At 37.6% G+C, this 71,381-nt stretch overlaps 1 protein-coding gene across 1 annotated transcript; it reads right to left on the bottom strand.

Annotated features, from left to right (window-relative positions):
- Positions 1–322: 322 nt before the first annotated feature.
- On the bottom strand, positions 323–58,275 carry LOC113448795 (transmembrane protease serine 11C-like). The gene is made up of 9 exons (XM_026719589.2): positions 58,254–58,275; positions 48,179–48,306; positions 30,273–30,340; positions 27,558–27,718; positions 15,879–15,917; positions 7,744–7,912; positions 6,144–6,403; positions 2,559–2,701; positions 323–532 (listed from the first exon to the last, which is right to left on the bottom strand). The coding sequence occupies exons 1-9, from the start codon at positions 58,273–58,275 to the stop codon at positions 371–373; spliced, it is 1,152 nt and encodes a 383-aa protein (XP_026575374.2). The 3' UTR covers positions 323–370.
- Between the last annotated feature and the right edge of the window lie 13,106 nt (positions 58,276–71,381).

Genomic DNA, 71,381 nt, shown 5'->3' on the forward strand with positions numbered 1-71,381 from the left:
ACTTACCAAGGATTGTTGTTGACATGTAGCTGCTTAATGGTTAAGGATAATGCCCTGATTTTTTAAGACTTAGATTGTCTTTCACTAATGTCTCTCTGAAGGCACGGGAAAAAAGAACAGTTGAAAAGTGAACAAAATTATTCAGTTTATGTGAAAGCAAATTTACAATCTTTTCACTGAGAATGCACATTTTACGATAGGTGCTTTGGCTTAACAGTCCAAATACATTATTTCCTTTTAAAACATGCTAGTTTTATTAATGCTAGTTTTATTAACTTATGGGTTAATACAAATATTCTTATATAAAATAATTCTCCTTTGTTCCACCTAGATGCCATCTATGCAGCGTCAACTTTTTATACTTATTATATCAAAGCCCAGTATATTTAGTAATCCAGTCTCGATAGTAAGTTACTCGTGTGTAGACACCAGGCTTATTTGGTTTTCCACATTCATCCCCCCAGCTCACTATGCCAACAAGGTACCACATTTGTCTTGAATCAAATGTTATCAATGGACCCCCGGAGTCACCCTAGTGAGAGAAAAAAAAATCATTTTTAGTTTGAAGCAAAAACAATAGCTATTTAAATATCAGCACTTATGTTCATTTAATGTCATTGTGATGTTAAAACTAATTTTGTGCTTTTCAACTTGTTTTTTCATCCTCATTTTTATGCATTTCAAAAAAGCTAAAAAGTTATGCCCATAATTATCTGATGATTTTTCAACCATTCTTGAGAAAGTACCATGAGTTTTGTTTGAGCCAAAGTAGGCAGTGCATACCCAAAACTATTATTTTGTATTATGAACTGTATACAGAAGAGGACAAATAGCACATGCAGTTTCCAAAGCTAGATATCCCTAAATAATCTTTGTAACTGGTGTTAGCAATAATGCAATCTAGAAATCCAATATGACAAGGTGCCATGATTGTTTAAAATAATAAATTAAATTTGTGCATGCCTCCTTGAATTTTGATAATAGCTGCAATAATAATAACTACATTTAAATATAGACTTCAATAGCCTCTGGAGTAATTGTACTTCCTCAAATTATATGGAGTTTTTCTAACTGGCAATTCTGTTGGAAGCCTAAGGCCTGTATTCAAAGATGGAACCCTGTTAAAATTTGCAGGCTTTGCTTAAACCAGTAATTCTAACAGTAGGCCCTTATCTTCAAGGGGATAATTTGACCAAATCCTGATAATAGAGAAGGCTGTAAATGCTTGATTGTAAATCAGTGGCAGTAACTGGGACTATCTGGACTGCCATCACTAAGAGATGCAGCACATAATTTTTTGACTTACAACCATATATAACAAAGGAGTTTTCAGTCCCAACTAGTATTATTAAATGAGGACTACCTACCAATATCATGACATTGAATGCTGTGAAGATGTAGAGGTTGAATTCAAGGGCCCGATATACTTTCAAGTGTGATAAATTTTTGACACTACTAGCCACTAGGACATACTAGTGAATTCTCTCTATATATATTTCTATGTAAAGATCTTATCCAATATGATCTTTATATTGAAATATATATAGAGAGAGACATTTACTGGACTGTTTGTGCCAACCACACAAAATACAGTAGGATGGTTAATGATAGGATATATTTTCCATTTTCTTTGAAATAATTCTTTACCAAGCAGGCTGTCAGACAATCACACTTGTCTTAGTCCACTCACAGATTGCAATATATTTTATGTGCAGTTGTCCCTTAAGACTATTTGGTAGGGACAGCTAGTCCAAAATGCAGTAATGTAAGCAATGTTGGACATAGTAGGTCTAGGACAACACAGTGCAGCCAACTTGGCACAGCGAACTCACCATGATCAATTTGTCATGGGACAAGAGCTACACTAATATTGAGGAAACAGTGGAATACAAAACTTTAAAGAATGAATGCAAAAGAAGAGACAAAATGAAATGTGAATGACAAAAAATAAAATAATCTTTTAATTATTTAAAATACTTAAATTGAATTGTCACGTAGTGAGTTGTCCTGTGGTGAGTTATCCATGATGAGTTGCCCATGGCAAGTTGGCTATGGCAAATTGGCTGCCCTGAGTTGGCCCTGACAAGTTGGCAAATTGGCAGCAGTAAGTTGGCTGTGCCAAGTTGTGCATTCCAGCTTGAGTATTGCCATATGACCCTACTGATCCACAAGTACAGTATCATGTGCTTCAGGTTCCCTTGATCCTTCCCTAAATAATGTCACATATTTGGACCAAAGGATTATTTCTTTATCATGGCACCTGTTGTCTGGAATGGTATTTTGATGATGTTCCAGATCTCATTACAAATTTAGCTGTTTTCCCAGGCTTTGAGATAGGATGTTTATCTCTAACACAGGATTCTCTTTTTATTGCTTTCTGTTTTTTTGCCCAGACTCATTCTTGAGTTGGACACATTCTTGAGTTGGACACGCACATGATAAGACTAATTTTGACAGATTGAAGGTAATTAGTATTCCACAAAATTGGAATATTTAAATTAATAAATTGAATAGATGGATCATTTTTAGCCAGTGGTTGAGAGAAGATATAAACATACCTGGCAGGAATCAATTCCTCCTTCAAGATATCCAGCACATATCATTCCAGGTTTTATTGCCCCATTGTACACTTCCCTTCTATTGCAAACTTTGCTGTCTATGAGTTTTACTGTTGCTTCCTGAAGGACATTAGGGGTTTCACCTGAACAGAAATATCCAGTTATTTTCCCAGATTATTTGCATGATCACAGAAAAGGCATAAAATAACCTATTTAGCACATACAATATTTGCTTGTTTGTTAAATTTATATAGTTCCTGTATTACCAGTGACTGGGTGGTTTACAGTGGCATGAAAGCATAACTATAAAAGCATTAAAATTAATAACAAAACACATTAAATAAAGATTATGGATGGTATGGTGTGGGCTTTCGTCTCTCACTCAACTAACCACCTCCAGCATAACATGCCCCATTGAAGGTCCAAGCCCACCAGCATATTAATACATATTTTCACACTATCTCCTTACTGTTGTCATTCCCAACTTTTTGATCTCAATCTGCCTTTTTTAAAGTTAAGCGTGTTGCCCAAACAAAGAATATCTATAATATTGAAAGGATTATAGCATACACAGAGTGTGCCTAACTCAACTTTTGATTTCCTGCTGAGCTGAGCTCCATTGTAACCTAATGTGCCAACTGCAAAGATAAAGCTTCTATGCAAATTGCCAAGCTCAGCCCAGCTAAAGTAACTTGTGAAGTGCAAAATGTGAATTCTGCCAGTTTGCTGTAACATAAAATGAGATAACACCCCCAAACAAAACTCTGGGCCATATACCAGAAAATGTATTCCTTTCCCATCTAAGGTCCCTTGTTTTCAGAGTTTCATTGGACTTACCAGATTCTGAACTGCTTTCAAAAACCTTACAATATCCTGCTAACAGTGACAGTATTAAATAAATCAGTGAGTATTATTCTAAGTACTGAATAGGCATTTTTATAAGAAAAAATAGGTACTGAAATCTGAAAAAATTAAGATAATAGAAAGTAATCTGAATTATCATGTGTCGTGGGAATACTGTAACAGCCAAAACTATGATTGGTTGTAAATCCCCTTTATCCAGCACTATCATAACTTTAAATTGTTGCTGAATGAGTGACTGAAATATAAGGATTACATATACAGGTAGTCCTCATGATACAACCGTAATGAAGCCTAACCATTATTACAGTTGCATGTTGCAACAGTCAAGTGTCTCATCAGGTGACCACTCTCATCCCTGCTGTCCCCAATGAATTATTAAATGTTAAACATTAAGCAAAGCATGGGTTGCTTTGGGGAGGGGAGTAAGGGGGGAAAGCTCTTGGGCCTTCCAAAGCCTTCTCACCACCTGAGATGCCCACTGTTCTACCTCCCACTCTTTGGGTCCTCATAAGCCTTTTCCCATTCCCTACTGAGGCGTTCCAGGCCTTAGGCCTAATTCTCATCCCACCAAGCCAAATACCCTTCACTTACTTTTGAATAATACAAAGGCCTTACAGAGTGCTGTAATGGATCACTTCAGTGCAGGGGTGGGCTTCAAAAATTTTAGCAAGGGGTTCTCTGCCCAGTTACTGTGTAGCGTGGTCATGGTAGGCATGGCCTAGTTGGCCTCCTGCAACAAGGGGTGTGTGTGGCTTTTCTCGAGCCTCCGGAAGGGTGAAAATGGGCTCCAGAGTTTATCTGGAAGCCCGGAAATGGGCCCATTTCTAGCCTTCCTGAACTTCTGGGAGGCCTGTTTTTTGCCCTCCCGAGCCACCGAGTGCACCCTGCACTTACCTGCATCTAAAACAGGCTGTGTGGGGACTCCGGGAAGGGGAGGGGAGGGATGAATGGGGCCAACCAAGAGTGGGATTTGGGGGTCCTCTGAACTGTGTAGAATCTTAGCTAGGGGTTCTCACAAACTCCCACGAGTCCCCAGCAGCCCACCCTTGCTTCAGTGCATAGCTATACGAGCAATTCCAGAAGCAACTGCCATTTTGTCCAGCCCACAAAATGACAGTTGTTTTTGTCAGATGGCCTGGGGATAAACTGCTCAAGGTCTGCCCAGAGTGCAGAAGTTTCTGAAAGCTGCAAAGAGCTTCTGCAATGCTATACAAACCATGTTATGTCAGCAAAATTGATTGATTTATTACATAGTCACATTGTGCAATTCCAGAAATGGCAGCGATTCAGGGATGTGGCTACAGTTCATGTATGTGTGTCCAAAAATCTTCAGAAAGTAAGTATGACGCATGATGGGTGTGTGGGGAGTAGGCCCAAGAGCTGCAGGGTCCCTATGATTTGTCATAAAGCAAATGATTGCAGGGGCACTGCAGCCTTTGTAACTTTGAAATGAGGTCAGATATAGTTTTTGCAGGGTGTGTATGTGTTTCTATTTTAACTTCAAATGTTTATTAAATACCTGGTCACATCTCAAGGACTATCTGTATCATCAAATTCTTTGTGTGGAGCCATACTGACTGCTGATATACATATATAGATGGATTTGGGTAGGTTTGTGAAGGTTTGAGTTTACCTGCTTCAGTATTTTCATACTTAAACAGCCTCACCAAATTTCCAAATATAAAAATCAAAGTTCAGTAACCTGTAGCCCCATAACCACAACATCTTGCTGTTATTCTAAGCTATTATTGCTAAAAACTGGTAGAACAGGTTCATGCCATTCCAAGTAAGAAAAGCCTCCTCTCCCCACCCCACCCCACCCCGCTCCCCATTAAGTGAAACCTTTACAAGTTTAAGATGCCTAATTCATGTTTTACATCCTTACACAATGATATAGAAAAAGGTAGGAATAAATCAATATCTGGACAGCCAACTTATTGTTAATATTCTTTCTGGGTGCCAATCTAATTCTTGTTGGCTTATAATGGTTTCTTCTATATTAATCTTTCTCATCCTGTCATCATTTGCTTTCTGCACTCACTTTTTCTCCCTTTTTCTCTCTCAATTTTTACTATATTTTTTCATCTTCCTTAGTCTCATTTATTTTCTATCTCCCTGCAATTAATTTTCTTTTCTACATTAATTATTTGGGGGACAGGTATAAAACATTGATGAAATATTTGCAAATATATTATACTTAAAACCATCTGCACAAATGTCCATTTAGTTACACAAGTAACTAAATATGAGTACTAACTTGGGAAAATGCCTATGAACAATGTTCCCCATACTATACATAGAAACATGAAATCAGAAGCAAATACTGCTACACATTATCAAAGATCTCTTATTTTCCAATGCTATGCTTATCTTTGAATAAAAAAGCCAAGTAATCATTACTCATAACAGTGATATCTTAACCCGTCATAAATTTGACAGAATATTCACTTTTTAATCTCTTTATATCCAATATTCAAGGATGTCTCAATAATAAAAGAATATTAAGAATGTAACCATATACATATTATTTTATTGAAATAAAAAAGAAATTATAGAGTATAATACATGAACTCATATATTGTATACCCCAGAGATAAGGCTGGCAAATGATAGACAAATATCTGCTCTGATTTAAAAAAAAATCTTTTCTTTCTCTTTATCTAAAATGAATAATTTGTGATTGGCATAAAATACAATAGTCTTCTAAATTGGCATGCTTACCCTCGTTACTCAGTGCTCCCCATCCTGTAACCACAGCATCAATATTATATGGAATCCTTTCATTTGAATCTGGGAGACAAACTCGATGAATAGTCCTTGTAAACTCTACACTTTTAGTCAACTGCAGAACAGCAATATCATGTTCATGCCCTGCATTCTGATATTGTTCGTGAATTATAATTGTTTTGACAAGCCGTATCATTAGAGGAGGTCTTAAATAGGTTCCAAAGCTAACTGTCCATTTATGTGGATTTTTTGCTCTGAAAACAAACAAAAAACAGATGTTACTGTGAATTATCTACAGTTCTCCCAAAAAGATATTACTGAAAAATATATCAATAAAATATCATTGCTTAATAAGTCCACAGGAATGGATGTGTGCTATATTTGTTCTCATGCAACTGTGATGACCCAGGGCATGGCACAAAGGCAACACAGTCAAATAATCAGTAGGAGTCCCTTTATTAGCTCCAACTTTGCCCCCAATGTCCTGGTTATCTTCTGGCTGGAGAAAAACTCTCCCAGGAACAGTCTTTGGCTACAGAGAATCAAGTCCAAAACGTGGTCAACAAAACTGTAACTATTAAGTCCAATCAAGGCAAAATGGGGTAATTAGTCTGGCAGGGCAGGAGCAAGAATTGCAGACGTGAAGGCACGGCAATATCTCAACCCAGTTGGGAAGACGCCAGGAACATAGATAACCAAAGTCAACACAAGATAAACTCACATTTGCTCTCAGCAGCTGCCGCACTCAGCATGCATTTCTTTTAAACTCTCTTCCCAATTGTGGCTAATGAAGGTGATCAGGGCCCTTTCCTCTCCCGTAAGCTACACAACCCACATTGCTCTCTTCTCCATTCCTCCCTGTGTGCCCTAGAATAAAGAGGGGGTGGGCCTGGATCTTTCTCTGAACTTCGTCTCCCTTGTTCTACCTCTCCCCTGCTCCCCAGCCGGACTTTGCCCTTCCTCAGTTTCCCCCACAGCCAATGGAGCCACACTCCCACTCCCAGGCAGCTGTTTGTCTTCTTGGATTCAGACTCCAACAGGGGCATGACTGGTTAAAATTGGCATTCTAATATTCATGATTGCACAGAAGTACTTCAAAATAGATGTGCAGTATGTCGTGAAGATTCAGAATCCACAACTGGCTGGTATCCACCATTGCTTATCCCTTTCCCATGATCCCAATGTCATGATAAGCATTTAACGTCAAACCATATATTCCTAAATCAACATTTTCTGGAACATAAGATGGCTGCTTATAAGAGATCCAGTGTGCAAAAACAATGGCTTATTATGGTTTCTTTAGTCTTCTTATACCCCTCACATTCCTAGGCAGAGCCATGTAAGAAGAAAGGATGTTGTCTATTTGAAAGAAATTTCAGAAAGGGAAAAGGTGAACCATGAAGACATTTCCCTGGAGATGGTTATTCCCTCAAGAAGGAAATGGATTTGCTTCACAATATGTGTTTCTAGTGAAGGCCATCTTCTTCAGACCTTCTCCATTATATATTTTGAATTGTTTAATTTTAGATATCAACCAAAGCTGTTTAGAATACTAATTAAAATATATCACAATTATTCTCAGTTCAAAACTTACTTTCTGAAGCAATGTGCTGCAGATAGAAGCCATGTGTTGCTGATCAATGTTGCACCACAACGATGGATGTTGTTGTGCTGGAGACTGGCTTGCCATGGCCATTCTCCAGATGATACTCCTCCAGTAATTCTTGATGATCCTAATGATCTGTTATTTCGAAGCCCACAGACTATTAAAGCCAAGGAGAAAAAAGAGTTTTCAGCTTAATAAGTATGATATACATTGATCATAAAATTAATCAGAATTGTAACAACAAAGACAAATCAATGTTTACTCACATCTATCTACCATTATCAGCTTTACAGCAAAGCTCTGTATTATCAGAATTCTACAAATCAATACTCTCAAGGGCTAATCAAATTTAAGCACAGTAAGGGGTGTGTGTATGTGTGTGTGTGTGTACAAAATGATTTATCTAATAACTTCTTACTTTGATGGACTTTGTCTCTGGAGTTCTGAATGGGAATGGAGAGTTTGGTTGCAGCGCTGACATTAGACTCTAAAATTAGTAACAATTCCTCTCAGTCAAAATGCAGCCAAAGTACTTTAAAAGCATATCAAACTACACTGCTCAAAAAAAATAAAGGGAACACTTAAACAACACAATGTAACTCCAAGTCAATCACACTTCTGTGAAATCAAACTGTCCACTTAGGTAGCAACACTGATTGACAATCAATTTCACATGCTATTGTGCAAATGGAATAGACAGCAGGTGGAAAGCCTAGGCAGTTAGCAAGACGTCCCCAATAAAGGAGTGGTTCTGCAAGTGGTGACCACAGACCACTTCTCAGTTCCTATGCTTTCTGGCTGATGGTTTGGTCACTTTTGAATGCGGGCGGTGCTTTCACTCTAGTGGTAGCATGAGACAGAGTCTACAACCCACACAAGTGGCTCAGGTAGTGCAGCTCATCCAGGATGGCACATCAATGCGAGCTGTGGCAAGAAGGTTTGCTGTGTCTGTCAGCACAGTGTCCAGAGCATGGAGGTGCTACCAGGAGACAGGCCAGTACATCAGGAGACGTGAAGGAGGCCATAGGAGGGCAACAACCCAGCAACAGGACCGCTTCCTCTGCTTTTGTGCAAGGAGGGACAGGAGGAGTATTGACAGAGCCCTGCAAAATGACCTCCATCAGGCCACAAATGTGCATGTGGCTACTCAAATGGTCAGAAACAGATTCCATGAGGATGATGTCCACAGCCCAATATCGTGCAGGACGTTTGGCATTTGCCAGAGAACACCAAGATTGGCAAATTATCCACTGGTGCCCTGTGCTCTTCACAGATGAAACCAGCTTCACATTGAGCACATGTGACAGACGTGACAGGGTCCGGAAACGCCATGGAGAACATTCTGCTGCCTGCAACATCCTCCAGCATGACCGGTTTGGCAGTGGGTCAGTAATGGTGTGGGGTGGCATTTCTTTAGTGGGACACACAGCCCTCCATGTGCTCACCAGAGGTAGCCTGACTGCCATTAGGTACCAAGATGAGATCCTCAGACCCCTTGTGAGACCATATGCTGGTGTGGTTGGCCCTGGGTTTCTCCTAATGCAAGACAATGCTAGACCTCATGTGGCTGGAGTGTGTAAGCAGTTCCTGCAGGACGAAGGCATTGATGCTATGGACTGGCCCACCCGTTCCCCAGACCTGAATCCAATTGAGCACATCTGGGACATCATGTCTCGCGCCATCCACCAATGCCACATTGCACCACAGACTGTCCAGGAGTTGGGGGACACTTTAGTCCAGGTGTGGGAGGAGATCCCTCAGGAGACCATCTGCCACCTTATCAGGAGCATGCCCAGGCGTTGTAGGGAGGTCATACAGGCACATGGAGGCTACACACACTACTGAGCCTCATTTTGACTTGTTTTAAGGACATTACATCAAAGTTGGATCAGCCTGTAGTGTTTTTTTCCACTTTAATTTTGAGTGTAACTCCAAATCCAGACCTCCATGGGTTGCTAAATTTGATTTCCATTGATAATTTTTGTGTGATTTTGTTGTCAGCACATTCAACTATGTAATGAACAAAGTATTTAATAAGAATATTTCATTCATTCAGATCTAGGATGTCTTATTTTTGTGTTCCCTTTATTTTTTTCAGCAGTGTATAAAATCAACCTATAAATAAATTGATAAAATAAAAAATTGTAGAACTTCCTCAACTAATCAGATACCCTATAAGAAATCGTGTTGAATGATTTGTTGTTTTCAAAGCAACTACTTGGAAGTTAGCTGCTGTAAGTGTTAGGCAATATTGCATATGCGAATAGAGCAGAATAATATAAAGTTCATCAAATCTGCCTGGGAAATCCAACATTACAGTATGAATGTATTTTAAGTGCAAGTCTTATAGAATGGCAGAATAATAACATACAATTTACCATTTCAGTTTCTCCAGATATACATGAACAGTTTGACTTTACCTTTTTAAAAGCACAAATAGAAGAACATAATATCTTAGGCTTTAAATATTTACATTATGTTTTTGACTTCATTTTGAGAATAATTTTATGTAATAAATAATCATCCATTATTTGGTGGCTAATTTTCCTCATTGAAAACCTTACGGTAATTCCTCCCTAAGAATAAGATGTAACCCACAATGTTTGCTTTCAAAATTCTAGAAAGGACTTACGCAGGGATGTATCTGGTACTCAGTCAATTCCTGAAATCATTCTATGACCAAAGCCTATGAGTAGCCTAATTCCCATCCTTTTTACTTGCCTGCCTTAATATTACTATCTTGTTCTGGGATGATGATGTAACAATCAATCTGCATAATCCATCTGGCCTTAAGAAATCATAATAGCTATAATTTAATACCATAAGGCATGGGTTTCAAACTCGCCACATCATGTTGCCATTACATGACATTTCCCCATTTGCAGAGCTGGGGTAGGTGTGGCCTGCATGTGATGCATCCGGCCCAAGGGCCACCAGCTTGATACCCCTGCTGTAGGGAGAACATGCTGGTAATTAGTGGGAAGGGAAGGGAAAGGAAGGGAAAGGAAGAGGGAAGGAAAATCATGATACTTGCCCAAAACACCAAACCACTGAAGTGGACAATTCAGAGAAATACCTGAGCAGGCGTAAAGCTTCAAATATCTGGGAATAGTTTTTCACCACTTGATGATCTAAAGGGCCCACATCAAGTAGATCAAGCAAAGAACAGAAAGATACTCTTTGGCTATTAAAAGATTATTTTCTAAAGAAAAGAACTGAACCCAGCAGTTTTCAATAGTTGAAGCACTCATGTTTGTAGCATTCATTTCGATTCTACTCATCAATATATCATTATTATTCTTATAAAAATGCCTAAAATATTTCTTTCAACTTTTAAATTCTGCTAACATGATCTCTCTGTGTTTGTATATATATGACCATAAGCATATTCATTAATTCTCAAACTGGTAAAGACAGTTATATAGGCACAATCTTCTTTTTATTATTAGTGGAGACCAGCTAATTTAGCAGTAAGATAACTGATCTTCCATCATGGAAGCTATGGTCTGCACATTTCCTTTTCAGGAATTATGAATGATAGCTGGAGGTTATGGGGTCTGGATAGGGAATAACTTGACTGAACCCTGGCAAGACTGAGTGACCTTGGTTGCATGCAGTCTTGGAATCTGAAGTTTTGTCATCTCTAATTCTAGATGGGGTTTTATTTCCCTGTTAAGACCCAATTTGGGGTTTCTAGACTCGTGTCTCCTGCTCGAAGAGCAAGTAGTGAGCATGGATTAGGAGAGCTTTTGCACAGTTTGGTTTGTGCACCAGCTGTGACCTTTCCTGGATTTTGATTCCCTGCACTCAAGTCCTAATCATCTCTCATCTGGGCTACTATAATGCATTTTTTACATGGGGCTACCCTTGAAATCCAGTTGGAAGCTTCAGCTGGTGCAAAGTGTGGCAGCAAGAGCAGTCTTTGGGGCCCCTAGGATGGCCCATATTATATGTGTGCTCTGTGAACTTCACTGACTACCAGTCTGCATTCAAATGTAGTTCAGGACGTTGGTTATAACCGTGAAAGCCCTTAATGACGTAGGTCCAGGCCACCAGATGAACCATATTGTCTCACTAAGACTAGTTTGTCCTACAGAGGGGCCCTGCTCAAGATCCTGTCAATCACAAGAACTCCAACTATTGGAATTCATAAGAACAGCCTTCTCTGCTGTACTCTTCCACAGCACCCACCCTGGGGAACATCCTGCTCCCCAGGGTAAGATCTTCTTCCAACCAGCTATCCTTTTATAAGAGCCTGCCTCTTCAAATTGACCTGGGGGCCCAATGGGGGACTTCAGTGCTAGAGATGGTTATTAGATTGACGGGATTCCACCTGCCTTCCCCACTACCACTCTGTTCCCCCACACACACACCTTTTTACTAGTCATATTGGTATATTTTCTTTGTTTTCTTTTTTGGTGTTTTGGTGTTTATTAATTTATTTTTGCTTTATTTCAATTTTCTTTTCTTTTCTTTTATGGTTGTGAGTTGCCTAGAGTAGCCCATGATAAGACAGATGGCAAATAAATTTAACAGTAATTATTATTACTATTCTTCATTCCCCAGACTGTCATCCTCATTCCCCAAACTGCTGTGTAAGATGTTTTGCTGTATTTTCAATTTATTGTGTAGAAATTCCAAAGTTTCAATTCATTGTATAGAAATTCCTGAGAAAACCAGTCCCATTCATTGTGAAATATACTATCCCAGGTGGGCACAACCCGTTAATGCCCAAATATCTGGAAAACAGTAAGAAAGTTAGTACTTTATGTCAAATTATCAGTTCCTTCAGTCACTACTTCCCAGCTTTTACACTGTCCAATTATGAAGTTAATATCTCTTATTTTTAATCTCTTAAATTTTATAGCACATTAAAAATCAGAATAATCTGGATGTTGGCATAAATCAATTTGTGCCAATTTTTGTCAAGAACCTCTGTACAAAAGATAATAAACACTCTTTCTGTATCTACTATCTACTAATTGTTGCACACAAGTTTCTCCAGGGTTTTCTAAATTATTAAGTTACCATCCTCACTGGATGTAAACCTCATTGACCAAGCTATCAATAAGGTGAAAACTTGAGAAAAACAATGATTTTGCACTAAATGGCTTTTATATGTAATGTACAAAGAACAGGACTGGGAATTGAAGTCCACAAGTCTTAAACTTGCCAAGTTTGAAGACCTTTGGTTTAAGGCATAACATCCTGAACTGATGGCAGTATTTACTAAGGAAAAGGGGCAGGGGTGGAATTGAATTTTTTTTAACAATCAGTTCTGTGGGCGTGCCTAGGTGGGCATGGCTAGGTGGGCATGGCCATGTGACTAGGTGGGCATGGCTTCTTTTTTGGAGCACCCCCCATTTTTTGCCTTCTGGGCCTCAGGTAAGCCTCCTGGGGGAGCGTTTTTGCTCTCAGAAAGCTTCCCTGGGGTCCAGGAAGGAAAAAAATGGTGCACGAGGGGGCACAGCTCCCCCATACACTCTGTTTTTGGGCCTCAGAGAAGTCTCCTGGGGAGGAATTTTTTCTCCCAGATGGCTTCCCTGAGGCCCAGGAAAGCAAAAAATGGAGTACAGAAAGGGCACGCAACACCCCTCCCACACTCCATTTTTGGGCCTTCTGGGCCTCGGGGGTGTTTTTGCTCCCAGGAAGCTTCCCTGGGGCCAAGAAGGCAAAAAATGGAACAATGGAGGACACGGGGGGCACAACACCCACCCACCCATCCCCACCCACCCCTCCACATGACCCTTTTTGCCTGCTGAGCCTCGGGGAAGCCAGCGAGGGGGATTCCAGAACAGCTGATCATTGGAACAGCTGATTGTCTGGAGGGAAGAAATACCTTAAGGAATGATTGGGCGGGGGAGAATGCAGTCAGCGATATCGGGCATCACATGATGTCATGCATGCATGATAAGGATTGACTGGGAAGGGAGGGGAGGGATGGGATGGGTGGAGAGGGGTGGGGCCAGCCAGGGGCATGATTCGCCAGTTCTCCAAACTGTGCAGAATCATAACATCCAGTTCTATAGAATTGGTTTGAACTGGTAGAATTCCACCCCTGAAAAAGGGAGAGATTGAGAATCATAAATAATTCCCTGCAGCAGCCTGCATGGTTTATGCAGACCTTGGTGTGCATATGTATCACCTCTTCTGTGGGAGCTGCACTGGTTGCCAATTTGTTTCCAGGTGTAATTCAAGGTGCTGCTTGTTATCTTTAAAGCCCTTCATGGCTTGGGACCAGATTGTCTGAGGGACCGCCTCTTGTCGGTCATATCTACCTGACCCATTAGAGTGGGAGGCAAGGAATGTATATCTCCCTGGGGAGACCCAGAAGAAGGGTCTTGTCAGCCTTCAAGATTTTCTTCCTTTGCTTTGCATCTTTTGGCTGTCATAAGTAACAAGGGGGAGGGGGAACATGATTATGGGAAGCGAGCTGGAGGTTTTACAAAACAGAACTGTATAAGTGTGGGGGGGGAGTTTCTTGCTTAGGCTTCTATCCTATGCTATGCGCAACCGCAACTCTTTATCAAAATATGCCAAGATCAACGACTTTTAATTGGATGAGCCAATTGAACTGCTGGGGGTGGGAACGTTGCCATCACTTTGTATATGTGATTTATGTCCTCATTTTCTCAGATTCAGAATTCTTTTGTTGCCAGCACTTGATTTCCAGTAAAAGATATTTTTTCTTTAAGTAATGGAATCTAAGTATTTCTTTCTTGGATTTTGAATGGAGCACCATCTGACAGGTCTTCTCCATGATGGCTCCCCTTCTCTGGAACATCATTCCCTCAGAGATTACAATGGCCTCCACTCTTAACACTTTTCCAGAAGACACTAAAGATCTGGTTCTGCCTAGGGAACCCAGAGAGGTATGGAACTCATTAAATGGCTTGTGTGATATGTTGTCACTGGCGTGTGGGGATGGGAAGCTATTATATTATTTGATTATTTGATTATTTTCTTCTATTTTATTTTTATATATGATGTTTCTATATTCCTGTAAACCATGTGTGAATAGGTGGCAATATAAATTTTCTAAATAAATAAATAATTGAACTAAGACATATCTAAAACTCCAGTTCCCAGACACCCAGACCAACTCAAAAATCCACAAGTCCTTCCTTAACTGATGGAAAAATCAATCAGCAATCTATTTCCTACAAATTGGAGAAACTATCTAAATCAGCAGTCCCCAACCTTTCTGGCACCAGGGACGGGTTTTGGAAGAAAATTTGTCTTCCATGAACTGCCATGAACTGGAGAAGGGATGACTTTGCATGCAACATAGATCCAACACATGCACAGATAAAGCCTCGTTCAAATGCCTGCAACTTGTGTGGCTGGTTCCCAACAGGGAATTGCTTAGCAAAACTCGTAATGCTCTGAAATGATATATTATGGACTTTATAGTAGAATTACCAGAAAGCTCAGGAAACACAGTAATTTGGATGATAACTGATCTCTTCTCTAAACAAGTGGATGTTATCCCATGCCCTAAAATCCCCTCAGCACACACCTCAGCTAAGCTGTTTGTCAACATATATAAAGACTACATAGCACCCCAGAATACATCATTTCAGATCATGGCATTCAATTTACTTTGCAATTTTGGTAAGGAATTTGGGTTAGTAACTTGTGGGCCTTGGAATGAGAAGACAAACAGTGGGAGAGGTGACATGTTGAGAAATAGAGGTTCCAAACCGGAATGAACCAGCCTCCAAGGACACCTGGCCTGGGAATCAAATACAAAAGTGCAGTGAGAGATGCCAAACATCCAAGCCATTCTCCAAACATCCAAAAATCATCCTATTTGATACTGATGACTTGTCAAGGGGGAGTGCCAGGGAAAGGGGGAAAGTGTAACCTTTGTGCAGGAATATTCAGATCTAGCTTTATTTTCATTGCAACCACTTACCTTTAGTAAAAGAACATATTCCTTCAATCAAATGGAGTCAAGGGTCTTTCTTTCCTAGAGACCTAAAATGGGGCAGGTCTGACATCAGGTTAATATTTTTCTAGAATGGCCAGTATCAATGGATTAATATCACTAGTTTGAAACCTATTTTAAAAGAAGACTTCTATCTGGCATAAGTAAAATGACATATTTATTGTATACTTACTGTCACTGAAGATTCTTTGAGCCATTTCTCCCTTCATATCTGGGAGGGAGAGGGAAGTAAGCAAGATTAGATTACCAACATTAGAAATAATTATTAACTGAGATTATAATAATAAAGAGAATAATAAAAATAATTCAGTTAAGGATTCTTGAAATTTTTGAAATTGAATTTTGAAATTGAAATGAAACTGAATTAATATAGGGTAATATAAAAAAGAATGACATTGCAATAAGTGTATACTATAGACTACCCAATCAAGTAGAAGAAAGAGATGAACTTTTTGCTAATCAATGTATATAGAAAAAACATAACAGTAATAGGAGATTTTACCCTGACATCAACTGGAAAACAAACTCTATATGAAGTAGAAGATCAAACAGGTCCCTGGATCCATTCCCCCCCACCTCCATTTTTGAAGATGGGAATCACCTCAGCTCTTTTCCCATCATCTGGTAGATCCCTGGTGCGCCAGGATTTTTAAAAGATATGGTTCAGTAGTTCTGAGATCATGTCTGCCAATTTGTGGCCAGACAACCTTGTGTAATTTATCTGGTCCTGGTGATTTGAATTTGTCTAGAGTGTATAGATGTTGTATTACCATTTTCCTGCTTTTTTTTAACCTTCTGTTAAAGACAGATCCCCCCCCCAAAAAAAAACATGTTAAGAAGTTGTACTTTCTCCCTGTTGCTTCTTGATGTTTTCTCCCATTAATGGACCAAGCATTTCTTCACTGTTTTCTTGTTTTTTAAACATTGAAAGATATTTGTTGTAATCCTAAATTCATTTTGAGCCTTAGCTGTCCTGACTTCATCTGCTGGCTATTTGCTGATATTCTGCCTTAGTTATGTGGCCCCCTGTTCATTTATTATATGCCCTTTTTGTCTTTTACTTCATCATTTATAATTCTATGGGTAGCCATGCAAGCTTTTGGTGGGGGGGGGGGAATCTCTTATTTTTTTTATCTTCATTGGTATTGTGCTAGACTGGCTTTTATAATCTCACTTTTCAAAGTTTTTCAAGCTTCTTAGGTTGTTTCCTCCTTGAAGATTTTCATCAATATTTCCTATGCATTCTCTAAGTTTGTTAAAAATCAGCTCTCTTAAAGCTCAAGACTCAATTTTATTTTTTTTCATTCCTTGTGCTTGCATAGTGTTGAATTCCAATATTTCATGGTCACTTCCCAAAATCCCTATGGTTTTAACCTATCATTTTATCTTTGTTAATGATAATTAAGTTTAATATGGCTGACTCTTTCCTTCTCTACCTTTTGGGAGACAAAATGAGCTAAGTTTCTCAGGAATCTGTTTGATCAGCAGGTTCTGACTAGTTCTGGAAATGCAGAAATTTTGAGTAGTTCGGAGAACTGGAAAATGTCACCTCTGATTTTACAGTATCTTTCCCCTGCCACGCCCACCAAGCCACGCCCACAGAATTGATAGTAAAAAATTGAATCCCACCACTGTGTTTGATCTACCACTAGAGGCAGAGGTTGTCTTCAAACTGATGTCAGGGTAGGTAAAGTCCCCCATTACTATTGTAGTGTGCTTCCTACATACTTTAGTTAACTGATTAGCAAAATGTTCACCTATTTCTTCTATTGGCTGGGTATCCTGTAGTATACACTTATGGCAATCTAATTCTTTTGTTTTCTTTTACATTGACCCAAATGCATTCAAAACAGTTTTCATCATTGTTCTGCTGTATTTCTATAGAAATGTAGTTATTTCTTATATAGATGACAACTCCACATCTTTTATTAAGTCTGTTTTTTTTTTTAAAAAAACTCTTGTTGTATATTCCATGCATGGATTTTATCCTACCAAGTTTTGGTACTGGCAACAATAACGCCTGCCCTCATGTACTTAGATTCTAGTTCATCCTGTTTGTTTCCATACTTTGTGCTTTAGTATATAGGCATTTGAGTCCTTTTTTGACTGACCATATGTTTGTTTTCTACATAACTTGTTTTATTTCTGAGTTGCCCTTCTTCCTTACTACCTGTTTGATTAGTGCACAATCAGTACAGTAATGGCATACACTATCAAAAAACTTTATTCATCCTAACCTTAATATTCTTAACCACACAAACATCTATGTCAGAAACACTGACAATTCTTTTAGCTTTAAATTGCTGGGGACAAAAATGTTCTGTATCAATTAACTCTCTGTGCCCATTATTCCGTTTAAATCTTCTCCAAAAAAAAACCTTGAATTTAATACTAAATAGCTCAGTCCCTTTCTGTGATGGATGCAAATAATTTCTTTTATATATTTTTTCATCAAACCAACTGCCAACATCATGACTAATATAACCAAAAACTTTCAGTTTGCAAAACTCCTTTATCTACTCATTGAACTCCACTATATGTGGCTTTTTCCTTTTTGCTCCTTATATACTGGTAAAACCTCTTCAAAAGTAAAACTACAGCCTAATACTGCTAAGTTCCTGTCCAAGCTCTGAAAATCCTTCTGCACAGAAACTATCTCTTTTTTTCAACAGCTCATTGGTGCCAAGATGCACAACAACATCAACATCACACTCCTTGCTAGCATTCTTGACTATTTTAACAATGTGCCTCTTTTTCTCTGCTGGTAGTACCACGAGGCACACATCTCACCTCTTGTAAAACCTCCACATCCTTTCCTAAATTGACATCTCTTACAATTGAACTACCAACCAAAAAGTGGCTTTTCTTTTTAAATACTTGCTTACCTCACATGGCTGATTTGCAATATCCGATTCACACCTTCCCTTATCCAGAACAATTTCTTCCTCATGGACCACGATCTCCTGCTCAGTTGAGTCATTATCAAAAGTAGCTGAACTTGCCACCTTCGAATCCCTATTAAGTTTGACAACAGCACTATAGCGCTAGGACACACCAAAAGCTTCATATTTATGACCCACAGCTTTTATTCAGCTCTCTCTTTCAATTACATGTCTAAAGTATGTGAATTTCTGCTTGCAAAGAAGCAGTAAATAAATATGTGGTAATCAGTGACTAGTAATTGAAAGTGATTTTTCAACATTTGAGAAATGGAAATAAAATTCATGTGAAGAAATTGCATCCCAGAAGTATGGCCTAAAATCAGTGGTGGCATTCCAAATTTTTTCCTACTGGTTCTATGATAGCGAGCTTCGTACAGCAATCAACAAACTCCCTCTATCAGAGCTAGTGAGGTGAGCTGAGGCGCGGCAATCCATTCTGCCACACGAATCAGCTGAGCTAAAAAACAAGGGAATATAGAACAAGATAGAGCAGGGCTGGCTGGGCAGGACCAGCCACAGGTGATATTTGCCAGTTCTCCAAACTACTCTAAATTTCCACTACCAGTACGCCAGAACTGGTCTGAACTGTCTGAATACCACCTCTGTCTAAAATTTCAGTGTGTTCCAAACCTACAGTTTTTACAACAAGTCTCCCCAGCAGATCAGATAACAGCAGCAATAAATCAAAGCGATAAATCCTTCCCACCTATTCTCAGATGTCAGCAGCAGCTAGCAAAGCAATAACTCTTTACTTGCTGACTCTCAATACTACTTCATTACTTTAATACTTAAACAATGATTACTTCATTATCTCAAAACTTATAACTTTTCTACCTCAAGACCTATATCAATGATTAGATAACGATGTCTCCAAATCAATTTGTTGATTGATTGATTGATTTTTAGTAATAAATAACCTTACTTTTGATTTTTCTCTAACATATCAATTAACATTTATTAATTACCAACATTCTGTGGCCCCAAGATTTTGTAGAGTTATTTGCAAAAATGAGTCCAGCAAACTTATATTCATTCATACAATAAATGCCATTGCAAAATCCAATCCCACCCATAAAAAATTTCACTCAAGACCAGATTTATCCATACTGCAAAGAATCTGCTCCCATGAACTCCCTCAGAACTCAAAAAACGTCTAGACAATGGAGAAAAGGACCTGTACATTGTCTACCGTGCTGATTGCATCAAAAGAAAGTCACACAACCCGCAACTCCGCATCCAACCCTACCCCATCCAATCCACCATCACTCAAAACTAGGCACACATGCCCCTAACTAACTCTATTCCAACCACAACTGGCCTTAAATGCAAGCTATTCAATGCAAGAAGGCTTGTAAATAAAATACGTGAATTTCTCCTCTTACTAAATACGGCTAAATTAGAATTATTTCATATTTGTCTGCGAAACATGGCTCAACACATCTCTCCCTGACTCCATTACCACAGTAATAGACTGTCATGTTTACCAATCAGATCGTGAAATCCGTAGAGGAGGTGGTGTTGCTATCCTCTATAAAAAGTCTAAAAACATCCAAGTTATCCAGGAGCTTGCTCTTCCTGAGACCATAGTCTGTGAACTGTCCTTAAATATCACATTTCGATTCTTATTATGTTACAGAGCCCCAGATTATGACACTGAACATATGTTGAGACAAAAGTCAATCATGTTGTGATCACTGTTGGAAAAGGGTTCTTTAATTTGTATTCCATAAATTGAATTCAAACTATTGCAGAAGATGAGATCAAGGCAGTTGTTAAGTCTAAACAAGTTAAATTCACTACTAACATCGGCAACTTCCTGGTCACATGCTTTTATCTCTTTTGGTGACCTCAATCTACTTCATATTAACTGGACCCTAAACGAATGTAAAACTGAACCCATACATGCAATCTTCTACAATGCTGTAACAAATCTGGGACTGGAACAACTAGTAACCAACTAGACTTAATAACTGCCTTGATCTCATCTTCTGCAATAGTTTGAATTCAATTTATGGAATACAAATTAAAGAACCCTTTTCCAACAGTGACCACAACATGATTGACTTTTGTCTCAACATACGTCCACACAAAAATCATCATAATGATGGGATCTCCAATTATAACTTCAAAAAGGGCAACTATGATCTTATAGACAACAATCTCTCATCTTTTGATTGACAACTTTTATTCACTGGATGCAATACTGTTGAAGACCATTGCAACATTTTTTACTTGAAGTCAAAAGGGTCATCAAACTATATGTACCAATAACAACTCCCAAAAACAGAAAAAAAACAAGCTATCCATAATAATAAGGAAGCTTCAATCCAAAAAGTAATCATTTTGGCGGAAAAACAAATCTGGTCACGTTGCCAACTTCAAAAGTTGATACAAAAATTTATGCCACCAGATAAAGACTGAATGCACCAATTATCACATTAAACAAGAGGAAAACCTTCTACGCACCAATTCCACCCATGCTTTCTACAATTTTGTAAACAATAAACTAAAAGACTCAAGGTCCACCCCTGAAAGGACCTAATGGTAAAGACTGTAACGACAACACATTAAAGCCAACCTCTTTAACACATTCTTTGGCTCAGTATTTGTAAACAGCAATGGATCATGCCCAATATTTCCAAGTCGAACCACAGACAACTACAATGATCTAAAACATATCAATTTTACAGAAGACAATGTTGAAAAAGTACTAAGCAATCTAAAACCATCTCTATCTATTGGACCAGATGGAATATGTGCCTACTTCTTAAAAAAGCTATCTGCTGCCATAGCTGAACCTCGAAGCTTAATCTTTGAAAAATCTTTCAGGACCAGCTCCTTGCCCAAACTATGGCCACAAGCCAGGGTCATCCGCATCTTCAAAAAGGGAGACCCCAGCCTAGTTGAAAATTACAGACCAATCTCCTTATGCTGCATCACCTGTAAAGTCATGGAATCAATTATTAACCAATCCATTATCCTCCACTTAGAGACAAACAATCTACTCTCTAATAAACAAGTTGGTTTCAGAAAAAACTACCCTGTAATCTGCAACTCTTACACTGCAAAAACATATGGACTACACAACTTGATCAGGGCAAAGCAATCGACGCAATCTACATAGACTTCTGTAAAGCCTTTGATACAGTGGTACACGACAAATTACTCCTAAAATTAAAATCTTATGATATCTCTGGACACCTGCATAACTGGATAGAAGCATTCCTGTCAAACAGATAACAAATGGTCAAAATTGGGAGCGTCCTATCAAATTCTGTACCTGTCAACAGCGGTGTCCCCCAGGGCAGTGTTCTAGGACCAACTCTCTTCATACTCTACATAAATGACCTCTGTGATCATATTAAGAGCAACTGTGTTCTCTTCGCTGATGATGTAAAGCTATTCAACACCATAGACAATACTGCTACCCTTCAAAAAGACCTCGACTGTGTATCAGAATGGTCAAACAAACAGCAACTTCAAATCTCAACAAATAAATGCTCTGTCTTACATATTGCCAAAAAAATCAGAAAATAAAATATAAGCTGAATAGTCAAGACCTTGTTGATGATCCAAACTCTGTCAAGGACCTTGGAGTACTCATCTCAAATGATCTAAGTGCTAGAGCCCACTGTAACTACATAGCCAAAAAGGCATTAAGAGTTGTTAACCTAATCCTACGTACCTTTTTTCTGGTAATATCACACTACTAACTAGAGCATACAAAACATTCGCTAGATCAATACTTGAATACAGCTCATCAGTCTGTAACCCACATTATGTATGTGATATTAACACAGTTGAGAAAGTCCAGAAATATTTCACAAGAAGAGTTCTCCCCTCCTCCACTCGTTGCAGAATACCTTATGCCACCAGATTCGAAATTCTAGACCTAGAAAATCTACACCGCCTTCAGTCCGATCTAAGTATAGTATATAAAATCATACATTGCAATGTCCTACCTGTCAATGAATACTTCAGCTTCAACCATAACAATACAAGAGCACACAATAGATACAAACTCAAGGTTAACCGCACCAAACTTGATTGCAGGAAATATGACTTCAGCAACAGAGTGGTCAATGTCTGGAATACTCTACCTGACTCTGTGGTTTCTTCCCCAAACCCCCAAAACCTTAACCTTAGACTGTCTACTATTGACCTCACCCCTTTCCTAAGAGGTCTGTAGGGGACATGCATAAGCGCATCAACGTCCCTGTCCTATTGTTTCTTTTTATTTTTCATATATGTATCCATTTCAAGTATTCATAACTTTGTTTATAATTATACCTGTTATCTTATAATCACTTTACAAAATAAATAAATAATAAATAAATCTGTATGCAAACTGTTGGAAGTTCACTCAATCAATTTGAAAGGCATTTTCTGTGAAATTGGATTTCAGGTGATGGAGTTGGAAAAGAACTTTGTCCACAAGGATTCATATGGCAGTGTTCACTTAAAGACTCAGTCTTCCAATTCAGCAGTATTAAATATGGTATACTTCTAAAAATTAGCGAAAGAAGCAGCTTAACAGAGGATTGCATAGCAGAGAACTCGGATTTTTTAAAGTTATCTTTCCAAATATTATAGTAGCAAAAACTTATATTTCAATTATTTCATCAATGCCACAAGGTAAATTCTACCTCAAAGTGAACTCGCATATGTTTGGAGTGAATCTGATGAAACCAGGTTGGGTCCATGTACCATATCGTCTCCAAAGCTTATTTGTGTGGATTTAAATTTCTCCCCTCCTCTCTCTCTCTCTCTCTCTCTCTCTCTCTCTCTCTCTCTCTCTCTCTCTGTGTGTGTGTGTGTGTGTAAAATAGCTTCAGGCTCTATATTTCTGACAAGATCCTTCAAATTAATGTAGAGTGCCTTAAGAAAGCAATTTAATCTAAAGATAGTAAAAAAGAACAATCAAGTATTTTAATAATAATAAAATAACACAAATTACATACACACTTATAGTTACTTTAAAAATATGAAGAGATATATCTAAGCATACATTTTTTTGTAGAATTATGAGAGCACAACAATGGCTGAAATGCTTTTTAATATCATGTTTTCATTGGTTTATCTGTTAAAGATTCCGTAAATGAAAGTTGTGAAAATGTAATTCTAAAACAGGTAAAGAATGTGTAACAATTATCATGAAGTAAAGAAGACTATCTTTCTAGGCTCTGAAATTCACAAGAATGTGATCATGCACATGAAATAGAAAGAAATGCCTGCTTCTTGGGAAAAGAACTAAGATAGTTCTAGATAAAATTCTAAAAATAGATGCACCACATAGAAAATAAAGTGGTCAAGCCTATGATTTTCCCATTTGTAAAGAATGACTATGAATGCTATGAACTATGAACCAGCAGAAAGAACGAACAAAGAAAATATATACCTGCTGGATAACATTGTTCAAAATAACTTGGACCACACGAAAAACAAAACATGTAATTGCTTAGTAGAAGCATCAATAATCAAACAAAAGCTAAACTGTTTTGTCACAAAATGTAAAGACAAGAGTTTTGGCTTATAAAATCCAAGCTTCCTTAAGAGAAATTACACTGTGATAGATATCATCAAACTAAACTGTGAGGAAATGACAAAGACATTTTAGAAAATAAAGTAACAGTTAAAACTACTTTTACACTTTTGCTAAAGGGGGTTGAGATTTTGTTTTGTTTTGTTTTGCTGTTTAAGTAATTCAGCAAGTCATTTCAAATTTAAGGGCTGTGTTCACACATAATTATAACCCATTCTTTAAATATGTTTATTTAGTAAATCACATTTTTCTAGAACAAAACACTTTAAACCATAAACTATGGTTATAAACAAAATATTAAGCTAAATCAATAAATCTGGTTTGATTTAGCATAACAAAATCTGATATCATAGATAGACGGACAGACAGATACACAGACAGATAGATATAGTCCAATAACATACTTTATGAGACATTCATATGACTTGCTAGATAAGAGGAAAAATCTGTCTGTATTATAAAGTCAAATAATAGTACCCAAAAAGGTAGTAGCTAGACTCTTCTGAGCTTTGAAGTTAAACAAGCTCTAGGATATATAACTAGGCCATGATCTTAGCTCAAATGAATAGATGCAAAAATTACAGTTCTGATTTTCTATCTTTCCACCTTCAGAAAAACTATTATTCTTAAATTATGAAACCTGTGATCTATTCTATTTCATGAATTCTTTAATTTATATTAACTATGAAGCTCCATTGGATTGAAGTATGCCAAACAGCCTGTTCTGCATTCAACTAAAGCAGCCAATCTAGAGCAACCAGATGGATTGCCAGCATTCCATTGAGAACTGCACTTTCCCCTTCCACTATTTCAGCAGAGAGATAAGAGATGCCAAGCACATGCTTTGTGAAATAAGGTTATGATACAGTCCTCAGTAATTCAGGTCAGATAGTTATCAGCATGATCTGATAAGCAGCAGAAAAGAAAACCTCTTTCCACTGAATTCTAAATTAAAGCAACCTCATTGATCCGTTCCTAAACAAGCAAACAAATAATTTTGGCAGCTGCCCAACCTTTGGCTTTGTTTTCTTTGGGACTAGAAATAATAATTTAGGGCACTAAAGTTACCTTTATCCAGAGGTGGGATTCCACCAGTTCGGACCAGTTCTACAGAAACAGTTATGATTTCTGCACAGTTCAGAGAACCAGCAAATCGTGGCCCTAGCTGGCCCCTCCCCTCTCTGCCCAGTCAGTCCTTATTTAGTTTAGTTTAGTTTATTGTCATTGCACCTCGTACAACGAAATTAAACACCATCTCCAGTGCATATCATGACCATGAAAATAAACCCAAACAAGGAATAGTGGATGGAAACTGAACAAGGAGAGATTTAACCTGGAAATAAGGAGAAACTTTCTGACAGTGAGAACAATCGACCAATGGAACAGTTTGCCCTCGGAAGTTGTGGGAGCTTCATCACTGGAGGATTTCAAGAAGAGATTGGACTGTCATTTGTCAGAAATAGTGTAGGGTCTCCTGCTTGGGCGGTGGGGTCACTAGATGACCTACAAGGTCCCTTCCAACTCTGTTGATCTGAAATTCTTATCCCAAATGTGATGATAAGTTGAGGAATACCTGTAATTCTGTTTCCTGACAATTAAACTGTACAGTTCTTATTATCACCTTTGTGAATATTCAACACCAAAAATTTCAAATCTATTTTAAGGGTTTTTTTGTTTATAATAATAGATATGTACTCTCTAGGTACCAATCAATTATTATGCTTATAACAGGGCCATGTCCTTAAATGTTCTAGCAAAATGCAACATTAACTTTCTTCTGCTCGTGTTCCAACCTGTGAAATCTGCTATTTCTCAAGGAAATGCAAGGCCTTCCAACTTGCTTCACAGATAACTGCTCCACTCAAAAGATAGGCCTCCAATATTTTGTTGATTCAGGAAGTAACTTGTTGTGGCTTGTTCAAATATTCAAGAAAACCAGGTTTCCAACCTTTAGTTAGTTACCAAGCAGGTTAAAAAATCCATAACAGTAGCGCAGATAATCTGTTTGGGGTGTTTTTTAAGTGATTGAGGCATACATTTAAAGACGAAGCCTTACAAACCTTCTCAAAATCTATGCAAGGATTTTTGGATTAAGATATTTTATAAGTTATTTAAGATGTTGTTTTAGCTTTTCAACAGAATGGTTATAGCTTATCAGAGAGCTAGACCATAAGACTGTTATAAAAGCAAAAATCTCAGTGAAATCAGTGCATGGGTTTTCCACTGAATGATCTTCTAACCATAACAGCTAATTGTTTTGACTATGATGGTTCCTTTGAGGTCACCACCTAATACACACACAGAGAGAGACATTCATCAACATAGAAGCACACACACATTTATCAACACAGACAAAATAGGATAGGAAGGTGAAACTTCTGCTTTCAAAAATTAAAAAAAACCATATAAACATGTATAGTATTTTTTCAATTATTTATAGTTGTTTAGTACTACACAATTTCAAAGTGTATATAGTAAATTAAATGCAGGAAGGATAAATGGCTAAAGAAAGAAAATTAATTAGAACAGTGTCATTTTTATATTTAAAGAAAACAATGGAAGAAGTTATAAAAGGTAAGAGAAAAATGTGATATAATGGGAAATTGGATAAAAAAACTCTTAAGTTTATGAAGATCAATTATAAATAGGAATGAAAATAATGTAACATTAAAGCAGTTTCTTATTCACAAGAGAATAAGTGTTTTATCTGCCTTTTACCACATGAAGAAAACTTTTAGGCAATTATGATAGACAACACAACTCTCCTCCCCGTGTCATGAGATCTTTCCTCAAATTTCAGTTTCTACAAGGGCTAGCAGCTCCAAATTTCCTGCCTGTTTTCCACGTCAGCCTTTTCTGCATCATCTTCAGAATCACATTTTTCTTGTTTTATATATATATTGTTAGATATATATCCTATTTTCCATTTTATCATCACAAGAAATCGGAGTGATAGGTTGCTCTGATAGCTACTATGACTCCATGAGTTCTATGGGTGAATGAGGATTGGAACTAGGATTTCCAAGCCTTCCATTTGACAATGATACATTTGCTAAATCAGAGAAAAAACAGTTTTCCCATCCTCATTCCTGCTATATTTATCAATGTATTTCTTAATCATGGCTGGCTGCAAAGCCTTTAATATAACAAGGGGGTGATTTATTTGTATATATGCAAAACTGTGATCCTATATATGGACAGAACTTTCCTAACTGAACAACCTCAGCTTGTTTATTTTATTCAGCTACCAACTTTTAATGTTGTCTGGTTAGAATAAAATACATATACAATGCGTAGTGCAAAACAAACAGTACAAAACCTCAATAAGACCCACCTCAGTCAGTGCTAAAAGTTTCGAAACACTTGCCTGTAACAGAGGAAGATGAGAGATCAATATGTGCAGCCCCAGGATATGTCTGTAGCTTATGTCGCAAAATTCTATTGACTGCCATGTGGAGTGATATTTTACTTTCAGCACGGGAGAAAAAGATCAGCACAACTTGAGCCAATACTCCACCTGAGTCAGGACTGAAAGACAACCAAATGATTAATCACAGATTATCAGTGCAGTTATGTGATTACCATTAGATTCTATAATGGCAACTAGAAGAAGAAGAAAAAGTAAAATGGAATATATTAAATAATTTTTTATAGCAATATCTGTTAATTTCTTAGCTTTAGTCAACATACTGATATATTTGTAAGGGCCACATTTCAGTGTTTAATTTCTGAATATATAAAAACATAAAAATGCCCTTAAAATGAGTTTAATTCAAGATAATTATATGGACACAACCATACAGTTTCTTGATAACAATATAGAAATAGTTTCTGTTAACACCTTCTGAGACGTTTTCTGAATTCTTAATATAATGTACAATTCTGAGTTTTGAAGGAGCTGGGAGACATGATCTTGGAAATACTGAACCACATTCTTCAAAATTCTTGGGGCAGTAGGAAATTACCAGAGAACTGGAAAGGAACTACTATGATATCTATCTTCAAAAAAGGAGGGGGGGGGGAATCCAGAAAACTACAGACCAATCAGCCTGACATCATTACCTGAGAAGATCCTGGAAAAGATAATCAAGTAACAGATCTCAAGTAATTTCTAGAAGCAAGCAAAGTTATAACCAGAAGCCAGCACAGGTTTGTCAAAAACAAATCACGTCAAACAAATCTTATTGCAGCCTTTTACAAAATGTCTAGGAAATGCTAATGGACCAGGTAATACTGTGGACATATTATACTTGGATTTCAATACGTTATTTGAAAAAGTAGACTGCAACTACTTCTTGGTCAGCTAGAAAAATATGGAGATAGACAGCATCACTACCAGATGAATTTGTAACTGGCTGACAAACCACACTCAACATATACTCTTTAATGGAACTATATCTACATGGAGAGAAGTAAGCAGTGGAATATGCCAAGATTCTGTTTTAGGCTGAGTATTCTTCAATATCTTCTTAAATGATATAGATGAGAGAATAGAAGAGAAACTCATCAAATCTTCAGATGACACTAAACTGGCAGGAATAGCCAACACTCCAGAAGATAGTCTCTAGATCCAGATGAATCTCGACAGATGGATCTCTCCTACATTTGTCTGTTTTATTTTGTTACCCTTGTTAAATACAAAGGAAATGAAAACAAAAGCTGCTTCCATGTATTGATGAGATCTTTCGCTGTGAGATAACTTGTATACATACCTGCATAAGCAAGATCCACAAGAGTTCCCTGCTTTTTCCTTGTTCAAAAACATTTGCAATTCTAAACCTAACCTGCAGCTTTATTTGCAAGATTTTTCAGAAATTGCTGTATAAAAATAGAAATCAATGCATTTGCCTGTCTCTGATTATGAATATGGCAGTTCATCCAAAGAACACCACAACTTATACACAGTTTAGTTTTAAATGTAGAATGGTATATTTTAATATAACATGTGTTCATAACTCAACTAAATCTTTGATGACTTAAAAACATCATCAAATAATAATAGTTGGTTTGGATATGGCATATTAACAAAATTATGATAATGGAGACCTTGGTACTCTCTGAGCTTATTCGCTTTCTTGCAGAAGTTTCATTACCCAATTAGGTTACATTATCAATGGTGATCATATTTACCCAGCTAGTGTACTAGGTTACATCAACACTAATCATGTTACGTAGTTGGATAATAAAACATCTACAAGCAAGCAAGCAATTTCAGAGAACATGAGGACTCCATTGTTCAGCTACAAATATTATCTTTCATTGAAAATTATCATTAATGCAAGAGGCCACTTTAGGAATAGATAGATAGATAGATAGATAGATAGATAGATAGATAGATAGATAGATAGATAGATAGATAGATAGATAGTGCCAGGAAAGAAATATCTTTAAATTTCTATAAATTTCTGTATGTGTTCATACACACACACACACACACACCAGTGTCCTATTTCATATTGAAAAATACTGTGAATTTATCTTTATAAATTATTATGAACAGATATATAAGCTTTTCAGTTTCTGAAGTAATTCAAATGATGTTTTATTTTTCAAAAAATCTTCAACATCCCTTAATTTTAACAGCACCATATGAGATCCCTAAGGATTGGGATCTGCAAAAATTAATGGTCACAAAAACAGCAGTATGGATACAGCACAACAGTTTACCACATATTTGAATACATTTCACTATGTACCTAAAGGTTAATAAAATGCTGTGTATATTTTCATATTGTTAATTATATCTATTTGAGGGTAATTATTAGTTTTGTGAAGGATGCATTTTATTTTATAATAATTTTGATGACAATTTATTTTTGCCTCCCAAAGCCTTCAGGAATGGATGACAAACAAAATAAATACACAGCAGTGGAATGATTCAGACAAATCATATTAAGTTATCAAAAGGACCATCTTACAAAGGGAAATGAAAAATTATATCGCAATCAAGAAGAAAATTATAGTAAGGCATGAGAAAATATGTACCTTGAACTAGCTGCATACATACACATAAGTACACAAATTGTTTTAAAATTATGAACCTGAAATTTCTGGCATGTCTCTGAATTATGGTTTTACGTACCTCACTTTAACAAGCCGTGAGCCTCTATATTTATGTCTTAAAGCAGAATTGTGAAATGTCTCATACATCTATGGGGGAAAAATGTGGGTTGAAAAAAGAAAGCTTGGATTCAGCCAAGGAATATAAATAAGTAACAACTACATATAGAATTGCTAAATACAGCAAAACAACAGCCAATATTAAAGTAAAATAACAATAACAAAAATAGAACAGATGGGGAGCAAAAGAGAAATAGCATTGGCCGATCTTTGCAATGGAGCAGCCATCATTTCAATCCAGACTTTGATTTCTGGGCTCTGGGCCTTGAATCCAGACTTTTTATGGTGTTAATTTAGGTTTTTGGCCAGTGAAGGGATTCAGAAATTTTTACTACCGGTTCTGTGTGCATGGCTTGAGGGGGGTGTTGCAGGGGAAGGTTACTGCAAAATCCCCATTCCCTCCCCATCCCACTAACATGCTTTCCAGTTCCGTTCTCCTATGCAGGGCAACAAAAGAAGACCCAGCCAATCAGCTGGGACTCAGGAGGCAGAGAATAGATGGGGGTGGGGCCAGTCACAGGTGATATTTGCTGGTTCTCTGAACTACTCAAAATTTCTGCTACCGGTTCTCCAGAACTCATCAAAACCTGAGGAATACCACGTCTTCTTTTGGCAGTGGTGTAATTTCCAAACCAAATAATTTTAAATATTTCATGGATACCCTGCTATGTTCACTAGAACCTGGTGCAAACCCTCTAAGGTGGAAGCCTACATTAGATTTACATTAGAAGCACATTTAGGCACGTCTAGTCTCAGCTGACACAAAGTTAGAATAAGGATATGAAGGCATACCATACAATACCTGTATCATTACTTTTGCTTTAAATGATTTCAGCGCCATTGCAATATATTGCTCCCCCTACGAATAAATATAAGTAGGTATAGCCATGGTGTTTCTTTTTTGCTACATGTGTTTCATGGACCAAATAGACATTTCTCCACCTGGATGAATGGAACATCATTCCTAAATAATTAAAAAGTTCTATTTTATAATTAATTTTATCTTATTATCATTAATGGTCCCATTCTGCTTTTTCATTCCCCTAGCAAAGGATAACATCTATGTTTTGAAGCAGATAAATCAGGAGTGTATACATTGATTTGTGTCCATTGTTATTATAGAAACCTGTCTAGTCACCTGCTATTGTTTCTGAATTAGTTCTAACTCTCCCACTTAACAGCTTAAAAAACCTGTTTTAAAGAACTCTCATTCCCACCGCTCTTTACAATTATTTTATAGCACAATTATTATAATAATATTGAAGTTATTATCTTTATATTAAAATGATGGTGATAATCAGGATGAAATTAAACTCCATGTATGATTGTTACCTGTCTTTGAAATTTACAAAGTAAGATATTTGGAAACTGGTTCTAAAATAAGTTGTATCACAGCTGAAAGCTGAGAAAGGCATTTCTTGTTTCATGAAAAATATGCCAATAGAGGATTGTAAAAAAAGGTCCCTAATTAGATTATATAATTCTAATTCTATTTATTCTAGATTAAAAATTAAATTAAACATTAAATTCCTCACATGGATAAAATAAATTAAAGGAGGAGTCCCTTTAATTTGCTAGTGGTAGCCCACTACAGGGGCTGATCTTTATTTCAAGAGCCATTGAGCCAGTACTGTCTGAAGATGTTTCCATGGTCATGTGGCCAGCATAACATTATGGAGCATTATTTCCTCCCTACCAAAGTGGTACTTATTTATCTACTTGCATTTGCTTTAGAACTGCTAAGTGGACCTCATCCTAATGCACAGTGGTCTCAAATCTGGATTGTCAGCTGGATAGCCCAGTATCTAAACTGCTGAGTTATCACAAAGCCTCACAGCTGAAAACGTATCTTTAGCTAATTTTCTTTCAGTATTTTTTATAAATAAGTAAATAGATACCATTTTGAAAGAATGGAACCTCATGATAAACGAAACACAAGGGGACAAAACTCTAAGGAATGAAAAGCTAAAAGAAAGACTCTAAGCATACATAAGGCTATGTTTATGATCCTTAATGTTAATGGAAATTAATTAAGGAATAATTAAATTCCATTTGTTTCAAGGGATAAAGTGTAGCCTCAACCATTTCCAATCTTGAGAATATACGATGTATAATTCTTATCAGCAGTTAAGATACAGTGTATTCTTATCTGTATTAGACTACGCATTAATTTTTCATTTAAGACACATACGTAGCAATTCCCTTGTTTGAATGCTATCTCTGTTCTCCCAAATTATGCCTCTGTTGTTTAGCATTATTTTAAAAAGCTGATCATAAATGCTGCATGTAATTTTGTTCTTTAATAGTAGTAAGATATTTCCTGCTCTGAAGTGTGATATTGATTTTGGTTTGATTCAAATATATTTCAGAGCAGTGACCCAAAATACCTGAATTGGATGGTTGCTTTATTTCTGGGATTGTTTTTTACAACTTTTATGTTTTCATGTGTGTGCATTTTGAATACATCCTATGGAATATTGTTTGCTTGTAAAAAAGAGAGAGAAAGAGAGAGAGCGGGGGGGGGGAATTAGGAACTACAATATATAGCCCAAGGGATAAATATTTACACTATTTTGAGACTAGTATTACTCGGATAAGGGAAGGCTTTTGAGAATTTTCACCCCGAAGTGGGAAGGCAAAGGATAGCTGGTGGCCTGGTGGATATTTCCTTGGGGAATGGATTGCTTCCCAAGGAAGAGCTGGACCTTTGGTCTGGCTAGCTAGAAAGTATTTTGAGTTGGACTTGTGCATTGTCTGCCTTAAAGTGGCAGCTTTGTAGTTCTCTGAAGCTTGAGGCATTAGTTTAGCTGACTTAGAAGCCTGGATGGCAGAGGTAAACTGTACTGTGAATGTGGATATGCGATTCTCCTCAAGTGGGGACATTACACTACTTGTTAATGATAGATTAATATACAGAGAAAGTTAAAGTTCTCCTGTGTGAGGAGTGGAGAATGGCATGGCCAGAGGATTGCCAGCTAAAACATAGACTGGCAAGAAGAAACCAGTAGCATTTTTATAAAAATTGATGGATCTGGTGGTGTGTGTGGTTGGCCTTGTGCATTCAAGCAGTGGCTCACTAATGTTGTTATTATGTAGTTATTCCAAGAGAACTGGGTTCTCTTAATAGATAGGAATTTAGATCCAGTGGAGTATCTGTCAGAGCACGGTTATGTGGAGTTACATACTAAAGTGTGGAAAGGTTTGAAAGATAGACCTATAAAGAAAGGAGTTAATTTGTTTATTGATGTGTTGTCCCAAGCGGAGGACAGAAAAAGGAATGTATTGGTTAATGGAGACATTGATGAAGTTTTGGAAGCAGGAAAACTTCCATCTGAATGATCTGAAAATAAGTAGATTACATAGAAGCAGTTATCATGTTGAAACAAAGCATAAATGAGTTGTTGAATTTCTTAGGACAGTAGGGCCTTAGAGTTTCAAAGAACAAAATTATAATATGTGGAATTTGAGGTTAAATCAAATTAGTCATGGAAGTAAGACGATAAATCTGGAAAGGATTGAGGGGATAGTTAGACAGCCCCTATTGACGAATAAGAAGGAGGTTCAGGAAATGGATGAAGGAATGGAATACTAAGAGTAAATATATTTACTATGAGGAATATAATAGAGAGAATACATGAGTAAATTTATTTGGGAACTAGCATTAATACATTAATATATATGAAGAGAATATATTTGTAGAGACATGTAAATGATAGCCATGCAAATGGGGAGGATTTATATATTGTATACAAATAAAGAAGAGAATTATGCAGAAGCAGATGGTAGAAGGAAGGAATTTGATCATTTGGCCATTCCGGAGAATACAAATAGATTACACTGAAATGCCAGCAGTGGAATATTGAAGTTTTTCTGGTAATTTTGAATGAATGGGTTATAGTGTTTCTGTGTGCAAAAGCAAGTGCTCCAATGACTGTACGAATAATATAATACTTAGATATGATTTGGTTGAATCTATTGACAGTAATAGGGGCATACACTTCACTGTCCAACTGGTGCAAAAGAGAAAGGAGCAATTGAGGATTAATTGGCAATAACACATAGATATAGACTGAGTGGCTACGTGGAGAGAATGCAAAACCTTTAAAAAGATCAGTAAAAAGGTTGATACTGGAGCTCCAGGTTCTCTGGATGAAATGTTTGCCCTTATCCCATATGAAGTGTTGTTTGGAATATCATACCTGGAAATTCCATAATAACACACTAAAGATGTTTTTGTAAAGAACTGTATATCTGGGTTCTCCTTTTCTTATCTCACTTCAGGAAAAAAAAGATTGCTAGCTCAATTTGCTGTCTACAGAGAATTTGCTGTCCAGAAGTTCCAACCTGATGATTGGATAAAAAAGCTGAGCAAATAGCCAAGCCTGGGACAGCTTTTGCTGAATCCTGTTGACCACTGAAACAGCAGTCTGGATAAATGACCCTCTGAATAGACAGTGAAGCAAGGCACATATAATCCTTTTCAACTTACATTATAAAGTTGCATATATACTTAGTTTATGGAACATTGGGAGATTGAGTTGCTTATTTGGCTGAGAGTAATAAACTTTTATATTGTGTTGTTAATTTTATTGAGAAAAAGATAGTAGACTATAGCTGTGGTACAAGATGGAAGAAAGAAGAAGTGGATGTAAGTCCCCAATGACCAGTTGTAAATTTTGACATATAAACTAGAGATGTCAGGTGGGAGGGGGCCTAGTCCATTTAATGATATGAAATTGATAGTGATAGTGGTTAGTACCTTATGTGGGATAGGAATGGAGGCTTCTGATGTATTGTCTAGTTATCCAATGACATGGCAGCAGCTATGTTTCCATACTGAACCTGACAGTGAATATTATCAAATGCAAATACCAGTGACACTAATTGAATCCACAACTGAGATAAGATCCACCTTGGATGATGGATTACGTTTAGGTAGATATCCAAAGTGTAATCGCAAATGAGATGTAGTCACACAGGGATGTGTTACGAAGACTGACAGCTTTATATAATCAGTGTGTTGAATTATATACTTAGTCCTTCCTAGGACTATTTTTGTCAATATATTGAATTAAGAAGTACTCAATTGAAGCTTATGTTTTTGTGTGGAGACCTTCCATTTATATGGAGAGGTAAATGTACAGTTGGATACCTTCAAGATCCTAGGCTCCAATTAGAATCTTGCAATTTCACTAGCTTATGATTGTGCAAAATATAAGTGTCTGGGAAAAGAAACAGGATAAGGATATATAATCCTTTACCTACTGAGGATATGTTTTCTTGTACTGAAATAGAAGAGATAAATGCAATGGAACAAGTGTTATACCTGAATGGTAGTTTATATTTTTTGGCTGATGCATTTGTAAATGCAATAGGGGTAACCTATGCAATATGCTATATGACAACAGGTATGGCAGTAGCAAACTCCAGGAACATAAACAAGTAAATAGAGTTATATTATGATATGATGAATGATAGTCTTTCTAATGGTGGTAGATTGTTTTTGGATACACAGGAGAGACACACGTATAAAGCAATGTATGCATGTATGTAAGTTCTTTATACACTGTTGTAAGGTGACTAAGCTGAAGAGAAAGGATATAGAAGGAAAGAGATTAAGCCAGCAAGAGGTTTGGCTTATGTTAAGGGAGATAAATTAGGATCATTTCCAGGTGTAAAATGGTATCAAAAAGAGAGGCTGGATTGTTATATGTGGAAATTATATATTGTAAGGTACACCAGTGAAAATGAAGAACAGAAGAGATTCCATGTTCATCCAAAATATGACCTGTAAAATGATTACTGGACAGTTATATAACTGTATCTAACAAACATATTATGTTTTGTAACTTGTTATGTGTATTTAGATGGACATAACAGGAAGAAGACAAAGCCATGAAACGGGGGTAGTTTCCAAAGACAAGGAAACAGGTAGTACACTACAATAATATGGGTGTGGTGTGGGGAGATATGTAGTTTGGATAGAAACTAGGAAAGGGGCAGAGACTGTATATTTGAACCTGTATATAAATCCCAGCCCTCCTGAATTCTGCCATGAGCAGAATTCCCTTTTCAAAAGCTTAATAATAAAGCTCTTCCATATTGTTCACCGTCTCCAGCTGTTTTTCATTATTATTATCACAAGGAATTATATATATTATATAAATTATATATATATTATATATATTATATACATAAATACATACATACATATATATATACATACAAATTTTGTATAACATAACATAGGTTGCAGCCTACTTTAAATTGAAATGAAAATCACAACTTCATACTTTCTTGTTCCACCATGAAATCTTAAAGTTTACTTTAGAACAGAAGAAGTTGATAGTGACAATGGGTGCTTCCCAGAATAATGCAATTAATAGAGATATTCTTTTGAAACATGTTAAGAACTACTGCATCTGCTCTTAATTTCACATGCTAGAGAATTAACAGATAGGATCATCCAAGGCAGATTAGAACCCCGTATGAAAAAAAAGAGCGTTCAAGCTGGGAAAAACTGAGGAACTTGAAATATTATTGCTGATGCATCCTGGCTAATTAGAAAAAACAGACTTCTACTAACGTCACTGCATATGTGCCTAATTGATAATTAAAAGACCCGAAATTTTATTAATCATATCAAGTTTTGTAATATGTCTAGAAAAATGGAAATTCCTGGATATATCCTCATGAAGAAAACACAAGACAAAACAGGTCAAGAACGCATAATTCAGACAGTAAAACAGACTGTTTTCAAGTTGGTAAAGGAGTTCAAAAATGCTGTATATTTATTTATTCAACCTACGTGCTAAATATATATTAAAGGAAGGTGGATTGGAACAAGATAAACATTGCTTTAAATTGGGGAAAGAAACCACAATAACCTATGCCATACTGATGATACTACCCTGAGAACTGAGAGTGCAAAGGATTCACAAGCTTTAGTAATAAAAATTAAGAAGCAAGATGAAATAATGGATTAAAATTAAATATAAAGAAGACCAAGCTAATGTCAAGAGGTAGAACAACCAGCCTTAGAATCAGCAATGAAAATATTGAAGTGGTGAAGGAGCCATGAAGGCCTTTGAAAAGATATTCAAATGTATTGATATCTTCATATCAACAAAAATTGAAATTGTAGAAGTCATGACATTCCCTGTGACAGTAGATGAACATTGAAGAAGCAGGAAAGAAAGAATACTGACTCTTCTGAACGTTGATATTGGAAAAGACCCCTAAAAATCGCTAAGAAAATGAACAATTGGACATTTTATGCTACCTGTCTGGAAAAGACTGTAGTGCTGAGAAAAGTAGAAGAAAACAGAGGACATATCTAGCAGTAAAATGGCAATGGATGCATATGAGAAGACTTGAAAGGCCAATATGAGATGGATCTTAATGGGCTCTATGGAGATTAAATCTATCTATGGCAGGATGGAACAAATACAAGAAGATTCGCTACTGAGATCAAGCTCATTATGAAATTAAAATTCTTGAAATATTTTTTTCACCATTATTATCATCTTCAAAAAAACCTACAAAAATATAATAAACAGATTAACACTATCTAAACAGGAAGAAAGGTAAAAAGTACAAAAGGAGAAGGAAATGATGCCTGAAGTGCCCCCATCATTCACATAAGTCTCAAAGAAAAAAAGAGAATTCATCCAACACTATTTTCATGTCCTACCTTTTTACTTTGAAAAAAATAAATGAAGAAACAGCTATCAAGCAAAATACAGAACTGCATGGTCTGGCTATGGTACTGCAATGCAAAAGGGGTCCGCAGAAAGTTACAGAACTCATAGTCCTCTTAGATCTATACAGCTAACTAGCTATATCCAGGGGTGGGATTCAGCCGGTTCAGTCCGATTTGGGCAAACTGCTTGTTACGAGTTTGTGCAGGTCAGAGAACCGGCAAATCGCGCCACTGGCTGGCTCCACCCCACCCCACCTAGTCACTCCTTATCTCGCCTGCTCATCTGTCATTGCTGCCTGCCTTGCCTTTGCCCATCTATGCCATTACTGCCTGCCTTCTGCTGCAGATGGGTGAGTAAGGATCTGCAAGAAAGCCTCGCTCACCTACCTGCCACCGCCAGCCCCAGTTGAATCCTGACTCCCGGGCTGCCTGGCTGCCCTTGCCGAGGTTGCCCACCATTGCTGCTTGCCTCACCCACCCACCATCTTTGCCCACCCGCCATTGCTGCCTCCCTTCGTGATCAGTGAGTGAGGCTCTGCAAGCAAGCCCTAGTTGCCTACCTGCCCCTAGCCTTTCCTCCCACCACTAGCCTTTTACGCCACCACCTGCCTTCCCCACTACCACTTGCCTTTTAACCGCCACCATTGCCCCGCCTTCCCCCCATCGCTTGCCTTTTACTGCTGCCACCGCCCACCTTCCCCCCATTGCTTGTCTTTTACTGCTGCTGCCTGCCTTCCCCCCCACTGCTTGCATTTTACCACCACCACCAAAAACTAGTCACTGGAGAACACATGGAGTGGTTCTATGTGGTTTCTAGGTCAGTGGCTGCTTCTCTCCCCTGTTGCTCTTGCTGGGAAAGCGAGGGCATCTTTTGTGGCACAGCGAAATTTAGCTTTGGATCCTGCAAGTCCCACTCCCCTCAGGAAAAGGCCACCCGCGCCAGGTTGAATCCTCTTTTCTCTCTGCCATTCAGAGCTGTTTCCCAATGGGGTTCCACTTTACAGGACCCAAAGCTAAATTTTGCTATGCCGCAAAAGAGACTCTTGCTCTCCCAGCAAGAGCAGCAGGGGAGAGAAAACAGATTGTCAGAGAACACACCGAGTGGCACCATGTGGTCTCCGGGCCAGCAGCTGCTTTTCTCTCTCTGCCACTGCTCTTGCTGGGAGAGTGAGAGAGTCTTTGAGCAAGGCACCCCTCAATGGAGTCAGGGACAGCTGATAGGTGGCTGTGGGGAGCAGAGCCTGGAAGCCCTGATGCACCATGTGGGTGGCCACAGGGGTGAACAGCTGATGGGCGGTGGGCGGGGAGCTAGTCCGGGAAGCCACGGTGCCGGAGGACTCCCTGCTGTTGCCTTTCTGGCTGCCGCTCCATTATCCCACTGCCACTGTTGCCATCTCACTGCCGCTAAATCCTTCCCCCAGGTATGGCGAGTCAGGGCTCAACAGCTTGCTTTTCCCACCCATGCCATGCTTTCCCCTTGAGGAAGCGGGGCTGGGAAAGGTGGTCGACTGCCAGCCATGGCCTTGTTTTGCAGCCGGCCCCATAAACCTGTGGTCCCCTCCCACCCAGCCAGCTGACTGCTGCCTTGAACTGCTGCTCCGCTGACTTTTTTCTGTGCTGAGACACTGACACTGTAAAATGAGGCACTGAAGGAAGAGGCAGGACCGTAGGATGCAGGAAAATTCTTTATTAGAGGTTCAGAACAAAACAAGTGGTGAACCGCAACAGGCGCTGGCTTTTATAGCTGTTGCTGTCCAACATTTCAGCCACTGATGGCGCTTTATTATTCCTGCCAGTGGCTGGACCAATGACTGGAGTCTGATGTCAGAACTCCACTCTACATATAACATACATGTGTATTAATGAGGCATAATTGAATATTCAACAGACACTGCTGCTCTCGCCATGGAGGCGAGAGAGAGCAAGAGCGGGAGAGAGTGAGCAGCTGTCTCAATGCAGAGAAAAGTCATGCATCTCCCCATATTCTTCTCATCGCGAGCAGCCTCTTGCAGCACCTTTAAACTGAGTGTGCTTCACAAATGAGGAGGAGGAGGGGACAAGGCTGTTCATGGTGAGAAGAATATGGGGAGACTTGCAACTTTACTCCATGCCAAGCTGCTCTCATCATGGAGGCAAGAGGGAAAGAGATGAGAGAGAAAAAGAGATGAGAAACAGAGAGCAAAGAGAAAAAAATAAAAAGAGATGAGACAGTGAGATAAGAAACAGAGAGAAAGGGAGAAAGAAAGAGAAAGATGAGAGAGAGATGAGAAACAGAGAGAGATGGGGGAGGGAGGGAAAAAGATGAGAAAGAGAGAGGGAGAAAGAAAAAGAGAGAGATGGGGGGAGAAAGAAAGACACACACACACACACACACACACACACACACAGAGAGAGATACCTGTTTAAAAGAAAGAGAAAAATGGCTCTTTAAGTGTTTAAGGTTGCAGACTCCTGGGTTAGGCAAACACCATGGTCATTAAGTGAGCCTTGTGGTCATTAAGTGACCACTGTGGTTGTTATGTTCATTTTCCCAACGGGCATTTTTAACCATAAACCAGAAGGAATTGTTGGAAACTGGCAAAAAACATATAAAACCTCAGGCACATGATAGTGTGGAATGTTGTAACTAGTCATAACTGCGTGTGTGTGTGTTTGTATGTGTATGGCTGTCAAAACTCCAAAAATAGGTCAAGTAGCTCTAGTGAGGTTAGTTGTTAATTACAATGATTGCTACATCCATTTATAACAGGGCTACACTATGGCCAAGTATGCACTGATCTAGGAGCACCAAAATGTAAGAGCACCAAAAAACCTCTAAAAAATGCAACACAAAAGTAAAAAGCAATAAAGTACGCTCTGTGAGCCAGTCCATCCACTCAAGGATTAAATAAAATTTCTCAGAATTGTTGCTTTATGACAACAGTGGGGGCTAATCCAATTAAAATTACATATTCATATATTTTAATTTAATTACTTTGTTAAGGTTTCAAATTGCTTTTAAAAGTTTCCAGAATGAAATATTTTGATAAGACTCTTGTGAATATTAATTTTTCCTCACAGTTTCCATAAAGCTGTCAAAGTTCAGGTTTACACATTTTTGTCCAGAAATTCAGCATGTTTGCCTTACAGCCAAGTATATTTCTTTTTTACCCAAATTCCCTGGTGATCATCAGAAAAATATGCAGGTAGACTATCTACTCACTTTACCCAGTCACAAATGCAACAAAACCCAAAGGAAATACCATACATACCTGCATACAAATAAATCCAGGTGAAAATTATGCATATGCACACACAGAGAAACATTACACACATTTTACTTGCCTAAAAAATAATACAATACACTATTAAAAAAAAAAAAAGCTTTCCACCACAGTCTCCTAACAGAACCCCCCCCCCGCCCCCCGCCCCCCCACACACAGAGCTTATAATTTTGTTGTTGTTGTTTAGGTATCTGGCATTTTTGTAAAGAAATCTCAGAACTACAGCTCTATTCAATAGCTAAGAATAATGTGAGCGTCCATCATGTGAGGTCCACAGACTCTCTTGGGATGGCATTGAGGCAGATTTTTTTGGTTATTGTTTTTAGTACAGATGATGTGTTTAAAACTATCTAAAATGAGCAGTTGAAAATAGGGCTTGGTGGATGCCAAAGAAGATGTTATGGGTACAAAAGGGTCCACATGTTGCAGAAGCTCCATTAAGAAATACTATAGGGCAGGGATCTGCAACCTTAAACACTCAAACAGCCATATGGACCCATTTCCCACAGAAAAGAAAACACCAGGAGCCAATAATTTAACAATCAGTGTGACTGGGTTGGTGTGGCCAGCCAGTTGTGACATCAGCCAACAGGGAGCCCCAACAGAGGGCTGAAAGAGCTGCATGTGGCTCCTGAATCACAAGTTGCACACCCCTGTTACAGGGAAATGATTTATTCTTATTGGGTAACATTTAAGATTTTTGACATATCTTAGCATTAATAATTTCAAGAACAAGATTTCATATTTTAAATGTTCTAAATTTGTATTATTACGTGTTTCAGCTTAAGTACTGCAGCTGCATCTGTTTTCCTAACAATCAAGCTGCCTTTAGAAGAAAATGAGTCAACATCATAAAAATGGCAAAATGTATGTTCTGAACTAGAAAGAGGATGGGTTGTGTTTTCCTGTCTTTACCAAATTCACGCCTGCCATATATTAAAGTCTCCAGTCATGAAAACCCAGCATTTGTGTATGGTGACTAGGATTACTCCCAATTCTGAAGTACTCTTATTCTTGAGACCAGCAAGTTAAGGAAAGCATTCCAAGTCCAGAGTTTAACAAAGCCTCATTTCCTTTTCATCACTAAAAACACAAACTCCTCGCAGATGATACTTTTGGAAAGCCATTCAGAATGAAACTCCAGCCATTTAGTCATTTCATAACTATCTACATGAAACATTGCCACTATCATAATTGATGTTGTGAAATTTAATTTGTTAACAATGTTTGTTTAAAGCTTAGTCAGATAATGTTGTATTGTACAACGAGCAGGTTTATCACACTTGATTGTGAAGGGTCAAATCTAAAATCTATTGCTTTGACATAGGCACATTTTGAATTAGCAGACTGATAAACCCATCACAATTACATTCTTCAGATTTTTATCTGCTGGAAATTGGTCTGACTCACAAGCTGCTAATTAGCCATATAGGGGAATCTTTCTTTAGAAAGGACCATATTCAATGTCCCCTCACCATTCTTTAAAAACATAACTACATTTCTCCAAAAAATGTAACTGGAACATTTGGAAAGCTGGTACTGGGTGGCAGTGAAGGATAGAGAGGATTAAGCTATCAAAAGTTAGTATTTTAGGTGACTAGATACTGTTGAAAAATTACTATGGATAATTCCTAGTTTAGTTTCCACCCAACATATAACCCTATAGCCAGATCACAGCAAATATATACAGTCAACAACAATAATAAAATAGTTTGATGTTTATTCATTAAATATCAGCAAGCATTAAAGTCATTTAACAGTGGAGAAAGAAAAGCATGAACAAGAGGAAATAGTTTTACCTTAGCTATGTATCAAAAGACACTTTGAGCCCCTGGAAACAATATGATAGGTAATTATTATGGACAACACCAAATGTTATTTCATTATTGATAATTTTGGACTTAATTTTTTTTATCTATAGAATAGAGATGGAAAGTAGAACTCTAAGGTGATTCTTCCTCTCTTCTGCAACATGAAAAAAATAATTCGGTGGATATGATCATATTTTCTCACTGGCCCACTGCAAATTGGGGCCACTCATTACTTCCTGAATGCAAAATTGGTGAGGGAACAACCCCTCAAATGAAAGGCAGACTCTAGTAGGCCAATCCACCCGAGAGTCAGCCAGTGAATTTATCATCCCTTCAGGAATGGAAAGAACAAGAAGCAGACAAATAACCAATTGGGCCTTGAGTCAGAACAGATTGACACAGCCCACCACCTTGCCAGCTCACCCCAAATGAACTAGAATTTCTGAAGTTGACATGAAAAAAAATAGTAGCAACATAGGAGGCAAGTAGTTTAAGCTGTAGTGTGGAATTGCCTGGGGCTTCACTTATGGATACATAATTATTCCAGCAATTATATTCTTTCTTAAACATGTACTTCTGCATAGCCAAGCTGATGAAAGCATTTCATGCCCTGTTTTAATTATCTTTGTTTATTCCTTTTGAAATTCCAACACATCCTCTCAAAAACCATATGACAAGAACTACAACTTTATTCAAAGGAGTGGCTGAAATAATTTACATGTAAAAATGCCAGTCTTTTCGTATGCTAATAATAATTGACACATCATAGTACAAGTATTTTTAATAGGACATAACTATTTCTTACTAAAATGTAGTTCAGAGCATCAAAATTACTTTTCAGAAGCCAGAGACAATGATAGAATTTCAGTGGAATTACATCAGTTTAAGGGTTGAGAGGGAACAATAGGAAGCTGTATATATAATGTGAGAAAGAGTGGGTTTGTGTTTGTTTATGTGTGTGGTCAGTGTACATTCATTTGGACCTAAATTTGATATCCGTTGAATATTTTGACGGTTCTTCTGCAATTATTTTTATGTTACTTTATTTTGTATTTTATCATATTATCAATGATTTAGTGTAACCAGCACATTCCTTTACTAACTGAATCCTCCATATAAAGGTCATATAACTCAGTTTCATTCTTTTTTAATGCTCAGAATTAAATGCATAAGCATGTTGCATTCTTATCCTCCCGCTGCCCCATTTGCTTAGTCTTGTTTAATTCCACATCTGTCTGTGAAGACCTCCAATCTCCTACAAAGAGAGGGAGGGAGGGAGAGGGAGACCACTCAGACTGGTACTTTTAAAAAAGCACATCACAATGACAGTCACAGTTCTTGCTCTCTCAAATGATGTCCAACCAAAAGAGCTCTTTGTGTAAAGAGTTTGGATCAAGAACTCATCATTCAAATGCTATCTGCTAGTTCTACATAGCATTACAGTAGTTTTACACAGAAAAGCAACATGTTCTTTCTCTTCTAAGAGTTATTTGTTTTGTACAGTCCCATCTGGTTGCATTTTTTAAAAAAATATCTGTTTTTTAATTGATATTACCTTCTTTGGTTCTTACATAAGCAGTATCTAGCAGAAAGTGCTAATTTTATTAATTTTGACAAAATAAAAAATTTTCAGCTTCATCTTGGAGCATATTTTCCAGATTTTTCAGTAAATTACTGGGAGCAGATTGGCATACCTGGTTAATCACCCTCCTAACAAGAAACCCAACATTCCTGCACCTCTTTGGCATGATAAGGAGCCAAATAATTATTTTTGTTCTGTTCCAATGTTTGCTGGTGGAAGTTTTGGTTCTGTTTTTCCTTTCTGGTGGCATTCCAAATAGTAATGTCTGGGTAAAAGCCCACATTGCCATTTTGGTACAACCAAAGTTGCGGCCAACACATTTTTTTCACAAAGAATAGAGCAAGATTGATATCCCAGATGCTATTCCATTCTTGAGAAGCAGTTACTAGACACAGCAGCAGTTTATAGGAAAATAAACTGGACAAAGATTATACCTAAAACAGAATTCATTAATGAAATGCCAATTTGTTCCCAGACAGCTAGAGACAGATTAGCAGCACAAGAAATATGGGAGGTGGCTCCTTCAAGATCAGCTTAAGACACCCCCACATAAAAATTTTCATCAGTTTGAAAGTAGCTCCAGACCTATGAGATCTTACAACATGGGCAGAATTTGAGAGTTGAGTTACCTTGTTGCTGGCTCAGCTGTGTTATTGTTGTTTCTTTAAATGCTTGGAAAAGTTGCACTTTTGAGCTGTTCAATTTTCCTACTTTCAGGAATTCTTGTTTCACCTTTTCTCACATAGAGCCTTGGTTGAGAATATTTCTCCAGGAATCCTCTTTCAAGGCAGTTGGTTTTTTTAAATAAAAATATAGCTAACTGATCAGTACTAAGAAGGAGCAGGAAATTGACAGAAATCTTCTCAGTATTATTTTTCTTTATCTGAGCTACGACACAACCTTGAAAAGTTGCAAGGATTTATAAACTGTCATGACAGTTCAGAACAATTCTAACTATATTGTCCTCATTCCTATTAATACAATAATAAACAATCATTTTATTGACCTTTTAACAATAGCTATTATGAGAAATCCTGATTGCAAAAATGCCAATATGTTATCCTTTAGGCTTTTTACTGGCTTTTTAATACAGGTAGTCCTTAACACATAGTGGGGGAGGGGGCTATGTGAGGATGCTTTGGGTAGGTTTTAGCTCTGCATTTAACACAATCATTCCACATAGACTGGTGTCTAAACTTCTGGACCATGGACTTTCTTATTCAATCTGCCTTTTGATTATGGCTTTCCTGTCTGGCTGTTCTCAGAGGGTCAAATTAGGTAATCATATCTCTTCAGCCCTTATTCATAACACTGGTAAACCACAGAGTTGCATGTTGAATTCCTTATTCTATCCTCTTTATGTGGATGACTGCATTCCCACTCACGTTAGTAATACTATTACTAAATTTGCAGATGATACAACAATGGTGGGACTCATCTCCGGGGTGGATGAGTCTGCCTATCAAGATGAGGTGGATAGTTGCTTTCATGGTGTGAGACAATAACTTGGTCCTCAACACTGATAAGACCAAGGACCTTATAGTGGACTATAGAGGGAATAGACCAGACATCCAGCCCTTGCTTATCAATGGAGGACAAGTGGAGCAAGTGGCCAGTTTTAAAGTTTCTGGATGTTAGCAAAAAAGAGGACCTGACCTGGGGCACTCACATTCAGAACTGGTCAAAAGGGCCCAGCAGAGATTATACTACCTGAGACTTCTCAGAAAACAACTGAATGAAAAACTGCTGGTGACCTTCTACGCTGCACCATAGACTTATTAACTTACTGTACCTCTGTATGGTTTGCCAATTGCACAGTGGCAGATAGGACAGCACTCCAGAGGGTTAACGTCATTGCCTAGAGGATAATTGGTTGCCCTCTAACCTCTCTGGAAGACCTTTATAGCTCCCACTGCCTTAAGAAAGTTTAAAACATTCTTAAAGATCCATCTCATCCTGGGTACCCTTTTTTGGAACTATTACCATCTGGCAGACAGTCCAAGATAATAAAAACAAGGACTAATAGGCTGAAAAACAGCTTCTATCCCAGGGCAGTAACTATATTGAATTCTACTGTATAGTGCAATATTAATGCAATATTGGGTTTTCAATTAAATAGTATAGAATGTGAAAGATGTTTTATTTTTATAGTTAAAATGTACACTGAAGATGGCATTTAATTTCGTTGTACAAGGTGTAATGACAATAAAGTAAACTGAACTTACGACTGATTGCTCAGTGACCATCAAAGTTACGATGGATCTCCCGAGGGCTACATAGGACCTAGATTTGAAGTTGGACACCCAATGGATACCCTCCTCCATAGTCCTGTCATTGCATTTTGGGCATTTGGCAACCAGCCTGCAATTATAGCCATTTGCATTATCTCACAGTCACATATCAACACTTTATGACTTTTTTTTTACTTCCAGTTTCCAGCAAAATACATCCATCCTGGACAATGAATTTTTTTTATGATCATAGTTCATTTAACATAGTTCACTGCAAAAAAGTTCATAAAATTTGGCGTGACCAACACAATTATGATACCAAATCCAGGGTCGGTTACAATTATATATCAAACACTACTTGTAGTAACAGAAAAAAATAATACCCTTGAACTAGGCAGACTCCCCTAAGACCTCAAATGAATATAATGAAATGACCAGAACAATAAACACATTGTGAACCAAAAATGTAGAACAGGAGCCAGTAATGCTTTATTTTTGTTTTCCTTTGGTACCATGAAGGTGGTAGGACAGCCCACGAACTGTGGGCCCCTGACTGAATGCTACATTTGCCTTTATTGTCTGATATTACTCTCTGCCTGTTCCCAGCATTCTGAGAAGTAAAGAAGTAAACAGTTTTTATGGAATTGGACTAGGAACAAAGAGGTGGGGAATGGAAGTTAACCATTAATTAGATTCAAACAATAAAAATATTTTGGAAATTGCCACATCAGTCCAGTAGTGGTATTCAACAGGTTCTGACCAGTTCTGGAGAACTGATAGTGGAAATTTTGAGTAGTTTGGAGAACTGGCAAATACCACTTCTGACTGGAGATTTTATGGTATCCTTCCCCTGCCACACCCACCAAGCCATGCCCGCAGAACTGATAGTAAAAAAATTTGAATCTCACCACTGCATTAGTCATATTGTTATATAAAAAATTATCAGGATCTTTGCCTGATTTCAAAACATATGCTAAATAGGTTAGATGAATTCAGAAATGCACATTCCTATGCACGGTCAGAAGCTTTAATCCATCATGATTTAAATTATCCACAGTTTTCAATTATTATTCTCAGAAATATCCAAAAATTTCTGGGTTCCAAAATTGTTTTTAAGTGCTGAATATAGATGCTTGCTTTGTTGAAGAACCCACAACTACTCATATTTCCATATCACATACAAAGCAATAAATTCACATCTACAAATCTACATCTACAAAGCACCTTAAGCCTACATATTTGAATCCAGAATGAGGAAAGTAAAAATTCAGAGACTTACCAGTTTTTCAATCCAATTTCCTAAATCTCTAAACTGGTCTGAAGTCTGCCGAGACAAAGCACCATTGTATTGTAAACCATTGATTTTAAAGTTGCCCTTGTAATATGATAGCTTTTGATCTCTAATACCTAAAAAGTAAGATTTATGTTAAATTAGAAATTCCAATATACTACTTCCAAATACTCCATGTTACTTATTTTTGTTCACTATCCCTATCCTTGGATTCAGAAGACCACACTAGACAGGGCAGAAGAGGCCGGTCCTTTTGCCTAGAAGGCAGGGGAAATATTAAAAGGAATCTCATGTTAAAAGTAGCATGCTGAAGGAAAGGAAGATGAAGAACTTACAGATCAAAGAAAATACTGAAGAGGATAACTTCTTACTTCTCTTTTATACAAAAACTAAAATTGCTCATGAACACTACCAGGCTTTTGACATTTTACAAGCACTGCCTCAAAAATCTAAATGCTTTTAATGTCTGATGTTTTAATGCTGTAATATTTTTATCATGCAATGTATTGATTTTGTAAGCTGTAAAGAGATGGGAGGCATACAAATTTAATGAATAAATCATATTTTCCTTTATTACTAGCAATTTAAAAAACATCTAAACTTAGGAAACATCTAAATTTATGAAATTCCAACATGCTTTCTTTCAAATGATTTGTAAAGGTAATAAAATTAATGTTTTAATTGGTAATTTAAGTAGGCATGATCAGATTTTTGGGGAAAAAATGTTCAGTCAAAATTCTAAGATTGGAAAATAGTTTAGGTTAAACAATCCTAGGACAGAATCTATCATTTAATCTTTCAGGATGTGTTCAGAGGTTCATGTCAAAGATAAATGGTGGATTCAAACAACTGTGAGGTTGTTTTCTCTACGTCCCAGGATAGAAGACTATACATTTGCAGAGTGTATATCCATTAACTTATATTTTACATGCAGGACTGCAGCAAGAAAAAAAGTAAGCAAGGATGTCCCTGCAGGCCCATAATAATCAAGTGTTCACTTTCTCCCATAGTTAAGCAAAGATCCAGTGTGAAGAGAAAAAAAATCTTTTGCTCTATTTGGGTAGCAAAAACATCTGATTGGCCTGGGAAATAAGCCAAGTTATTTCCATGTTAAAAAATCAGGGAAAGCAGAATTTGCCTATTTATAAAATAAAACCAATTACAAATGTGTTCAAAAAGTAGCTCTATAAATTGACCATAAGATCCTTTTTACCATGTTGTGAAAAATGAGTCAGGAATCCGATGATGATTGCTGCTGCAATTATGCTGGCCAATAGGATGACAAGAATTTTCCATGGTTCAAAATATCTGAGTTTTGTACTTGTTGACTGTGCTCTGGAAAAGTTGAAATAGTACACTTTTAAAAGTTCCCCATGTTTTTCTTTTCATTTCACTATATATCTCACTGAAACAATATACAGTATATCAAACAATCTGAAATCATAAAAATAAGTTCCTATGGACTGTTCTCATTTTCTTTTTTCTTATGGTATCATAGTTTTATAGTGATTTTTTTGGAAACCACAAACAGCATATGATTATTTCAAACAAATCAATAAATAAGATGATCTGTATCCACAGGTGGGATTCAACCAGTTTTCCACTGGTTCACCTGAACCATTAGTTTAATTGCTTATGCAGTCCGGAGAACCAGCTAAAAATAAAGTGCTAGAGAAGGGGATTTTCTCTGTCTCCCCCTTCAGTTAATAGCTCCAGATAGCCAAGAACCACTTAACAATTGCAGTTGGAATGCAGCCGATACATGCTGAATCAAGTCAACAAACAACAGAAACTGACAGGATTAGGGCAGGGAAACCCCATCAATCTAGGGATATTAACCTCTTCCCTTCAGGAAGAAGAACAAGATTACAAACATTTTCATTATAAAGTATATTAAGTAACACTTCTGTGATCAGCTGAGACTCTCTGGAGTTCGCCAAGACCTTTTTTAGCTGCTGCAGTGTTGGCTATTTCTTGTTTCTTCTTGGGGGAAAAATACAGGAGGGGACAATGCTGCAGCTTGATCATACAGGCTGTGAATTTAATGCATGTGTGGTCCAGCCAGCTGTATTGTTTCTGCTGTGAAGCACCCAATATAGAACATAGAGAACATAGAATAAGAGCATTGGAAGGGTTAATGGCTTTTGGCAGCACACCCAGGCTTTCAATTGGCATGAGCAGCTGCTCTTAGTTTCCCTCTCAGCTGCTGTGTTTGCTATGGGGTTGACTTGTTTTTTAAAGGGGAATGGCTGTTTTAAGTTTTCTGCATTGTTTAAGTGGTTCCTGGAAATGTACTTTTGGAGTGTACTTCCCTCACTATTTTTTAAAGCCTCTAGTGATGGAGCACCCACAACTTCTGAAGGCAAGCTATTCCACTGATTCATTGGTCTCATCCTTAGGCAATGTCTCCTTAGTCCTAGCTTGCTTCTCTCTTTGGTTAGTTTCCATCCATTGTTGGATGGAAGAGATTGGATAACCATTTGTCTGAAATGGTATAGGGTTTCCTGCCTAAGCAGGGGGTTGGACTAGAAGACCTCCAAGGTCCTTTCCAACTCTGTTATTCTGTTCTATTCTAAATATTGGAACAGTGCTGTTTTATTGTGGGTTGGACTAAGGAGAAATTTCCTAAGGATGAGACCAATCAAGTTGGCCACACCCACCCAGTCACATGACCACCCAGCCATGCCCATCCAGTCATTAGGGCAGAGGACCAGTTGTTAAATTATTTGAATCTCACCACTGCCTGTATCCCATTATTGTCCCCCAACAAAAAGATAAACACTGATAAAAAGAAATATAAACATGGATAGTAATCTAGTATTACTATTATATAAGAGCCTAAATTCTCTGAAGGAGAAACACATTAATCTTATTTATAAAGCACCCTCCCTTAGACAGGGAAGATACAAAGAGATTGGAGGAAAGCCAAGATTTGAAGAATGGCAAAAGCTTCAGGATAGGAAATGTACATTCCTCTTTAGTATTTTACTCTAGAACTCAATATCAGAAATGTTAGTGAATAATCTCAATATTTTGAATGGTAACATTTGTTTTGTTATTGCATTTATTTTTCAATTTGCCCTAAATAGAGGATTTCATTCCCTGAGCAATTCAAAATTCTCAAGGACCTAACTCATTAAACACTTACTGAGATTGGCTGAGGATTCATTCATGTCTCCAAAAGAATAATGCATTTTTGCCAAAAGTGTTTGTTTCTATTTAATTCTCTTAATGTTTGCCTGCACTGGATGTTAAAAAAAAATCCACACCCAAAACTACCCTCTACTCCATTGTCCCAATGCCACTCCTATAATTTAAAAAGAAAGATGTGCATACTTCCTCTAATTCTATTAACTTGATCTTCCTGGTTGTGATGTAAATGTTAAGAAATTTTGTCCTCTTTTTAAGCATTTTTTTCATATTTTCAGACATTTTTCTCCTAGTACTGTAATTGCTTTGCTCTGCAATAGATTTGCACTGTATGTTAGATTTCTAATTAATCTTTTAGTTGAAATTTATTTGTGATTCAAGAACAAAATATCAGATATATTACTATTCTAATTAATTTGCTTAAAAGATTATCTGAGCATATAACTGCAAGACTGACAACAATATAAAATACCAACAGTTACAAAAGTAATAAAATATATAAACATATCAACAAAGCACAATGGCACTAAAGTCTAACTCAAAAACCTCCCAGTGTAGAAATTATACAAGAAATCTGTTGTATGATCCTAACTCAAGGTTTAGGGGAAGAGCCAGATCTTTAAGACCTTGTTGAAGGAAACAACAAGAACAAAAATAAATAAATAAAATGCAAAAGTCTTAGGAGAAAAAAGAAACAATAAACAAATCTCTGCCTGGAAAATGATCTTGATTCATGGCATAAGAGAGAAAGAGAAACTGTCAGAGATTTTATTATTATGCTCTGCAACAATAAAATTCCAATAACTTTTGTGGTGTCTGATTCCTGATCTGTCTATCAAAGAGCTGATGTGACAATTTCAAGATCGAATTCTCTTACAATGCTGCTATACTCTCATCTAAGAGTATGTGCTGCTTTTTAAAGGAATAGGTTTTACATGTTTTTTTCTTCACTTAAATAATGTTTGTAAAAGCTAAAATTTATATTTTTGGTTCAGAGGTAGCTTTCCTGAGTGCTGAATAGAAGGACAGAATATAAATAAAATAAATAAATCAGTTGACTAGATTATGTGGGCAAATCAATCATGAAGTCCTTAATGACATTAGGAACACATTTACCATAATAGTTTTTTCTGGTTGTGATGCTATTCTTTTATGGACTGGAAATTTGAACTTTGACATATGCATTGAGAGAAACAATTTAGTTGGAAATGAAATGTTCATAATTTATGTCTTTAAATTGTCAAAATTTCCTTTGTTTTTTGGGATACATTATTTGTTAAAGATATAACTAATTTCTCTGTAAATCTAAACTCTAATATTTCTTTTATCGTTAGAATGAGAAATAAGTTTTTGATATAGAAAATAAGGTATCATTTTACAAACCAAACCTGATTCTCTCCAACATGAGGTTCAAATTTTTTTATAAGGATGTTTAAACTAACAAATCATTTGAAAATATTGCATTCCCATTATACCTGAACAATATACGGTAGGAGAGTATTTTAATTTGAACAAATGAACGAATGCTCTCACCTTCCTACATTCCTGGGGATAGTACTATCTCAGAAAAATTACAGTGTTTCCCAAAGTATCCTGTGAGGACATCTTTGGTTGTCTAAGTTTGTATACTAAATGCCCTCAACTGAAAATACATTTAGAGCAATGTTTCTAAATCCAATTTTTTCAGATGTAAGGACTTCAGCTCTCAGAATTCCTCAGCCCCATATTTTATTTATTTATTTATTTTTGTTAATTGCTTACAAAATAATAGGTATAAGTAAAAACATATTTATGAATACGTGGATACATATAAGAAAAATAAAAAATAAAAATAAAAGAAACAATAGGACAGGGACAGAAGGAACATTGGTGCGCTTATGCACGCCCCCTACAGACCTCTTAAGAAAGGGGTGAGGTCAATAGTAGACAGTCTAAGGTTAAAGTTTTTGGGGTTTGGGGAAGAAACCACAGAGTCAGGTAGAGTATTCCAGACATTGACCACTCTGTTGCTGAAGTCGTATTTCCTGCAATCAAGTTTGGTGCAATTAACCTTGAATTTGTATCTATTGTTTGCTCTTGTGTTGTTATGGTTGAAGCTGAAGTGTTCAGTTGCAGGTAGGACATTGCAATGTATGATTTTATATACTATATACATATCAGTTGGAAATGTTGCGAATTGAACTCTGCTTATCTTAAAACTGCTAATGTTGGGAAACACTAGTCTAGAGGTTTGTTTAAGAAAAAAAACCAAATCATTGCACATCTTCATATTGCATCACATTGTCTGATTTTTAGCAGTTGCATGGGGTGAGCCAGGGAAGGGTGTGGGGACCTGCTGTATTTGATAGGTTTCTGTTAGCTACTTTTCCTGCCAAGCAACACTTTGTTGCTACTGTAATGTAGTCATTTTTTCACCCACCCACTAAGGGCCAAATTGGTTCAAGTTACACAGCAGTATCAGCTACACCCATATGCAGGGTAAAAATGCTGGATTTTTTTTTTTTTTATATAATTGGCAAGCTATGAGTCTTTCTGTCCTTACCGATTCTATTCTTTAAAGGGCCTCCCTTCTGCCTAGATTGGAATATTTGTAGTTTCAACATTTATTTGAAGGAGAGCAAAGGGACATTTAATTACAGCACAGTACAGTTTTTAAAATATCAGAAAGCTCTTTAAAAATGTGGAGAAAAGCAGATTTGCTCCTTGTTTTTCTGGTATCTGACTGGCAAGCAAGCAGGACAACAAGACGAACAAAATCTCTGCAGGCTGGGTTCTTTACACTTCTTGTTATCTTCATTAGATTTTAGAGAAATTCAATCACCTAGCCAATCTTAAAAAGGAAAAGTTTAGGAATGGATGTTTTACAGGGAAATAACTAAACTGACTGCTTCTTCCCTCCTTCAAAATTGTTTTGCTTTTGAAAAATTGAGGCAAACACAGCTTCCAGTTCGCAGCTTTTCCTCTGCATCGTCTCTGTGTGCCAAGATCATATCTGCATGTATATTTCCCCCTTTATGAAACTGTCAAAAGCCCACTTTTTTGTCTTTAAAAAGTGGCAGATCTCAAGAAGCTTCTATGACTTTCCCTCAGAGAAATGGTCACACAATTTTCAATTACAATTATTAACCAAAGATATTTGACTGTAAAAGCAAAAGGACAATAAGTTTTTGCCTTGCTTTTCTTTTTGCAATAAATAGCTACCAAGCTTCTTTTAGTGATGCCTCTATAGGAGGACTCCTGATGGTTTCGGCTTGTCTGTTCCAAGGATGTAATGGCTCAGTTTCCCTTTGGAATATTATTATTTAACTTTACAATTACATTGTCTTTAATAGTGCCTAGTATAAGCACTGATTCCTCTCAGAGATGGCAAATCTCTCTTATATTGATCTGTGCAGTCATAAACCCATGGAATGCTATAACCCAAAGACTCCTTATCTTTGGAGCATATGTGATTGGAGGCAGATTTTTATTTAAGGAGCAAGTTAATCTGAACATCGTGGTGTAGGTTACCTGTTGGTTTAGGTATTAGTGGTGAACTTTTCTGGCTCAGCAAGTCAAAAAATTGGAAAATACACACTCCTCCACCAAAACAGAAACAATTCTCTATCTCTACTCCACATACACATACATTTAGGCCACCCTGAACAGTGGCACTTGGCAGCAGTATTGAAGCAGAGCCTGAATTTGAGGCCTAATCTCAACTTCAAGCCTAGTACTACTGCTGCCACTCAAAAAGGCCACTTTGTGCTGTCATTTAAAGCACAATTGCATCCATGGTCCAGTGCTCCCCAGAATCTGCCGCACACCATATCTTTCAGGCAGTATCCTTCGAACACCCTACTTTTAGACAGAATGAAGTCTTTATCCTTGAAACACCTTCAAAGAATGCTCTTCCATGGTCTCTGTTGTCTCTGAAATCCACACAAAAGCATGCCCCATTTCATATAATTTTTGGAAAGTTTGGAGAGCATGCCCCATTCTCCTGCAGCCTCTGAAAACAATTGAGAATGAGACAGGGGTGGGATTCAAATTTTTTAACAACCAGTTATGTGGGTGCGGCTTAGGTGGTGGGCGTGGCTTGGTAATCATGTGACTGAGTGGACATGGCTTGGTGATCATGTTATTGGCTGGGTGTGGCCAACTCAATATCACTCACATCAAGGTACGCATCTCCTCGCCTGGCCTCTCATGACTGGGGATGCTACAACAGTCATAAGTGTGAAAAATGGTCAAAGGTCACTTTTTTCAGTGCCATTGTAACTTTGAATGGTCACTCCACACAAGCAAAGTACCAGTAAAGGAGAAGAAAAAAACTCCAGAGACGTTCCTGAGACAGGAAGTCTAGTCCTGCCAAGAATGTAATAAGGGTTAACGGAGAGGCAGTTTCTGTAAGCAACACCAGAATATTTCCTTCCTGCCTTCCTTACAGGATTAGGCCAGTAATTTCTTCTAACAACCGGAACTGCTTAGAATGTTAACAACTGGTTCTAGTGAATAGGTGCAAACTGATAGAATCCCACCCCTGGAATGAGGTGTGCTTTTGAAAATAGTATTGGTGTGTCACTCAAAATGTTGTGGGTTATCAGCTTTGGCACAAGATTCACCATCATTGGTCTAGTTTATTATCCTGATAGACTGTGATATAACAGCCTTATTACTTCATTGTCTGATTATCTAACAGACATACAGCTTGATTATTCAATGTCGTGTTGAGAGTTTTATCTGTGTTTGCTAATCAGAAGCTGTTAAGCATCAGTGATATCAGAGGAACTAAAGTTGGGTTTTCCATTTTGTTTTATCTTTTCCCTGATATCTTATCTAGCTTATTAAATCTAGTTTATGCAAATTGTTTGCCACAATTTGGAGGGGAGGATTGTTTTTGAATTTCTTCCTGAGGAATATCATGCTGCTAACTGAAATATTAGCCTCTGCCTCCAACTCAATCCTGGTACTACAATACTACAGCCACTAAAATAACTTTTCTTCTAGCATTTAAGTACAAAGAATTTTGATTGTTAAAGAACTTAGAGAATAAGAATATAAATTTCCTGGGTCAATGACAACTTGCCACCACCTGGCTGTAGGGGAAAATTTGCTGAAAACTTGGGCCTTCCACTCTGTTTTACAAAGCCAGCCCAGCTTAAGGCAGTGAACGTTCCTGCTGACCTGCACTCTTTCTCAAAAGGCTTCCTCGCCTTGCTTTCCAGTGCCTTCCTGTGAAAGGCAGGATGATTGGGAATCATTGTTGCATGCTTGCGCACGCACGAACACACGCACACACCCCTTTGAGTTTGGGGACTTTTATTCACATCCAAGCTGGGAAATTATCAATCACACTTGGGCTTGCAGAGAAGAACCTCTTCTTTGGTGAGCTGCATGTATGCCCATGCGCACACACACATCATTCCAAGTTTGGGGATTTTTATCCACACCAAAGCTGCCAAACTGCCAATCACATCTGGGCTTAGGGAGAAGGATCTTTCCTTCAACATGCTGCAATGGACCCTGATGGTTCCTGGGCAGGGAGAGGATCAAGCAGAGACAATGACAGGGCGACTTGCTCCTAACAGCCACTGTCATGAAGGTTCTTCCTGCTGAAGACAATGACTTTCACATAGACCTCCTGCTCTCCTTCTCTAAAGGTGTCCTGACTCACATTCCAGCCCAAACACCCTACTGTGAAGGGTAGACTAAGTGGGAGTCATTGTTCCAGATTGAATCACCCAGTCACTGTCCTTGTTTGCCTCTCTCTCTGCCTGGGATCCATCAGGATCCAGCACAGCATGTTGAAGGAGAAGTCCGTCTTCCCAAGCCTAGGCATGATTGGCAGCTTCCCAATTCTGATGTAGATAAAAGTCCGTAAGCTTGAAATGGTGTGTGTGTGTGTGTGTGTGTGTGTGTGTGTGTGTAACAATGTCTCCCGAGCGTAAAGAGGCTGGAAAGAGAGGTGAAGAAGTCTTTGGAGAAAAGGTGTAGGCTGGCAGGAGCTTTCACCTTCCTTAAGCAGGGGCAGCTTTGGAAATCAGGGCGGAAGGCTCAGAGTTGCAGCGAATTGACTCCATAGTGAGTTGGCCGAGGTAAGGTATTCCGTGGCAAGATAATGGTGGCCATTGTCCGCAGCCAAGTGGCAGCAGACAATTGACCATAGTGAGTTATCCCATTCCATAATTTCTTGCTTTCAATCTCATTGTTTGTTTATTTGAACACTTCTTGTTTTATAGACATTATTTGAACTTAACATTGTTTTGTCTGTTAAAAGACAAAATCTTAAGAATATTATGGAAAATGTATGTGTACGTGTATATACATATATGTATATATCTGTGTGTGTGTATATAACTCTCTCTGTGTGTGTATCCAAAATATCTTTTATATTCTCTTCCCTTCTTTTTCTCTTGCTGATAGCCACTAAGCACTACTGATATTGTAGCAAACTCTATATTATTTTTAAGCTGCAAAACTTTTGCACAAATGGAGATATTATATTTTTAAAAACCTACAGTCTTCCAAATTATCTCCTTCTGTTGTAATACTGATCAAACTATAATGTACTCAGTAAATGTAATGTTCATCAGAATAAATCCAGCTACAGATATTTGCACCACAATAAAAATACAAGTAAATCCTGCACCACAGTTTCCAACAAAACACCTGTGCTTTAAAAAAAAAAAATTCAATAGACGAGCACTTAGAAGGCACAACTATATTCTTGCAATAGAGAAAAAAAATGACTTATGCACTTTTTCTTCTTACATACTGATAAAGACAGAATTTTTTAATGCAAGAAATATACAAAGGGAAAAAAAGGATGAGTGAGCACATCCCTCAGCATTATCCAACCTTGCCCATCTTATTATTACCAATATTCTTCAGAAGACCTTCCCCCAATTCAAATCAAACTCATCTTACTTACCTCTGAAGGCCCCAGGGCCCATGATGGTAGCTGAAATAGTCTAGCGGAGTTCCCAAACCAGTCTGGACAAAATCACGACCACAATGAGAATGCTGCTGAAATACACAGTTCTTAATGTGTCTGGTTTGACAGACAGGGTAGACTGCTAATGGAAAAGCCTTCATTGCAATAGTGATACAACACCCAGCAATGTGTGAAAATGCAAAATGTGGGTGAAACAGAGCAAATTAAATTAAAAAAAAAATGTTAGCATGGAGAAAATTAGGAGTCTTTGGGCTTCTGATAAGCACAATAGAAATTCCCACATAGCCATGGATGAAATCAATCAAACCAGCCAGAAATCTGTAGTCTTGTCCTTCTCTAGAAATATTTCCAGTTTTCTAAATATGCCAGCACTCTTAGTTCTAATGGCTAGCATTTTCTAGTAATATTCTCTTTCATGATTGCTTACTGCTATTCTTTACTTAAAGTCAGCCCACAGCAGCCAGATGTAATAATTAACTCATAAAATAGTAATATAATGACTGTCTAGATACTTCCAGCTGCTCCCTGTTCCAGTAACATCCCTCACTTTTATGTCATTGGATGCATCTAATCTCCTAATTGTGTGTTATACTCCACAAATAAGGAACTTCCTATGGGAGGTGCTTCCCATTTAAAAACTCAAACTTTTATTATCTAATCTTCCTTTTCTCAATAAAAAACATTATTTTCAGTAAACCACTTAGCAATAATCTTAAAAAGTAAAGATTGGGAATTGGAGATACCAAAATTCTCTAAGTGCCTGCTGTCCTTTCCAACAGTCATATTCAAGCAAAGCGTAGAACAATTCACTTTGGTGAGGAAGACGGTGATGAAAACTTTGGTTTTCCTTTCTGTTGTATATTCTTGGCCATTACTTTCTTAACTGCTGCTGTCACCAATGGTCTCTATTCCTGGATTTACCCTGGTTGAACTGCTGGCTGTGGCCCAGGATATTAAGATCACAGGAGCTATAATATCACTGATATACATCCCTCTCAAAACATCTTATCTTTTCTTGAACAACCTCCTGAATAATCAGCTAGTAATTAAGAATCTAATTGATAATGTTAATGTTAGAGAAAGAATAGACATTTCTTGTTAGGCTGCAATCCTTAATTTAATTACCTAACATAGGAACAACTTAGTGGGGTTGCAGGTAGTCCTTGACTTACAACTTCGATTGAGACAAAAAATTTTCATTGCTAAGCAGTTGTTAAGTAAGTTGTGCACCAAAAAGAGGTGTGGTGACGCAGTAGTTAGAATGCAGTATTGCAGGCTAATTCTGCCAACTGCCAGTACTTCGATCTGACCTTAAGGTTGACTCAGCCTTCCATCCTTCCGAGATAGGTAAAATGAGGCCCAGATTGTTGGGGGCAATATGCTGATTCTGTAAACTCTGAGAGAGAGCTAGCTGTAAAGCATATGAAGTGTTATATCAGTTTAAGTGTTATTGCTATTTTACAATCTTTCTTGCCTCAGTTGCTAAGTGAATCACTGCAGTTTATAAGTTTGTAGCCCAGTTGTTGAATAAATCTGGCTTTACCATTGACTTTGCTTGTCAGAAGGTCAAAAAAGAAGCCTGCAATGAAATGGATTCATTGACAACAACAGTGAATCTGAAAATAATAATAAGAGATTACAAACAGCTAGGGAAGAAAGTTAAGGAATTTGGAACAGATATGACGTTTTCATCTATACTTCCAACAGGCCAACAGTATTTCAGTATTTGAGGGGCTGCCACATAGAAGAGGGAGTCAATTTATATTCCAAAGCACCAGAAGGCAAGACAAGAAACAATGGATGGAAACTAATCAAGGAGAGAAGCAATCTGGAATTAATAAGAAACTTCCTAACAGTGAGGACAATTAACCAGTGGAACAGCTTCCCTTCAGAATGAATGCTTCATCACTGGATGTTTTTAAGAAAAGACTGGACAGCCACCTATCTGAAATGATATAAGGTCTCCTGCTTGAGCAGGGGATTGGACTAGAAGACCTCCAAGGTCCCCTCCAGTTCCATTCTGATTGATTGACAGATAGATTAAACCAAAATGTCAAATCAAGCCAGCAATCAACAAGGCATATACTGTCATGTATTTATTTATTTATTTGTTTGTTTATTAGAATTTGTCAAACAAGAATGAGAACAAAAATTCAATGACAGGGACAATAGGCATGTTAGTGCACTTATGTACGCCTTCTCTACTGACCACTTAAGTATGAAGTAAGGTCAGTTTGTGACTAAAACTGAAAATTTGTAGCTAAAACAATTGAATCAGATAGAGCATTCCAGACTTTGACAACTCTATTACAGTAATCATATTTTTTACTGTCAAGTTTAGGATGATTTACATTGAGTTTAAAGTGGTTGTTAGCGTGCATATTATTGCAATTAAAACAAAATAAGTCATTTACAGATAAAACATTACTATGTATAATTTTGTACGCAATACCTAGGTCTGACTGCAAGCAACACAGTTCTAAGTTATCCAAATCACGAATTTCGAGCCTAGTAGCATAGGGAATTCTATGCTGTACAGAAGAGTGCAAGACTTTTCTTGTGAAATGCTTCTGAACCTGCTCAATTGTACTAATGTCATACATATGGTGGGAATTCTAAACAATTGAACAAAACTCTAAAATTGGTCTAACATAAGTTTTATAAGGTCTAATTAGCAATACAATGTTTCCAGAAAAAAAACTCTGCAAAATTAAATTTACAATTCTTAATGCTTTTTTAGCAACGCTGTTACAGTGAATTTTAGAACATAGATCATCAGATATAAGTAAACCTAGTGTAAGGAATATAAGTCACCTAACAACTATTTGGGTTGAAAATATATAAACCAGGATAAACATTTTAATACTGTCTCTTTAAGGGAATGCCAAAAAACTGTAATTGGGTGTGATTTCTCAAACGGCCATAAGATGGAGCCAGAAACCTGGGTTGTCTTAGTCTCAGTCTCAGAAAAGAGTGGGTCTCTTTTTCCTTCTGTTGGAGAGTTTTGCCGTTCCTTCTAATTGGCTGATATTCTTGGATTTGATGTAAGTCTGATACTGAACTGTTTTTGACACTGGACTTTGTTATTGGATTATCCCTGGATTGGAAACTGAGTAATTTACCTGTGAATGACTCTGACTGTGTTTGAACTTTGCTTAAAAGTTTCTGGAAGTAAAAATCCTACATTTACTGTACAGTGTATCTGTGTGCTGTGTGTGTACTATTCAAACACTTCTCTCAATACGTCTCCCTGTATGCGCTCATTCTCCTAACGGGGAATTACCTCAACACCTAGGTCCTTGACAAAGTGAAGGTCATCAGCTAGTTCAATGCCACTTAGCTTATACTTGATATGCTGATTAAGTGTACCAATATGTAAGGCAGAGCATTTATTGATTGAAATTTGAAGTTGCCAAATAGATGACCATTCAGACACATAGTTGAGATCACTTTGCAAAACAACAGAATTATCTGTAGTATTGAATAATTTTACATCATAGGCAAAAAGGACGCAATTGCTTTTAAGCTGATCACATAAATTGTTGTTATAGTAAGAAGGCTTTTGTCTTGGTTAATAGGGATGGCCTTTATAAAATCCTCCCCAAGATTGGATGTCCACCTCAGCTCCTCAACATCATCAGGTCCTTTCAATGAGAAAATGAAAGGCATGGTAGTTTTTGATGGCTTAACATCAGATTCCTTTGATATTTGAAGTGGAGTGAAGCAGGGCTGTGTCCTCGCACCAACTATATTTGGGGTCTTTTTTGCTGTCATGCTGAAAACATGCTTTTGGAACTGCAACAGAGGGCATCAGATCAGATGGAAAACTCTTTAATCTCTCTAGATTGAGAGCAAAGACCAAAGTCCTGCTGACATGCTTGCAGGATTTTCTCTTAGCTGACAATGCTGCCATTACTGCTCACTCTACCGAAGACCTTCAACAACCTATGGATGGTTTTAGCAAGGCCTGCCAAGATTTTGGACAAACAATCAGCCTGAAAAAAACACAAGTCATGGGTCAGGACATGGATTCACATCCCTGTATTACACTCTCTACACAAGAACAGGAGGTCATCCATGACTTTGTGTACCTTGGCTCAACTATCTCCGACACTCTCTCTTTAGACACTGAGCTGAATTAACATATTGGTAAAGCAGCCACCACATTTTCCAGACTTACAAAGAAAGTATAGCTTAATAAAAAGCTGCCGGAACATACAAAGATTCAGGTCTATGGAGCCTGTGTCTTGAGCACACTCTTGTACTGCAGCGAGTCTTGGACCCTTTATGCATGGCAGGAGAGAAAGTTAAACACCTTTCATATGCACTGCCTCTGACATATTCTTGGCATCACCTGGCATGACAAAGTTCCAAATAGCGCAGTATTGGAACGTGCTGGAATTTTTAGCATGTATATATTATTGAAATAGTGAAGTTTATGCTGGCTTGGGCATGTTGTAAGGATGGCTGATGGTTGGATTCCGAAAGACCTCCTGTGTGGAGAATTAGTGCGGGGAAAGTGTCCTAAAGGGAAACCACAGGTGGGAGGATAAGGATATCTGCAAGAAAAATCTAAAGGCCTTGGGAATGGAATCAACAGCTGATTGACCTCTGATCGTTCAGCTTGGAGGCTAAAGAAGCAGCATGGCCTTCTTCAATTCGAGGAGACACTCGCTCAGCAGGCTGAGGCAAAGAGGCAGTTCTAGAACCAGCAAAATCCAGGGGCTGGACAGGAGACAGACTGTATCTGTCCTCAGTGTGGAAGGGATTGCCGCTCTCAAATTGGTCTTTTTAGCCACAGTAGATGCTGTTTTAGGACCTCTGTTCAGAGCACAATCCCATAGTTTGTTGAGCCCGAAGGATGTTAATGATGATGATGAGAGCAAGAAAAGCGTGGGATCTAAGACCAGGGGTGGGCTTCAAATTTTTTAGCAAGGGGCTCTCTGCCCTAATGATTGAAGGTAGACATAGCTGGATGGTCATATGGCCTTGTGGGTGTGGCCAACTCAATGCCATCCCACCCAGTCACATGACCCCTAGCCACGCGAACCCAGTTTTGTTGCTCCTGGTGTTTTCTGTGGGAAATGGGTCTCTCTCTCTCTCTCTCTCTCTCTCTCTCTCTCTCTCTCTCTCTCTCTCCGTGTCTGTCTCTCTCTGTCTTTTTCTCCCTCCCTCCCTCTGTTTTTCTCTCTTTTTCCATCCCCCCTCTTTTTTCTTTTTCTTTCTTCCTTTCTTTCCCCCTTCTCTTTCATTTATTTTCTTCTCCTTCATTCCGTCCCTCCAGCTCTCTCATTGCTCTCCTTCTCCCCTTTCTCTCTCTCATTTGTTTCTCTCTTTCCTTTCATTCTCTTCACCTGAGCCATCAGGGGAAGGAAAGGTTTTATCAGTGCAGGAGCATCACTTGAGCATGCCCCTCACTGCCCATCTATGCCTGTTCATGGCAGAGCAACTTCTCCCTTGGTGGGCATTAGCCAGGGGAACCATTAAAATCAGTTTTTATTCCTTTGCTAAAGCTGCCTTTCCCTTCTTCACGTGGCTTTGCCCAGCAGCCAAGAGGGAAAGGGAGAAGAGGGCAGCGGGGGCTGCTAGCATTGTCTGTGGAACTAGCAAGAGCAGCAGAGCACACAGAAATGCAGCCATTGTCTCCCACTCCCTCTCGGCTGCTGGGTGAAGCCATGTGAAGAAGGGGATGGCAGCTTTAGCAAAGGAATAAAAATTGATTTTAATGGTTCCCCTTGGCTAATATCCAGTGATGGAGAAGTTGCTTGATATCCCTCCATCAGGGACCCCAAGGCCAACTGGTAGAGCCTGATCTTTCCACAGAGGAAGGGAAGGTTTTATCAGTGCAGGAGCATCGCTCAGGCACATCCCTCACTGCCCATTTCTGCCCATTTGTGGCAGAGCAACTTCTTCAGATGGGTGCGAGTTTCAGCCTGAAGCGGTGGGAAGCAAAGACTCCTTACGCACAAAAGTGATGCAAAGGCAGATACAGGGCCGCTTTCCTCCTGCACTAAGGCTCTGGCAACTGGGGCCGAGTGGGGCCAGCCAGGAGTGGGATTTGGGGGCTCACCAAGCCCCACAGAGTCTTAGCTAGGGGCTCACTCAAGCCCCTGTGAGCCCTCAGCAGCCCACCACTGCCTAAGATGATGCCTTGTGGAACACCACTGCTAACTGATGCAGGATTAGACAGCAAGTTCCCTATTTTGACTTTCTGCAGTCTATTAGACAGGAAAGAAGCAATCTACTTATGCAAAGGACCAGAAATGCCATAAAAGTTTAATTTCAATAGTAGTTTATTATGTACTACTGTATCAAAAGCCTTACAAAAAACTATTGCATCCACAGTTTTGCCTTGATCAAGCCATGTAATCCAGATGTTTTCACAGTGCAAAAGTTGTAGATTACAGAATGAGTTTTTTCTAAAGCCAAACTGTTTGTCAGGTAGCAAGTTGTTTGTCTCTAAGTGGTGAACAATGGATAGGTTTATAATTGATTCATAACTTTGCATGTAACACATCACTAAGAGATTCATCTATAATTTTCAATTGAACTAGGGTCACCCTTTTTAAAAATTGATATAACTATAGCTGATGACCAATAGATCAGGCAGAGAACTAGTTCGAAATGATACTTCCAAAATTGTAAAACAAAGGTTCAGCTAGGATGGTAGCAAGCTTTTTCAAGAAAAAAGCACATAAACCATATCTGGTCCTGTGAATAGCAATGGTTTTAGAGTACATAATGATAATTAAACATTATCTACTATAAATTTAATATTCAGCAATTTGCTACAACTATTTGTGATTCAACTTGCAAATGAGGGACTGCAACCATTGCTATTCACAAAAACTGAAATAAAAATGAATTGAAAAGATTGGCCTGACCAACATTGTCATTACAATCAACCCCATTTTGCCCTTTTAAGGGTGGAATCACTTGCAAGTCTTTAAGTTTTGAGTTAACAAAGTTGTAAAAGGCTTGCCTAGAATTTGAGTTTAACAGTTTTTCTTCCTGTTTGCAGAAGTAATTGGTGCAATTTCATTTGATGACACAAGGCTTTGTAGCAACTTTTGAAGTAGGCAATGTAACATGTCTTGTTGTTCCACCAAAGATTTTTTTAGATTATAATTTTCTTATTGCCTTGGATAATTTATGCTTTATAACTTTTTTTGTTTTTCTTTGTACATATACATTTATAGTTCAATTAATTTCAAGCAAAAAAATGTTATAAAAATCTTTTACATTTTTACAACCTGAAAAAAATGGTGCCAATTTAAAGATGCAAAATCAGCAGCTATTAAATCATAGTTTGCCATTTTAAAATTATAATTTGAAGAATAGTCATTAAGATTCAGTTCAGGAGGATGAAGATTAATGCAAAAGTCAATCATATTATGATCACTGTTAGAAAAGAGTTATTTAACATGTAAGCCATAAATTAAATGTATGTACAGATCTAGACAATTATTGGGCCTAGCATTGTCAACAACTAACTGCTCCAGCCCCAAGGTTGTAACAGCATTGTAAAAAGTTACTTGTATCGGTTCATTTGTTGATTTGTTTAAGGCCTAATTAATTAATGGCAAATTAAAATCACCAAGCAGAACAAAGAAATGTGGCCAAGGAGTTGCCCAGGTTAATAGTTCAATTAACTTATTCATATGGCCAAGATCATAATCAGGAGCTCTGTAACATAACAAGAAGTGAGTTGTAGTAATCGCAAACAATGGACTCTGGGAAAGCAAGCTCAGGAATAGCATTAATCTTTTTCAATCCTAGGGACTTTTTGTAAACATTGCAATACTGCCACTTCTATGATTTTCACGGTCAGACCAAGAAATGTGATAATCATTTGCGGTTTAGAAAAAAACCTGTCTAGAAATATATCTATATATCTGCAAATCAACTATCTTTCTTTTAAAACTAGAGTTATGGAACCTTTCCCAACAATTAGTGCACCCATTACCCTTATACTGAAAAATATAAATACTCTGGAAGAATTGTCCCTTAATGCAACAATGCTAGTTTTTTTTAATTTTATTGGTTTTTAAAACAAACATAAACAAACAAAACATAAAAACATCAAGCCATCTTCCATATATATACATACAGCTAATTTTTATAGTGCTATTTCTATTCACTTCCAGGATGGGGAGGAAAGAGAAGGATATAATATGTATGTACAGGTTTTTGAAGAGGAGAGGGAGTTGCTTTCTCAAAGATTTGAGTGAAGCACCTTTTTGAAGCTCCACAAAATAGCATCATGCTTCTAACAAGTAAATTGGCTTTACCAAATCAGAAGCTACTGTGTGAATGCTTCTGTTTGCTACTTTCAGACAGTTTTGCTTCTGGTTGCAAACAGATCTTCAGGTGGCAACCAAGCAAACTCAAAAATCACCGCTGCTATTTATCCTGCCAAGGCGATTTTCCCTTTGGCACCATTTTTTTGGTTTTTGTTTGGTCTGCGCATGCGCAGATGGTCGTGCTTCTGAGACTCTAATTTTGAAGTAGCTCATGCTAGATAGATACTTAAACATTTTTTTTTTCAGACGTTCTTGTTTATAAAATACAGTTATACCCCCATCCCCACAAATTCCTTGTTTTAAATTAATGGGGATACAACTAACACTTTAACAATTCGGAATGTATTTAAGGAACTGATTAGTAGACCATTGTTGGTTTTGCTCTCCCCAACCCATCTAGAGTTATCTAGACGTAGATACTCTAAGTTAGAATAAATAGTTCAGGACTTTTATTGTATGCCAGAGAAATCATGGACAGATCAAATCATGCAAAGTTTAAATTTGGACTTGCATTCAGAACAATTTAAATAATTTTTGAAATGTATTAATGCAAAAATATTGGTAATCTGGGGGAAAAAACCCAGATCTACTATTTAAAATAATAGAAAGAAAGAAAGAAAGAAAGAAAGAAAGAAAGAAAGAAAGAAAGAAAGAAAGAAAGAAAGAAAGAAAGAAAGAAAGAAAGAAAGAAAGAAGCATTATCTAAAATCCAGATTAATAATGATATTTATGTAATTGTTAGAAGGTCCAGTTCCAACCCAGAAGAAAGGCACTGGAAATAAAATGGATGGAGGCTAGAGGCTGATTGGAAAGAAAGGTTTGTTGATGAAGCAGAACTACCAACCATATGTGATTCTGGGACAGATGACCAACTAGCTGAGTGAGAGGAAGAGTTTTTATATGGTTCTGTGTTTTTTAAGTTTGGAATTTGAGCAATATGGGCATTGTGTTTCTTGAGTTTCTTTCATTGAGTGTTGGGCAATTCCCATTGTGGCTGATGGCTTATCTCCTGTGCTGGATTTTGGGTGAGGGGATACTTGTTATAATCCCATTACTCGGCTTTTGTTAGCTGTCAAACTTTGCTACAGTATAAATGGTTTCAAAATATCCTGTCTTGAATGGACTTCTGCCGGCAATATTTGCTTTGCTTATAAATGGAGCCATCTAGATAGTTGCCATCCTCTTTCAGTATGTTTGTTATCTTTCAATAAGCTTGTTATCTCCTTAAGAGCCGGCATTTGCTATTATGAAAGACCAGGGAATGCTTTCTGTCTCCAAGAATTATGTTTGTCCATTATTCCTTTGGGAAACTATGATATTCTGCTCCAAAATATTTCTTTCTTCTAGGAGGGGGACTTCCCATATAACAACACATAATAAATTAACCACTTTTGATATGACTGATATATTCAGTTCAATGGTGGGGTTCAATTTTTTTTACTACCGGTTCTGTGGGCGTGGCTTGGTGGGCATGGCATGGGAAGGATACTGTAAAATCTCCAGTCAGAGGTGGTACTTTCCAGTTCTATGAACTATTCAAAATTTCTGCTACCAGATCTCCAGACTGGTCAGAACCTGCTGAATACCATCTCTGATTCAGTTATTTATATCCACTAGAAATATTCATAATAAAAATGAAATTATTCATTTCCTCGACATACTGAAATGGAAGCCATTTCTCAGAAATATAACAATACAGGTGTAACCATTGTTATTTTAAGGGATTATAAAGATATTGGAATATATGAAATCAGGGGAAACTCCCAGACATTATAATTTCCTGTTGAATGGTATATATTCAGGGATGTCAAACTAGATTTCTTCAAGGGCTGGATAAGGATTGTAGTTCTCCTCCGCGGGCCAGTAGTATCTTACCTAACTACTAATAGTAATACTGCTGAATCAAGTCAACGAACAATGGAAACTGACAGGATTATGGCAGGGAAACCCATCAATCACCCATCTAGGGATAGGATTAACCTCTTCCCTTCAAGAAGGACAAGATGACAAACATTTTCATTATAAAAAGTATTAAGTAACATTTCTGTCATCAGCTGAGACTCCCTGGAGTTCCCCAAGACCTTTTATAGCTGCTGCAGTGTTGGCTATTTCTTATTTTTTCCAGGGGGAAAGATACAGGAGGGGACAATGATGCAGCTTGGCTGTTTTAAGTTTTCTGTATTGTTTTAGTGGTTCCTGGCACTGTCCTTTTGGGGTGTACTTCCCTCACTCATTTTGAAAGCTCTAGTGATGGAGCATCACAAGTTTTGAAGTCAAGTTATTCCCTTGATTGATTGGTCTCACCCTTAGGAAATTTCTCCTATTCCTAGCTTGCTTCTCTTTTTGGTTAGTTCCCATCCATTGTTGTTGTTCCTTTTGGTGCTTTGAAAATAGATTCACTCCCTCATTTTTGTAGGAACCCCTCAAATTTCCTGACAGAATAATTAATCAGTGGAACATCTTGCCTCCAGAAGTTGTAAATGCTCCAACACCTGATGTTTGAAAGAAGAAATTGGATAACCATTTGTCTGAAGCGGTATAGGGTTTCCTGCCTAAGCAGGGGGTTGGACTAGAAGACCTCCAAGGTCCTTTCCAACTCTGTTATTCTATTCTATTCTAAATATTGGAACGGTGCTATTTTATTGTGAATTGGACTCAGGAGAAATTTCCTAAGGGTGAGACCAATCAAGTTGGCCATGGCCACCTGTCACATGACCACCCAGTCACACCCACCCAGTCATTAGGGCAGAGAACCAGTTGTTAAATTATTTGAATCCCACCACTAGTCCAGACCACCCAGCCATTCAAAGGTTGGTCTATGTTGAAAAAAAATCAGACAGTGGGCCAGTGTAAGCTCTTGATGGACATTTGGACACAATGTGATGGATATTTTGTCAAGGAAAACCACAGTCACACTGAGAGGTAGAGACAAGACTCCACTTAAACAATGAGTCTTGGCAGAAACCATGTTGGGTATGGATGCTGTTCAGAGTTGATCAATGCTGGCAAGGAAGTTCAGCACCAGGGATAGGATTCAACTGGTGTTACTACTGGTTCAGTGACTACGGGCAGACTTGGAGCTCTCCTTGGATATATAGGATTTAGAAGTGCCAGGGTAGCCTCTACTGCTTATCAGATGATACATTTTAAGAATTGTATAATAATTTACATGATGTAACTCTTTTCCATCACTTTCAGAGATAATATAAGTTGTAACCCTGTGAATTTCAAGCTCTTTTGCACTTTTCTGGAGAAGGGCCTAATTATCACTGCAGTTGTACATGCAATAAAAAAATGTTGCATCTCTCTCTAATTGGTTTGCTTTCTTGTCTAGATAGGCATTTTCCCACAATATATTAAAAGTAATGGAAATCATTTTCCTGTGGTTAATCAGTTAATATATAGGAAGTGGACTCTGCCATAGCATGGGAATAACGGTAGGAAGAAGAATCAGTTAATATAGAGACTGTTCATTTAATGACAACAATTGAGACCAGCAACTTGGTTGTTAATTAAAATAGTTGCTAAGTGAAATTGCAACAGTGCTTAAAATCTTAGTTCGGCTTTCTTTTGCCTCTGATGATTTGTCATAAATTCATTTTTTATCAACATTGTAACTGAACAGTCAGTAAATGAAATAGTTGTTAAACAAGGACCAACTGTATATTATTGCTACAATAATAATATAAATGGGATGGATAGCTGGCATATAGATGAATGAATGAGGATTGCTGTGTGAAAAAGAAGAAAGATGAAGGCAAAGGACATACTTGTGAAGCACATAAAAATAAGTTACAGGAGGCTTTATAGTAGGTAATCTTCCAATTCCACACTATTTTTTCTTTTTATTGATTGTTTTTCTCCTCTAATTTGATCTCATTAGGAAATCAGCATATGCTCCAAATGCCATTGTCAGAAATATCTCAACAAATAGAATTCTAGTAACTGATATTTTGTTTTTATTTAAACCGTTTTTTTTCTGTATGCACTGTATTACTTGAAACTTCTTAAATGTTTATTTTAAATGAAACACTAAACCATTTGATGCCACTTGATGGCAGTAAAGTCTTGTAGCATTTTTGTAAAAACTAAAAACAACTTCGTGTTGTAGCCTCCTGATAGATCTGCTTTATGACAAAGAATAGAACATTAATAAATAGAAAATCAATATTTTATTATATTTAAACGTTTACATATTAACATAGTCACTTTAACCAAGAAGCAAAAGTTTTGTTTGGCATGATCAGTCTTTAACAAACACATGCTGGCTCTAGTAATCACTTTGTTCCTTTCTAGGTGCTCACAAATTCACTGCTTGATTATCTTTTCCAAGATTTTCGCAGTTATTGATGTTGATTGGTCTGTAGTTTCCTAGATCTTCTTTTTTTCTCCCTTTTTGAAGGTTGGGATCATATTAGTTTTTTTTCCAGTCCTCTAGCAGTGTAAACCATGGTCCTAAAATCCAAAGTTGTCTCAATGGCACCATCTCTTGAGTAGGCAGTTTTCCTCTAGAATCATCCATTCCTTCATTGGGTGTTGATCTTCCATTGGAAATATGGATGAAAATACTACCTATGTTCCTAAACTCTTTTGCCTTCCTGCCTAACTGCTCATAATCCTTTGATATTTTTTCAGGGTCTTTTTTGTTGTATTGTTTGTCCCAACATGAAAGAAATAGTAATCAGTTGGCTTGATTGATTGGGTAAGCCATCTGCACCTGACAGACAACATACTTCACTAGATTGCTCAGTCTACAAATTGCTGATAGTGTTTGTTTGAGAAGTGAGTAGCCAATCACTAC

Source organism: Pseudonaja textilis, chromosome Z, assembly GCF_049901715.1.
Source record: "Pseudonaja textilis isolate UNSWEBS1 chromosome Z, rPseTex1.2, whole genome shotgun sequence".
Classification (NCBI taxonomy): Eukaryota; Metazoa; Chordata; class Lepidosauria; order Squamata; family Elapidae; genus Pseudonaja; species Pseudonaja textilis.

Bases quoted from the DNA above. Each gene is read 5' to 3' on its own strand.
- LOC113448795 (XM_026719589.2), bottom strand. From the start codon at position 58,275: ATGGGCCCTGGGGCCTTCAGAG. The intron at 48,307-58,253 runs GTAAGTAAGATG...CTTACTTTTTAG, and splicing joins GGGCCCTGGGGCCTTCAGAG to GTATTAGAGATCAAAAGCTA. The intron at 6,404-7,743 runs GTAAGTTTTGAA...GTTTGTTTTCAG, and splicing joins GCAGCACATTGCTTCAGAAA to AGCAAAAAATCCACATAAAT.